A 71842-nucleotide genomic window follows, 5' to 3' on the forward strand; every position below is an offset into this window, starting at 1 on the left:
AAGCTAATCTTCACCAGAAACAGAATTGGGAATCTTTATATCTGACTTGCTATCTTTGCCATTGTTATTTCTCTTGCCTGATAGCATGTTTCTGCATTCTTTGTTTCCTTGAGGTTTTTAACTACTGAGACCTATGCAAGGGCAAGCATTGTGGCCAGGCTTAGATCACCAAATGGCTCAGGCCAAAAATAGTTTTTCTTGGGAATTCCCGTTGTGGTGCAGTGGAAAAGAATCTGACTAGTATCCATGAAGATGTGGGTTTGATCCCTGGCCTCGCTCAGTGGGCCGGGGATCTGGTGTTGCCGTGAACTGTAGTGTAGTTTGTAGACACGGCTGGGATCCCACGTTGCCGTGGCTGTGGTGTAGCCCAAAGTTGCAGCTTCAATTCGACCCCTAGCTTGGGAATGCCCATATGCCAAGGGTGTGGCCCTAAAAAGCAAAAAAAAAAAAAAAAAAAAAAAAGAAAAAAGAAAATTTCTCTCTTTTTTTTTTTTGGTCCTTTTGCCATTTCTAGGGCCGCTCCAGCTCCCTATGGAGGTTCCCGGGCTAGGGATTGAATCAGAGCTGTAGTCGCTGGCCTACGCAAGAGCTGCGTCTGTGACCGACACCACAACTCACCACAACGCTGGATCCTTAACCCACTGAACAAGGCCACGGATCGAACCCGCAACCTCATGGTTCCTAGTCAGATTCGTTAACCACTGAGCCACGATGGGAACTCCAAAAAGATTTCTCTTATGTCAGGAAAGCCATGCCTGGTTCTCTTTCCCAGGGGACCCCCTACCCTACCTGGTTTCATTAACAAACTATGTTACCTCGCCCAATGCTTAGCAAGAAGAGAAGCTTTGCAACAAACAAAGGTATATTCATGAGGCAGCATGCCAACAGATGGGAGAACAAATAATAAATTCCCCTTCCCTGTTGTCAAGGGCCTCTGATATTTAGAGATAAAGAAACCAGGTGGCCTGGGGCCTGGGAAAGGCGATTGGAGACCAGAAAAATGTGAGATTATCCTTGTTTTGCCCCAGCACGATTAAGCTACAGCTTTCTTCATAGAACTTGTGATCAGAAAATGTCTGTGAGGAGTTCCCTTGTGGAGCCGTGGGTCAAGGATCCAGTGCTGTCACTGAAGCACCTCAGGTGGCTGCTGTGGCATCGATTCCATTGCACTATAGGAAAAATCTACATGCCCCAGGTGCTGCTAAAAAAAAAAAAAAAAAAGATTCAGTAAGTGCCTGTTAGCATGTTAGAAGGTGGAGTTTGGGGCCTTCTGATGTCAAAATGTCACAGACCAGACACTCACCTATGCCCATTTGGAGGGTCGGTGGTTCTAATAAGTTGTAACCAGCTTGGGCCTGAACTGAACTCAGCTGCCTCACCTCCAAGTTTCTAAAAAAAAAAAAAAAAAAAAAAAAAAAAAAGAGAGAGAGGAGTTTCCGTCGTGGCGCAGTGGTTAACGAATCCGACTAGGAACCATGAGGTTGCGGGTTCGATCCCTGCCCTTGCTCCATAGGTTAACGATCCGGCGTTGCCATGAGCTGTGGTGTAGGTTGCAGACGCGGCTCGGATCCCGCGTTGCTGTGGCTCTGGCGTAGGGTGGCGACTACAGCTCCGATTAGACTCCTAGCCTGGGAACCTCCATATGCCGCGGGAGCGGCCCAAGAAATGGCGAAAAGACAAAAAAGAAAGAAAAAAGTGGGCAAACATCTTTAGTTAAATGACATTTGAAGGATGTGCAAGCTTTGGTAAAAGTCATTTACGTGAGCTTGTAATTTTTATTAAAATGTATAGTTCGATGGATCTAGCTGGTGACTACTTTTGATATTAATTCAAAACAAGCAGGAAGCAAAGTTGAGGCACGATGTCAGAGACATAGGTTCCAAGATACACTTTGCTGGCCAGGCAGAGAGACGTCCCGGCTCCGCCTACTGACCAGCCCTAAGGAGGATTGAGGGTGGGGATCGGGAATGCGTGTCCCCTGCGGGCCCAGGCGCTCGCGTCGGCTCGCCACTGGTTGGGGAAGAACCAGGCTCAGTCCCCGCCCTCAGGCTGCACCTGCCGAGCGCTGTGCGCCTGCCCGGTTCTCTAGGGACCCGGAAGCGGAGAGGCGCGCCCAGGTCGCCACGTGGAGCCGGAGTCCCTCTTCGGTGCGGGAGTTCCTTCTTTCTCGTTTGAGCCTGCGCTTCGGGCTTCCCATATATATATCCTAGGAGTTTGGAGGTAACTATGGAATTTTAAATCCCGGCACCTGCCTGTCCACCCTAAGTAAATTCAAATTGGGTGTCGTTTAACTTGGGCCTGAAAATCACTCTGAGGCTGGTCCCTCCCTGTCCTTGGCTTTTTTGCCTTCGGTCCACGTAGACGCCGCTTTGCTAGCCGTGTACCTACTTGAAAGCCTTTCCTACCTCCGTCCCCCCCCCCCCCCCAGTAAAGTCCTCTTCCGCGGGGAGAACCCGCGCCCCCACCTCGCTCCCGACCCCTGGAGGCAGGGCCGGCCGCCCCGCTCCCGGAGAGGCCGCGTTCTCGCCCTGGTCCTGGGATTCGGGAGCCTGCCCTCTCCTGAGACACCCTCCCTCCAGCCCCTCTGTCCTCCCGGCTTCTCCGGTGGGTCCTGCCCCATAGGCCTCCCCTAGGTCGTCAGCTCTTCCCCGCACCCCACGTAGGGGGAGGTGACTGCGGACGGCTTCAACACCCTGTGTTATTACGTCTCAAATCCAACCCCGTTGGGAAATGACCCACAGAGCAACGAGATGTTGGAAGAGAGGCCAGCTGGAGGCGATGGCAGAGAAAGGAAGAGAGAAGGAAACAGCCACCCGGGGTACCAGCGTGGGGAGGAAGTGGGTGGAGCTGATGTAGACCCGGTGTTACCGGAAGACGGAGAAGGAGCAGAGATGGAAGAAAGAGGTAGAGAGATACAGGGCAATCAAAGTGTGGGGAGTATTGGACTTCCTATGTGGCTCAGAGGTAATGAACCTGACGAGTATCCATGAGGATGCGGGTTAGATCCCTGGCCTTGCTCAGTGGGTTAAAGATCAGGTGTTGCCTTGAGTGGTGGTGTAGGTGGCAGATGCAGCGCGGATCCTGCGTGGCTGTGGTGTAGGCCAGCAGCTGCAGCTCTCCATAGGCTGTTCTTTCGGACCTAAAAAGAAAAAAAGAATATGGGGGAGTGTGGTGTCTCTGCTGTGGTGCAGTGGGTTTATGATCCAGCGTTGCCTCTGCAGTGGCGTCCGTTCACCCCCAGTCCAGCACGTTGGGTTAGGGATCTGGTGTAGCTGGAACTGTGGCTAGGTCACAGCTAAAACTGGATTCCATTCCTGGCTGGGACATTCCATATGCCAGGAGCCGCCCAAGAAAAAAGAATCTGGTTGCAGAGTGGCTCAGGACAGGTGTGAGGGAGAGAGAGAGAGGAGGGCAGAGGGGAACAAAAAAGGAAAGGAGAGGTAGGGAAATAAGCTGAAGTGGAAACTGAAGTAGGGCGGGGTGGGGGGGCGTCATTGGATTCAGATGGATGGTGAATTGTTTGGCTGTAGATGAGTAAGTTGTGAAGTATTGATTCGGGGCTTTAGAATCCAATGTACATGGAGTTCCCGTTGTGGCGCAGTAGTTAATGAATCCAAGTAGAACCTTGAAGTTGCGGGTTCGATCCTTGGCCTTGCTCAGTGGGTTAAGGATCTGGCGTTGCCATGAGCTGTGGTATAGGTTGCAGACTCGGCTCGGATCCTGAGTTGCTGTGGTTCTGGCGTAGGCCAGCGGCTACAGCTCCGATTGGACCCCGAGCCTGGGAACCTCCATATGCTGTGGGAGCGGCCCTAGAAATGGCAAAAAGACAAAAAAAAAAAAAAAAAAAGAATCCAATGCATATAAAACTTGTTTAAATTACGCAGGTGAGAACGAGAATAGCAAAACTCCTGTTTACAAGTCTCATGCATTTTGCAATTTTTTGTAACAAAATATAACATTCATTTATTTATAATACTTTTTCAGCCAAGAGGCAATGACGTGACTCAGGCAGTTGTGAGTCATCCCCTTCCCTTGACACCGGGCAGATAGAGGACAGGAGAGAAACTGGTGGGGCAAGAAAGGACTGACTCTGTCACTACAAGATGCCTCTTGATTTATTGATCTTGTTTTTTGGCTGCACCCATGGCTTATGGAAGTTCCTGGGCCAGGCAGGAAATCTGAGCCGTAGCTGTGGCAATGCCTGATCCTTAACCCACAATGCCAGGTCAGGGATTGAACTAGCGCACCACAGAGACACCGCCAGGGGTCGAATTGGAGCTGCAGCTTCCAGCCACACTGGATCTGAGCCGAACCTGCAACCTACTGCGCAGCTTGTAGCAAGGCCGGATCCTTAATCCACTGAATGAGGCCAGGGACTGAACCTGTGTCCTCAAAGACAGCTTCTTGGAGACTATGTTGGGTTTTGTTTTGTTTTCGCTTTTTAGGGCCCCACCTTTGGCATATGGAAGTTCCTAGGGGATTGAATTGGAGCTACAGCTGCTGGCCTGCACCACAGCCACAGCAACATGGGATCAGGGCTGCATCTGCGACCTACACCACAGCTCATAGCAAGACCGGATCCCCAACCCACCGAGCGAAGCCAGGGATCAAGCCCTCATCCTCATGGAAACTAGTCAGGATTCGTTTCTGCTGCGCCACAATGGAAACTCTCTATGCTGGGTTTTAACCCTCTGTGCCACAATGCGAACTCCCCCAAGTTGCCTTTTTAAAGGAACATTAAATTTTGTTTTTGTTTTGGGTTTTTTTTTTGTTTGTTTTTGCCACACTTGTGGCATTTGGAGGACCCTGGACCATGGATTGAACCTGTACCACATCTGTGACCTGAGCCAGTGCAGTGACAACATCAGATCCTTAACCCCTTGTACCAAAATGGAAATCCTACTCTTTCGTTTACTTGTTTTTTTTAGTAATGGATTCACTTTTTTCATTGTTTTGTTTTTGTTTTTGTTTTTGTTTTTGTATTTTGGCCTTGCTCCAGGCATGCTTAAGTTCTGGGCCAGGGGTTGAACTCTCTCCACAGTAGTAACCTGAGCCTTAGCGGTGACAAAGCCTGACCTTTAACCTGCTGAGCCACCAGGGAACTCCTTGGGGTTTTTTAACATACGGAAGTTACTGAGCCAGGGATCAAATCTGAGTCACAGCTGTGGCAACACCCGATTCTTAGTCTGAGGGTGCCAGATAAAAAATTTTTTTGTAGCTTAGTACATTCAAGTTCTACTTTCCTATAAATAATACCTGAAATAAGCTTTAGTGGTTATGTCGTTCTTTTATAAATATGCTATGTTCTCAATTTTTAAAAATCTTTGACACCAGAATTATTAGATTAACAAAAATTCACAATTTCTTCTTTCTTTCTATCTTTTTTTGTCTTTTTACGGCCACACCTGCAGTATATGGAGGATCCCAGGCTAGGGGTCGAATCGGAGCCACAGCTGCCAGCCTACACCAGAACCACAGCAATGTGGGATCCGAGCCGTGTCTGCAACCTACACCACAGCTCATGGCAACGCTAGATCCTTAATGCACTGAGCAAGGCCAGGAATTGAACCCGCATCCTCATGAATGCTAGTTGGGTTCACTAACTGCTGAGCCACAACGGAACTCCAACACAATTTCTTTTTTAAATGTGTTTCAGGATTATTTAGGGTCTCTCTTCTTGTTTTCTCCTCTTTATTTTATATATTGGAAACATTCTTTAGTAACTCGTAAATAATTTTATTTATTTATTTTTTTATTATTATTATTTTTTGTCTTTTTGCCTTTTCTTGAGGTGCTCCCGCAGCATATGGAGGTTCGCAGGCTAGGGGTTTAATCAGAACCGTAGCCACTGGCCTACGCCAGAGCCGCAGCAATGAGGGATCTCAGCTGTGTCTGTGATCCACACCCCAGCTCACAGCAACGCCGGATCCTCAACCCATTGAGCAAGGCCACGGATCGAACCCGCAATCTCATGGTTCCTAGTTGGATTCCTTAACCACTGCACCACGACGGGAACTTCGTCTCGTTTTTTTTTTTTTTTTTTTTTTTTTTTTTTGTCTTTTTGCCATTTCTTGGGCCGCTCTCGCGGCATATGGAGGTTCCCATGCTAGGAGTCGAATCAGAGCTGTAGCTGCCAGCCTACGCCAGAGCCACAGCAACGTAGGCCTTGACCAACTGAGCAAGGGCAGGGATCGAACCCGCAACCTCATGGTTCCTAGTTGGATTCGTTAACCACTGCGCCACGATGGGAACTCCAAGGGAACTTCGTCTCGTAAAAAAATTTTAGACTATTTTGATGTGTCCTTGGCAAAGATGTCAATGATTTTTTTTATACTAAAAGTCAAAGCCTCGTTTAATATTAGTCTAATCTTCCATTTTCTTCATTTTTCTGAGATCTAAAGTTGTGGCCTATGAAGTGAGGGGAAGGTATTTCCCGCAGGTCTCTCTTGACTGTTCTCTGCTGATCATCAAGGGTGAGCTGACCTGACCTAGAACCTTCTTCCAACAGAGCCAGTGAATTCATGACGCAGAAGTTTGCTTAGAGCTAATTTCTAAGCTGACTCCTTACAAGGTTTTCCACATCAGATGTTACTTTGCAATTTTTTTGTTTTTTGTTTTTTTTTTTTTTGCTTTTTGGGGCCGCATCCTCAGCACATGGAAGTTACCAGGGTAGGGGTCAAATCGGAGCTGCAGCTGCCAGCCTCTGCCGAAGCCACAGCAACACAGGATCTGAGCCACATCTATGACCTACACAACAGCTCATGGCAGGGCCAGATCCTTGACCCACTGATTGAGGCCAGGGATCCAACCACAACCTTATGGATACATGTAGGATTTGTTACTGCTGAGCCATGATGGGAATTCTGCAATTCTTTTTTTTCTTTGTTTTTTGTCTTTTTGCTTTTTAGGGTCACATCTGCAGCACATGGAGGTTCCCAGGCTAGGGGTCTAATTGGAGCTACAGCTGCTGGCCTGCTCCACAGCCACAGCAACGTGGGGCCCAAGCCGCATCTGCAACCTACACCACAGCTCGAGGCAATGCCGGATCCTTAACCCACTGAGCAAGGCCAGGGATCGAACCACCAACCTTGTGGTTCCTAGTCGGATTCGTTTCCGCTAAGCCACTTCGGGAACTCCTGCAATTCTTATTAAATTATTTCACAGTGATTTTTCTGTTAAATTGCATCTTGATATCAGTGTGATCAAACCTTGAAAGAGATGTTTCCTATGTTCAGGCCCATGCAAGATGGATGTGGTGTTTTAGGTGTTGAGAGTGGTAAGCACAAATTCTGCCCACTTGATCCTAAGGTACTTTTTTTTTTTTTTTGTCTTTTCTAGGTCTGCTCCCATGGCATATGGAAGTTCCCTGGCTAGGGGTCCAATTGGAGCTGTAGCCGCCAGCCTACACCACAGCCACAGCAACACGGGATCCGAGCCGCATCTGCAACCTACACCACAGTTCACGGCAATGCTGGATCCCCAACCCATGAGCAAGGCCAGGGATTGAACCCGCAACCTCGTGGTTCCTAGTCAGATTCATTAACCACTGCGCCATGACGGGAACTCCTAAGGTACTTTCTTGACATTCAGTTATATCTGGCCTTTCTACTTAACTCAGGCTTTCTCGGGAGTATCTCCCTGTCTGGACCTTAGTCAGCCCAACTGTAACATGGAGAGCAGAGTCCAGATCAGAAACTCAGTCCAGGAGTTCCCTTTGTGGCTCAGTGGTTGACGAAACCAACTAGGATCCATGAGGATGCAGGTTCAATCCCTGGCCCTGCTCAGTGGGTTAAGGATCAGGCATTTGCCATGAGCTGTGGTGTAGGCCACAGATGTGATTCAGATCCCACGTTGCTGTGGCTGTAGTGTAGGCCAGTGGCTGTGGCTCTAGTTAGACTCCTAGCCTGGGAACCTCCTTATGCCGCAGGTGCGGCCCTAAAAAGACAAAAGGAAAAAAGAAGAAACTCAGTCCAGTCAGTCCTCAAATCCCTTCATGTATTTCTTTTTCCATTTGGCTGCTCCAGAGCATATGGAGTTCTCCCGCCCAGGATCAGATCTGAGCTGCCATTGGGACTCATGCCGCATGTGTGGCAACCTCAGATCCTTAACCCACTGTGTAGGGCCGGGATGGCATCTTGTCCCAGCGCTCCAGAGATGCTGCTGATCCCATTGCGACCCAGTGGAAACTTCTGCTTGTTTTTAATTAATTTATATTTTGACTGCATATGGACGTTCACAGGCCAGAGACCGAATCCGCCCTGGAGTTGTGACCTGTGCCATAGTTATGGCAACATCAGACCCTTAAACTGTTGTGCCACAAGGGAACTTCCTCAGATGCTTTTATTTTTAGTTTAATTTTATTACTATTATTACTATTCCTTGGCCGCTCCCACGACATACAGAAGTTCCCTGAACCAGGGCGGGTCCTGCACATGCCACAGCAGTGGCAACACAGGCTCCTTAACCCTCTGAGCCGCCAGGGAACTCCGCACACATGCTTTTAAGACTTAACTACATCAAGTCCCCAATGGCTGGCAGGTTTCCCAGGAGGGCCAACTTTTCGATCTTTGTACCGAATGCCCAGTGCCCTTTGGATGGCAGTTTGTGTGTATTTTTGCTGTGATGCCTGTGCCTCGAGAGCCCTATTCTTAGCCTCGTTTGCTCACTTTGAACTGTTTGCTCAGTTGTGCATGGACCAGAGGCAGAAAAACAAGAAAACATGGAGAGGAGTCTGTCGTGGTCTTCATGAAAATTGTGGAGGCAACATGGGCCTCTAGAGGAGCCCAAGGAGAGTGTATGTAACTGTCTGGCGAGTGGCTGTGGCATCAGGGGGCCTGTGAGGCATCTTGGAACAGATGTCTCGGTTCTCCTGGAGCACCTACAAGTGGGTGTCTGGCCAGTTGCAGGAGGCCTTGTGTGGTTTGTGTTGCCATGGTGACTTAGCTCAGGGGTCCTGGGGCATGGATGCGGAGACTTAAGTTTGTGTGGGTGGGTTTCTTTGGGGAACTCATGATCTCACCTGAAAGCATGAAGGAAGTTGAATTAGGAAGAGAGAAACTTTATTGCACAGTGTTTTAAGAACCAAGACCTGGAGTTCCCGTTGTGGCTCAGCGGGTTAAGGATCCAACTAGTGGCCATGAGGATGTAGGTTTAATCCCTGGCCTTGCTCAGTGGGTTAAGGATCTGGCATTGCCATGAGCGGAGGTGTAGGTCACAGATGCGGCTCAAGACCTGGCATGGCTGTAGCTGTGGTATAGGCTGGCAGCTGCAGCTCCAATTCAACCACTAGCCTGGGAACCTCCATATGCTGCAGATGTGGCCCTGGGGAAAAAAAAAAACAAAAACAAACCCAAACAGGAGTTCCTGTTGTGGCTCAGTGGTCAACAAATCCAACTGGGAACCATGAGGTTGCAGGTTCAATCCCTGGCTTGCTCAGTGGGTTGAGGATCCGACATTGCCGTGAGCTGTGGTGTAGGTTGCAGTGCGGCTTAGATCTGGTATTGCTGTGGCTGTGGTGTAGGCCAGTGGCTACAGCTCTGATTAGACCCCTAGCCTGGGAACCTCCATATGCCGTGGGTTCGGCCCTAGAAAAGGCAAAAAGACAAAAAACAAAAAAACAAACAAAAAAAACCGAAAAAAACCCAAAACAACAAAAAACCAAAGCCTTAGCAGAACAGGAGCTCTTGGTGCAGTGGATCTGGGTTACTTGATCCTGAGGGAATGGATCTAGAGGGTGCTCTACAGCATCCACTCTGCATGGTGACGTCTGTGGGGTCTTTTAGGAAGACAAGCCCTATTAGGCAACCCGTCCCGTAGAGTGATACGGGGAAAATCTTGACAGATCGTTTTGTGGATTACCTTCGGTATCTTTGAGTGAGTTTCAGATGCACTAGGAAAGATGCCAAAGAGAATCTGGAGTGTTTCCTTGGAAGATGTTGGGGTCTCCCTGGAGCATTTGCATCACTGGAGACCTTTTTTTTTTTTTTTTTTTTTTTTTTTTTTGCTTTTTAGAGACACACCTGTGGCATATGGAGGTTCCCAGGCTAGGGGTCTAATTGGAGCTACAGTTGTTAGCCTACACCACAGCTCACAGCAACACCAGATGCTTTACCCACTGAGCGAGGCCAGGGATCGAACCTGCAACCTCATGGTTCCTAGTCGGGTTCATTTCTGCTGTGCCACATCAGGAACTCCTTTTTCTTTTTCTTTTTCTTTTTTTTCCGCCATTTATTAGTAGTTTTGGGAGATGGCAGTACTTGGGCTGGGGTCACTGTGGATGAACATATGGTGTCTTTTGGTCTAGTGTGCTTTGGGGATCTTCCTGTATATCATTCCATCATAAATACATGAGTAATTGGGCTTGGAATATTTCAAAAAATTTCAGGGTGCTTCATTATTGAGGGCCTGGGTAATTTGTAACTTTGTTTGGTCTAGAAGGGAAATGATGGGTCTTAAGCTTTGATGGAAGAAGGATTTTAGGTGTTCCTGTTGTGGCTCACTGGGTTAAAAATGGACAACATAGTGAGAAAGCGTGTTCGCCCCCTGGCCTCGCTCAGTGGGTTAAGGGTCCAGCATTGCTGCAAGCTGCAGCATAGGTTGCACACTCGGCTCTGATCCAGTGTTGCTGTGGCTGTGCTGTAGGCTGGCAGCTTGAGCTCTGATTAGACCCCTAGCCTGGGAACTTCCTTCCATGTGTCATGGGTGGGGCCTTAAAAAAAAAAAAGATTTCTTTTGGCTCATCAGGTTAAGAACCCAACTAGTATCCATGAAGATGTGGTTTTGATCCCTGACCTCACTCAGTGGATTCAGGAATCTGGCATTGCCATGAGCTGTGGTGTAGGTCACAGATGTGGCTCGGATCCTGCATTGCTGTGGCTGTGGTATAGGTCGGCAGCTGTAGCTCCGATTTGACCCCTAGCCTGGGAACCTCCATATGCCAAAGGTGTGGCCCTAAAAAGACAAAAAAAAAAAAAAAAAAAAAAGAGAGAGATCCCATTGTGTACTATATATATATATATATATATACACACACATATATATATATTATTTTCATTAGTCAGTTGTGTCTCACTAAAGCTGGAAAAGACAAAGAAAGTGGATGGTGTGTTGAACTTGCCTCTTCCTCTGAGTGGTGCCCAACTCAGATTTCGCATTAGGTTGGTGAGGCATTTTGCACACATTTTCTGCCCTTTGACCAGAGATTCCACTTCACGTAGTGGATATGGGGCCTCAATAATATTTAAAATTCCCCAGGTGATTCCAGTCCAGATCCATCCTTGAGTGGCAAGGCTCCGTGTCCTCCCAATCCTGAGGGCTGGGATCTGGGCTGAGGGGGCGGGGGCTCTGCTCTGCTTGAGGATGGAGCAGGGCTGGTCTGTCACCTGCATGGGGTTGTGGGGTCCAGCGGAGGTGCCCATGGCTGCAGTGTGGGGAGGGCCTCACCAGGAGGGGTGCTTAATCAGAAGGAAAGTTGTAGGAAAACTCCCCTCTTGGTCTCCTTGGGAGTTTCCTGTCTCTGAGTCCCTCCTGGGACAGTGGGCAGCAGAGGCCTGTCTCTTCCACATGGTGCAGTCTCCCCTGTGTGTGTGGTTGCAGCACAGGAAGAGCGTATATTGAATCTGAGCATTAAGCAGAATCTTTTTAACTTTCAAGTTTGATTTCCCAAAATTCAAAGATGCAAGTTGCCTGAGGAAGAAGCCTCTAAGGAGGAAGATGAAAGACAAGGAGTCAGGAATGGCTGTTTCTCAGGTAAAGTCATAGTCTCAGTTGACTCTCAGTCTGTCCTTCCCGAGATGCCCTCTTTTGGACTCAGTAACCTTGTCTGACCTTGAAGTATCTGCCTGAGGCTGTACATTCAGACATACTGTACAGTGGTGAAACGCAGGAGCCCTCGCCAGCCCATTTTTCTCAACTGTTAGGTCAGATGAAATGGATCCAGTGTTTTCTTTTAATCATGGCGTATTTTTGCTTAATAATGTTTTTCTCCAATTTCTCTTTGTCATGATTTTTAACTAGGCAATGAATTTTAGAAGCATCTAATACTGTGATATTTCTTATTTTAATCTTTTAAATTTCTTCTATATAACATTAATAACTTTTCTAATCTTGGATCAATATTTCATTAAAGACATAAACTGTTTTTTTTTTTTTTTTTTTAATTTTATTTGACTGCACCCTTGTCATGTGGGAATTCCTGGGCCAGGGATTGAACCCACACAGCTGTGACAGTGCTGGGTCCTTAACTGCTAGGCCATCAAGGAACTCCTGATGTCTTTTTTAATAACTACATACTTAAATTTAAGCAAGGCTAAAATTGTATTTCTATTTTATTTTTATTTTTTTAAATTAATGAATTTTATTACATTTATAGGTGTACAACAGTCATCACAACCAAATGTATTTATATTTAATGTAGATTTTTAAAGAGATTAGAGGTATAGTATTCTATATATTTGTTCATATTTGTACCAGTTTTTTTTTTTTTTTTGGCGCACCTGCAGCATACAGAAGTTCCCAGGCCAGGGATTGATCCTAGCTGCAGCTGAGACCTTCCCCACTGATGCAGCAATGTCAGATCCATGGCCTACTGCACTGGGCCTGGCCTCAAACCCTTAGCTCAGCAGTGACCCCCGAGCCACAGCAGAGACAATACCAAATCCTTAACCCCATGTGCCATGTATGAGTTTTTTTTTTAATTAACCTAACATAGAATAATGTTGACAGATGAAGTTATGTATAGTTAATCCATTTTCATTGTCCTAAAGATGATGAAATACATGTGAATAAAAACTAATGTGATGGAATTCCAACTGTGGTGCCACAGGATTGGCAGTATCTCTGGAGTGTCGGGACCCGGGCTCGATCCCTGGCTGGGCACACTGGGTTAAAGGATCTGAGGTTGCCGCAGGTGGGGCATGGTCAAAACTGGCTTGGATCTGATCCCTGTCCCAGGAACTCCATATGCTGAGGTGCAGCCAAAATAGAAAAGGAAAAAAAAAAAAAAAAAAACTAATGTGAAAAAGTACCCCCAAATCAGGAAATCCGGCCTGTCATTTCCGTTAATTATGTGTTTACATGTCAATGCATGGGTGCATGAATACGCATGCCCGTGGCTTTCATGAAAGGTGTCATTTATTTATTTATTTATTTATTTTTGTCGGCCCTGTCTGGGGCATGTAGAAGTTACCAGGCTAAGGATCAAACCCGAGTGCCACGGCAGTGACAACACCTGATCCGTAACCCGCTGCACCACAAAGGAACTACATACAAGTTTTATATTTTTCAGCAGTTGACGTTCTGTCTGAAGTATATTCCATAGCTTTAAACTCTTCCTGCATTAGCATGTTAATGATTTGAATGTGAGGAAGATCTCTGCATGTGTGATGACTTTATGCCCTTCCCTGTGTTAACCTTGAAATCAACTTGGGTTTTCTCAGGGAATTCTGTGTCAGCGTTCGTTTATCCTCCATCTGCTACTTAACTGATTTTTCAGCTCTCATTCTGAAGTCTGACCACCTGAGTTTAGGTACTTGCTGTGCCATTTCTTTTTTTTTTGTCTTTTTGCCTTTTCTGGGCTGCTCCCGTGGCATATAGAGGTTCCCAGGCTATGGGTCTAATCGGAGCTGTTGCCGCCCGCCTACACCACAGCCACAGCAACTCGGGATCTGAGCCGTGTCTGCAACCCACACCACAGCTCATTGCAATGCTGGATCCTTAACCCACTGAGCAAGGCCAGGGATTGAACCCGCAACCTCCTGGTTCCTAGTCAGATTCGTTAACCCACTGCGCCACGACCGGGAACTCCTGCTGTGCCATTTCTATTTCTATTTTAGTTTTTATCTTCTTAGGGCAACAGGGTAACATGGAGGTTCCCAGGCTAGGGGTCGAAGCAGAGCTGTAGCTGCTGACCTACACCACAGCTCGCGTCCACACCGGGTCCTCAACCCACTGAGCCAGGCCAGGGGTCGAACCTGCATCCTCATGGATGCTAGTCAGATTTGTTTCCACTGAGCCACGAGGGGAACGGCTGTGCCATTTCTGAGTCCTTTGTTCTGAGGCAAGTTTCGCAGCGTGTCTCTGACACAGTTCTCCTGAAAGACAAGAGACCTCTAGGGAGATGCATGTAAGGCATTTAGAGTGATGCTCATGAGCACATGGGAAGCGTTCAAGCATCTTGAGTCATTGCTCTTGGCAGCATCATCATTTCAGATATTGATCTTCCCTAAAGCCACTGTGGACCTTGTCATCTCTAGGACATCACTCACTCTGCAGCTTGTCTGGGTTTTGAATATCACTCCGTGTATCGAACAGAATTATCACTTCCTCCATAGACCACCCATTCTTTTTTTTTTTTTTTTTTTTTTGGTCTTTTTCTAGGGCTGCACCTGCAGCATATGGAGGTTTCCAGGCTTGGGGTCCAGTCACAGCTGTATCTGCCAACCTACGCCAGAGCCACAGCAACGCAGGATCCGAGCTGCCTCTGCGACCTATACCACAGCTCACGGCAACGCCGGATCCTTAACCCACTGAGCGAGGCCAGGGATCGAACCTATAACCTTATGGTTCCTAGTCGGATTCGTTTCCACTGTGCCACAACGGGAACTCCTAGACCACCCATTCTTGAATTTTATTTCTGTTTTTCACATATTGTCAAAATGGAAAATCAAAAGTGAAAAATCATCAACGATGAGAAAAAAAATTTTCAAAATGAAAAATCCACATTGAATGGAGGCTATTATAATCTCTATGCCAAAACATAAGAAATTAAAATTTAGACACATCATTTGCTCCAAATATTTTAACATGGATTTGTCAGAATACAGGCTTCAGCTGAGTCCATCCTTACCCCTTCCTCTTCTCATTTTGTGTGTAAATCAGAACTGTCCTCATGCCCCCTTGGTGACATATATGTTCATTTCAGGCACCGGTGACCTTCGAGGACGTGGCCATTGAGTTCTCTCCGGAGGAGTGGGCCTGCCTGGACCCTGCGCAGAGGGCCTTGTACAGGGACGTGATGCTGGAGACCTACAGGAACCTGCTCTCCCTGGGTGAGCATCGCTTCCCTCCGGAAGTTGGAATCTGCCCTTGGGTATCTTTGCATTTTCCCGTGTGTGCCTCTTGGGAGCCTCTGCTTTGCTTGACTGAGCTCTAAGCCCTGTGGACTCAGACATTCTTGTCCATTTGATGGGCTAGGACCAGGAGGTGTTTGCTAGAAATAGTGAGAGGTCGGATTTTGTTTTTGTGATCTGGGAGGAAAAGCTTTCAGTCTTTCCCCATTGAGTATGATGTTAGCTGGAGGCTCTTTATACATGTCTTTCATGTGTTACAGTACTTTGTGTTTATTCCTGCTATATTGAGTGTTTTTATTGTGAAAGTCTTTAACTAGTCATTTGCATTTGTGCATCAACGGAGACAATCATGTACTATTTTTTCTTTCATTCTCTTTTTTTTTTTTTTTTTTTGCTGCTCCTGAGGCATATGGAGGTTCCCAGGCTAGGAGTCCAATCGGAGCTACAGCTGCTGGCCTACACCACAGTCGCAGCCACAGCCACATCAGATCCGAGCCACGTCTGCGATCTACACCACAGCTCACAGCAACGCCAGATCCTTAACCCACTGAACGAGGCCAGGGATCAAACCTACAACCTCCAAGTTGGATTCCTAGTTGGAGCCACGATGGAAACTCCTTTTCTTTCATTCTTCAGTGTGCAATTTCATATTGAAAGACGTTGATTTGTTGGATTCCAAGAATGTATCCTTTTTGGTTAGATTGCATAATCCTTTTAATTTGCTTGAAAATTTGGTTTACTTTTGTTTGATTGGTTTTTCTTTAGTACTCATCAGAACTAGTCTATGGTTTTCTGTTAGTCTCTGCTTTGGTTTAGAGTAATGCTAGCTTCATAGAATGAGTTTGGAAGTGGTCCCAGTTCTTCAAATTTTGGGGTAGGGTTTGAGGAATGTTTTTCTTAATTCATTTAAGATGTTGGACAGAGGAGTTCCCTTGGTGGCTCGGTGTGTTAAGAACCTGACTGCAGCAGCTTGAGTTGCTGCAGAGGCGAGGGTTCCGTTCCTGGCCAGTTACAGTGAGTTAACGAATCTGGTGTTGGGAGTTCTTGTCGTGGCTCAGTGGAAAGGAATCTGACTAGCATCCATGAGAACGCAGGTTTGATCCCTGGCCTCGCTCAGTGGGTTAAGGATCCAGTGTTGCCGTGAGCTGTTTTGTAGGTTGCAGATGTGGCTGGGATCTGGCATTGCTGTGGCTGTGGTGTAGGCCAGCTGCTACAGCTCCAATTCAACCCCTTGCCTGGGAACCTCCATATGCCACAAGTGGGGCCCTAAAAAGACAAAAAAAAGAAAAAAAATAATCTGGTGTTGCTCAAGCTGTGATGTAGGTCATAGCTGTAGGAATCAGTCCCCCATCACAGAACTTACATATGCTGCAGGTATAGCCATAAAAACCAAAAAGTGTTGAGTTTGGCAGTGATACTTTCTAGTTTTCATTTTATTTTGATCAGTAATTGTTTTGACGAGCTACCCAATCTCCTGACAAGGTATAGGTCTGTTCAGATTTTTTTTTTTTTTTTTCCTTTTGTCATTTTAGGGCCATACCTGTGGCATATGAAGGTTCCCAGGCTAGGGGTCGAATCGGAGCTACAGCTGCCGGCCTACAGCACAGCTACAGCAATGCCAGATCCTAGCCACATTTTCGACCTACACCCCAGCTCATGGCAACGCTGGATCCTTAACCCACTGAGCGAGGCCAGGGATTGAACCCGAAACCTCATGGTTCCTAGTTGGATTTGTTTTCTCTGCGCCATGATGGGAACTCCCAGATTTTTAATTTATTTTTCTTTTTGGCCACCCCTGCAGCATTCAGAAATTCCCAGGCTAGGGATCAAATCTGAGCTGCAGCTGCAACCTATGCCACAAGTGCAGCAACGCCAGATCCTTAACCCATTGTGCTGGACCAGGAGTCAGCTGGCACCTCTGCAAAGACAAGCCGGATCATCAATCCACTGTGCCATGGCAGGAACTCCAGATTCTGTCTGTCTGATCCAGGAAGCAACTTTTAGTTTGTGATTTTATGTAGTTTTACTCATTTTCTTTTGTGTATGTCTTTTTTGGCTGAACCTGTGGCATATGGAAGCTCCTGAGCTAGGGGCTGAATTCAAGCCACAGCTGTGACTTATGCCACAGTGTGGTAATACCAGATCTTGAATCCAGTATACTTGGCTGGGGTTTGACCCATGCTGCTGAAGATACAATGCCGGGTCCTTAACATACTGTCCTATTGGGAACTCCTCTTTTGTATATCATGCAGATTTTTCCTTTCTTTCTAACTTTGGCTCTATTTTGTTTCTTGCATTCTTTTTATTCCTATTGTTTTCCTTTTGAAAATTTTTTTTGTGTTTTTTTTTGTTGTTGTTTGTTTGTGTGTGTGTTTGTCTTTTTAGGGCTGCACTCGTGGCACATGGAAGTTCCCAGACCAGGGGTCTAATTGGAGCTGTAGCCACCAGCCTACACCAGAGCCACAGCAACGCGGGATCTGAGCTGCATCTGTGACCTACACCCCAGCTCACGGCAACGCCGGATCCTTAACCCACTGAGCGAGGCCAGGGATGGAACCCGTAGCCTCATGGTTCCTAGTCAGATTTGTTTCCATTGCACCACAATGGCAACTCCTTTAAATGGTTTTTATTCAGGTGATAAACCAGGACCTTTTATGCCCATTCCTTTGTATTCTTTCAAGCTTTTGGATACAATTAACAGATAACATCATGTACGTTTAAGTATATACACTATGAAGATTTCATACACATGTATATTTCTAAGAGCTTATTACCACATATGTTAAGACATCTGCGTAATACAGTTTTGCACGTGTGCGTGTGTGTGTGTGTGTGTGGCAAAAATATTTGAAGTCTAATGTCTTAACAACTTTCAAGTTTAAAATACAGTGGTTTTTTGTTTTTTTGTGTGTGTGTTTTGCTTTTTAGGGCCACACACATAGCACGTGGAAGTTCCCAGGCTAGGGGTCCAATCGGAGCTGCAGCTGCCGGCCTACACCACAGTTCACAGCAATGCCAGATCCTTAACCCACTGAGCAAGGCCAGGGATCGAACCTCGTCCTCATAGGTCGGATTCGTTTCTGCTGCGCCACAGTGGGAACTCCAGTACGGTGTTGATAACTGTAGTCAGCATTGCTGTACCTTAGATCTCCTGATCTGACTTGACTTGAAGTTGATTCTCTGATTGATACCTCACCACTTCTGCCAAGCCCCAGCCTTTGATAACCACTGTTTTCCTTTCTTTTTCTATTTGTCTCCCTGCCCCACCCCCCATACAAGGGAGGTCATTATGTACTGTCTTCCTCTCAGACTGGTTTTACTGAGGATAATCCTCTCGAATGCCCTTCATGTTGGTACAGACAGGATTGTATTCTTTTTTATGAGTGACTAATATTTCATTGTGTATAGGAACCCAGTTTTTTTTTTTTATTCCTTCGTTCATGGGACACTTAGGTAGTTTCCGTTTCTGGGCTGACGTTTATAAACAGTGCGATAACGAACTTTGGAATGAAGATCTCTCATTGTGTGGCGTTCTTTTGTGGTGCTGCGTATTAAGGATCTGGCGTTGTCACTGCAGCGGCTGTGTCACTGTTGTGGTTCAGGTTCTATCCCGGGCCCAGGAACTTCCACGTGCTGCAGGCCGGGTCAAAAAAAAAAATAATCGTCTCGTCGTAATAGTGACTTCATATCTTTTCTTTTTGATATATACCCACGTATGGAATAGCTGCGTTATGTGGTAGTTTTTAAAAAGCATTTTGAGGCGTCCCTGTGTGTGGCTTGGCTGTTAACGAACCCAACTAGTATCCGTGAGGACACGGGTTTGATCCCTGGCCTTGCTCACTGGGTTAAGGATCCTTTGTTGCTGTGAGCTGTGGTGTAGGTCGCAGACTCGGCTCGGATCCCACGTTGCTGTGGCTGTGGTGTAGGCCGCGGCTACAGCTCTGATTAGACCCCTAGCCTGGGAACTTCCATGTGCCATGGGTGGGGCCCTAAAAAGACAAAAAAAAAAAAAAGGCTTTTTCAGCAGTCTGTGCGGTGTTTTCTCCAGTGAGTAAAACTGATTTCAGCTGTGGCCACCGTCTCACAGGGCTCCTCATAAACACACATATCTTTTGTCCTGCGGATCATAATCTTCCTCAGGGTGTGAAGCGATGTTCTCCTTGAGGGTTTGATTTGCATTTTCTCCTAAGGGAGGAGCTGCCACCAGGAAACTCCTCCAGTTCTGTCCCCCTGCATCGTGCTTGGAGGGATTGAGTCAGAACAAGCAGATCACCATGGTCGCACTTTTTCGTTCTGTGTTTTGAGTGGAGGCATCCGTTTGGGTTTTCCAGCTTCTTAACCTGGTTTTTAGAGTAACTCCAATGGATTGTTGTGTGTAGTTGTTAACTCAGTGTCTCTGTGGGCTAATATGTACATAGAGTTTCCTCTTCTGCTCTCCTGCCAACATCATGTTTCATCTTTTTTTATGGCAGAGATTGTGTTAAGAGTTCCAGTGATAGGATTTCTAGTTAGAGCAAGCCAGCAAAAGGAATATTATATACACACATACATATAACATAGGGTGTATGAAACTAGTCAATCCTAAAATTTTTAAATTATTTATTTACATTCATTGAGTATTTTAATTAATTTCTTTATTGGCCACACCCTCGACCTGCTGAAGTCCCTGGGCAGGGGATCCAACCCATGCCGCAGCAGTGACAATCCCAGATCCTTAACCTTTTGCCACCAGGGAGCTCCCCCCTTTTTTTTTTTTTTTTATTTTTCTCAGTTATATGTCTCTTGTTTTTATTACTGTGTAGTTGATTGTTTCAAGTGTACAACACGTGATTCACTGTTTTTAAAGGTTATATTCCACTAAGATTATTTTGAATTACCTGTGATCAGTCTTTTTTTTTTTTATTTTATTTATTTATTTTTATTTATTTATTTATTTTTTTGTCTTTTGTCTTTTTTGTTGTTGTTGTTGTTGTTGTTGTTGCTATTTCTTGGGCCGCTCCCGCGGCATATGGAGGTTCCCAGGCTAGGGGTCGAATCGGAGCTGTAGCCACCGGCCTACACGAGAGCCATAGCAACGCGGGATCTGAGCCTCGTCTGCAAGCTGTACCACAGCTCACGGCAATGTCGGATCCTTAACCCACTGAGCAAGGCCAGGGATCGAACCCGCAACTTCATGATTCCTAGTCAGATTCGTTAACCACTGAGCCACAACGGGAACTCCCATAGTGTTCCTTAAATTTTGAACATCACATTTGGGAAGTCTCATTATTCTGTCCAGAATAAGTATTATTTTTTGGTTTAATAACGTGTTTCCAATAAGAAATGATTTTGTGGCATTCTCTTGTGCAGCAAGTTAGGGATCCAGTGTTGTCACTTCAGTGGCTTGGGTCGTTGCTGTGGCATAGATTTGATCCCTGGATAGGAACTTCCACCTGCCACGGGTGCGGCCAAAAAAAAAAAAAGCAGTTTTGTTAACGAACTGTAATTAAAAGGGTACCTATGGCTTTTTATATCTCGTAGATATCACTCGCATACCTGTGATGAAATTACAATCTAAAGGGAAAGGTGACGGAGACATTTTCCAGACATTGATATTGGAATTACAAGATCGCCCTGAAGTTAAAGCTTTTTACTTTAAGGACCTCCAGGGAGCCCTACCCGACACTGAGTGCCTGTGGAGAGATAAAGAGAGAGTTGACCGAGGAATGCCTGTACCCTCTAAAGAAAATCTCATGAATAAAAGAAATGAACCTTGGGCTCGGGATGCAGGACAGAAGCCTGTTGAAAATAGGCTTGGGTCAAGCTTTCAAAAGAAACTGCTGATACATCACACGGAAGGGAAAATTTATGCATGTAACGAAGCCGTGAAGTCTCTCAACAGCAGTGGCTCTTTCTCGCCCCTTGAAAGAATCCTGTCTCGTGTCCAAGCCACCATTTCTAACAAGCATGGGGACGATCTTAGCCGTCCTTCCGCACAGAGAGGGGACCCGAATGCACACAGCGGACAGCCTCACACATGTCACGAGTGTGGGGAAACCTTTCCTCAGGGCTCACAGCTCAGTAAACATCAGGTTATCCACAGAGAAGAGAAATCACGCACATGTGACGGATGCGGCAAAGTCTTGAGTAGCAGCTGGAACCTTAAAATGCATCAGCGAATTCACACTGGAGAGAAACCGTACAAATGCAGTGACTGCGGCAAGGTCTTTAGTCAAAATTCCCATCTCAGCAAACATCGGCGAATTCATAGCAGGGAATCATCTCACCCGTGCGATGCGTGCGGCAAGAGCTTTCCTCAGTCCTCAGCCCTCACCAGACATCAGAGGAGCCACACTGCAGAGGCCAAATCTAAATGTGATGTGTGTGGCAAAGTCTTCCGTCACCCTTGGAACCTGAAAATGCACCAGAGGATTCATACTGGAGAGAAGCCACACACATGCGACGTGTGTAGCAAGGCCTTTACGCAGCTGTGTTACCTGAAGATTCACCAGAGAACTCACACCGGAGAGAAGCCGTACGCCTGCGACGTGTGCGGCAGAGCCTTCTCCGTGCGTTCAAACCTCACTAATCATCGGATGATCCACACCGGGAGACACCTTTCCGGTGTAATGAATGCGGGAAGGGCTTCGTAAAGCGTTCCTACCTGGTGGATCATACGCGCATTCATACAGGAGAGAAGCCCTACACGTGTGCGGCATGTGGCAAGGCCTTTCGGCAAAAATCTGGCATCAGGATTCACCAGAGGTTTCACGATGGGAAGAAGCCTTTCAAATGCAAGGACTGTGGCAAAGCCTTCGCTCAGTGTTCCACTCTCACCACACATCAGATCATCCATAAAAGAGACAAGCCCTATAAATGCGATGTGTGTGGGAAGGTCTTCAGTCAAAAAGCCCACGTGAAAGCCCATCAGCGAATTCACTCTGGGGAGAAACCATACAAGTGTCAGGCATGTGGCAAAGCCTTTATCGGGCAGGGGAACCTGGCGTCCCATCAGGTCATCCACCTGGAAGAGAAGCCACACAAGTGTGACTTTTGTGGCAAGGGCTTCGGTCAGAACATCCACCTTGTGAATCACCGTCGAATCCACACGGGGGAGAAACCTTACACGTGTCACGTGTGTGGGAGGGCCTTTAATACGCAGTCCGGCCTAACTTACCATCACGTGACCCATACCGGAGAGAGGCCCCATCCGTGTGACGTCTGCGGCAAGGGCTTCAGGAAGTCTTACCACCTGGTCAATCATAAGAGAATCCACACCGGAGAAAAACCTTACGCATGTAACGAGTGTGGCAAAGCGTTTCCCGTGCGGTCGACTTTGAAGCGCCATCAGGTCATCCACGCGGGAGGGAAACCACATCAGTGTGATGTGTGTGGCCAGGGCTTCGGAAGGAAATCACACCTTGCGAATCACCGTAGGAGTCACCGCGGAAGGAGACCGTGCACATGAAAGACGAGGGTGGTCGACCTTAAGTTCCCATCAGGGCATCCGCACAGAAGAGGAAACCATTTAAATGCGAAGGATGTGCAAAATGCTTCCATCATGGGTCTCCACCTGTAGCATTCGCCATGGGAGAGAAGCCTTCCAGATAGACTGAGCAGGTGGCCCACGCTTGGGACATGACACGTGGTAGGAATCCGGCAAGGCTCTTAGCGGGTGTCCTTCATGAAAAAAATTCATGCTCCATTGACGCCTTCTAACTGTTCCTTGAACGTGTCAAGGCCATCGAGAGAATGGTTTGACCATAGTATTCAGTAAAGAGTTTATTCTGGAAAGAAACCTTACCAGTGGCATGAGTGTATAAAACCTTTCTTGGGGTTCCGGTCTCACCAGGGATCAGCTCGTCCATACTAGATAGAACCTGACCCGTTTACTGAATGTGGCAAGGCCCTTAGGTATGGCTTAATAAACTCAAGAGTTCACTACATGCCTCATACTTAGAGATGCAGTGAGGAATTCCATCGTGGCTCAGTGGAAACTCATCTGACTAGCGTCCATGAGGATGCAGCTTCAATCCCTGTCCTCGCTCAGTGGGTTAAGGATCGGGTGTTGCTGTGAGTTGTGGTGTTGGTCACAGAGGGGGCTTGGATCCCACGTTGCTGTGGCTGTGGTGCAGGCCAGCAGCTACAGCTCTGATTCGACCCCTAGCCTGGGAACCTCCATGTGCCATGGATGCAGCCCTAAAAAGACAGAAAAAAAAAGGGGGGGAAATGACATGAATGTGGCAAAGTTTTAAGTTACTGTTTTTTCTTCAGGATAATGAGCATAAGTATCCTAGAGACAAACCACATACAATGTGCAGAGCAAGGATTTGACCCAAACAGCAAAGGGGGAACATACTAGAATGATAACTTTCTTTATTTCTTTTAAAGTGATTTTTACTTTTTCTGTTCTAGCTGGTTTAGAGTGATACTTTCCAGCATGGGTGTGGCTAAAGGTTTGCATTGAATTCAAATGTTAGCAACTGAGAGTCCATATTGAGGAGAAGCCGTGGGAATGTGTAGTCAGAGCCTTTATCCTGAACTTAGAGTGCTCTACACTTCAAAATAGATCTTCCAGAGAAACCACGCAAAAGTAATGTGCACGCTAAGGCTTTATCCAAAGATCGAGACTGTGAAATAGCAGATGACTGATATTAGAAAGCAAGCTTTCTAAAGAAATGTCGTAAAATTTTTAGTCAAGTATTTACACCCTGGGTGTAATGAGAATTCATGGAGCACAGCCACTATGCAGACTTACTGAACATGGAAACACATTTTTTTAGGGCTACACCCGAGGTGCCATATGGAGGTTCCCAGGCTAGGAGTCTAATTGGAAGCTGCAGCTGCCAGCCTACACCACAGCCACAGCAGCACAGGATCTGAGCCAAGTCTGTGACCTACACCACAGCTCACAGCAACGCTGGATCCTTAACCCACTTAGCAAGGCCAGGGATTGAACCCACAACCTCACGGTTCCTAGTCAGATTCGTTTCTGCTGCGCCATGGTGGGACCTCCAGAAACACCTTTAACACAGTGTGTCCTGGAGTTCCCTCCATAGCACAGTGGCTTACCATCCACCTTGTCTCTGGGACATTGCCAGTTCGATCCCTGGCCCAGGAACTTCCATATGCCTATGGTATAACCAAAAATGGAAAGAAAGAAAAAAACCAGTGTGTCCTTGTGATTCATGACACAATTCATGTTGGGGAGAATCCTTACACATGAATGTGTAAATTTTTCTTTGTTTTTTTTTTTTTTTTTTTGTCTTTTGTCTTTTTTTGTTGTTGTTGTTGTTTTTGTTGCTATTTCTTGGGCCACTCCCGCGGCATATGGAGGTTCCCAGGCTAGGGGTTGAATCGGAGCTGTAGCCAACGGCCTACGCCAGAGCCACAGCAACGCGGGATCCGAGCCGCGTCTGCAACCTACACCACAGCTCACGGCAACGCCGGATCGTTAACCCACTGAGCAAGGGCAGGGACCGAACCCGCAACCTCATGGTTCCTAGTCGGATTCGTTAACCACTGCGCCACGACAGGAACTCCAAATTTTTCTTTGTTTTAAGGGCTGCACCTGGGGCATGTGGAGGTTTTCAGGCTTGGGGGTGGGGGCGGGGATTGGAGCTTTATCCTCGGGCCTACACTACAGCCACAGCAACGCCAGATCCTTAACCCACTGAGCTAACCCACTGAGCGAGGCCAGGGATCAAACCTGCCTCATGGATATTAGTTAAATTCATTTCCGCTGAGCCACGGAAGGAACTCGGTGAACAATTCTTAAAACACACCATGCATCTGATCATCCGTACTAGGAAAAATGAAATCTTTAGCTCTCTGAGATTTACCCGAGATGTTACATGCTCCATAATAATTACATGTCACAACATGTCAAAACTTAAGACATGTATATCACACAATCAAGGATGTGGAAGTGGCCCACTCTCCTCCAATAGAGAATATTAGTAAGTAGGCTACATTGCTGCTTGCTTTTATACCTTTCTCTTTCAGGGTTTTCAGATGGTCTCTGGGAAGGAGTCCAGGGGAAGGGGCCAGACTCATGAGGTGTGGTTTGTTCATATCCATCTTTCCTGGAAGAACAAGAATACTGAGTTATCTAATTCAGTTTTGAGTGAATTACAATCAGGAAAGGGCAGAGAATATTGTAAAGCTATGGTAGGTCATCATGCTTATTTTCAGAGTGCCCATCCATCAGTAGGCCATAGAGGGCTGTAGGAGAGTATATGCTTTACCAGCAAAAGCAATTTTATTCAAGAATAGCCAGAGGGGAGTTGCCACTGTGGCACAGTGAAAACCAATTCTACTTGTATCCATGAGGATGCGGGTTCGATCCCTGGCCTCGCTCAGAGGGTTCAGGGTCCCACGTTGCCATGAGCTGTAGTATAGGTTGCAGATGTGGCTCAGATCTGGCGAGACTGTGGTGTAGGCTGGCATCTGTAGCTCCGATTTGACCCCTAGCCTGGGAACTTCCCTGTGCCTCCGGTGTGGCCCTAAAAAGCAAACAAACAAACAACAAAAAGCCCCAGAGGAATCGCATTTAGGGAATGCAAGCTTTGGAGATTGTAGGCAAACCCAGATAACAAGGAAGTGGGGGCTTGCAGTTGGAGGGGGAGGAGTGTATGTTTGGGAGGGGCTGTGACAACCAAGAATCCTTTGGGGGAAGCTGCTGGTCCAGAGTGTGGAGGTTTCTCAGTGGTTGGGCTACAACATTCTCTGATTGGCTGGGCTGTCCAGATGTCAGCAGTAGATGCATATTCCTCTAGAAGATGTGGGCATTCCTTTCTTCCTGCTTGGCGCGACGGGGGATGCATGGCAGGCTGATACCCCCGGCTGTCCCAAATCCGTCTGTAGTTGAGATTTCCCTAATTCCATATTTCCACCTTTTATCAAGATGTTTCCTTAAAGCCATACCTGGTCAAGCGTCAGGAACTCTGCATGTAGTGGATTGTCCATCAGAGCCAGGAAGGGCCTTCACCGGGTTATCACCTGCCATGCCAAGAGGCGGAATACACAAATCAGCAATTTTGTGAGGCTGCATTTGAATCACAAGGAAAAGTAGGGAGAACTCTCAGCCGTTTCTTGTTAAAAAGTCCCTATTTGGTTAAGGTCATGTAAGCACTAAAAATTCCAAAGCAATGAGCCAACATCACTATATCAGATGTAGCATTTTTACGCAGGTGACCAGCAGTCAGTTGGTGCAGGAGCTTAATGTTTGACGGTATGTCAGGTTCTTAACCTGCTGAGCCGCGACAGGAACTCCAGGCCGTTAAGAGTTTTAATGAAACAAACCTATGACCGTCATTATTTATGTAAAGAGACCAGGAGCGTGAATATAGCTGTGGCATTCGGTCCTTGAATTCTCCAGCTGTCAAGGCAATGGGTTCCCCAGGTAGAACAGCCATTCCCCAGGAGTTCCCGTTGTGGCTCAGCCAAAACAAAATAGACTAGTATCTGTGAGGCTGCGGGCCCTGCCCAGTGGGTTACTTTCACATGTGAAGGTGTAACCTGTAAACCCCCATGTGAGTGGTGATAGGATAGTATCTATCGATCCATTCTTTTTTTTTTTTCTTTCTTTCTTCACTGCAGCATATGGAGTTCCTTGGCCAGGGATCAGATCCGAGCCACAGTGGAGACCCACACTACAACTGCCACAATGCCGCATCCTGGGCCGAGGATTGCACCTGCATCCTAGCACTGCAGAAACACCACACATCCTGTTGCACCACAGCGGAAACTCCCCATTGCTTGAATAAGGCTCAGGTGTTACACGTTCTCACATGGAGAGGCTGCCTAGATGTATAGATACCTTGATGATTTTTCAGATGATCAGACTTAAACAGCAGTTCCACAAAACCATTACAAACAAACAAAAACAGTCTCGTTTTCCTCTCCCAGGCTGTGGCAAAGAGAATCGATGAAGACTTCATATTGGCTTAGCACATCACCACGTGAAATGGACACGGCACCAACAGCGACACCTGGAACCCCAGTGACATTACTTTAGGGGGAACCAAAGGGTCCTTGCTTCTTGGTGGACTGAGGTTTCTGATGGCAGATCGAGCCATCAGACAGGTTTCCTACCTTTACAAGTGATTGGGAAACATAAGGGCATTATCTTTACATGAAAGGGAAGGAGAAAACAAGGACAGAGATGGTATGGAAAGCAAGCCTAGGAGTTTTGGCTCAGCAGTAACGAATCTAAGATCCACGAGGATGCAGGTTTGATCCCTGTGTTGATCCTGCGTTGCTGTGGCTGTGGCGTAGGCCAAGAGGCTACAGTTCTGATTTGACCCCTAGCCTGGGCACTTCCATATGCCACAGGTGCAACTCTAAAAAACAAACAAAAGCAAAACAAAATGAAAAAAAGCAAGGAGGTCATTGTGTTGCAAAGAGGACAGAATCCCATCCAACCCAGTTCACTGTTATGATCATGATCACAAGAACTGTTATTTTATTTATTTATTTATTTGTCTTTTTGCCATTTCTTGGGCTGCTCCCTCGGCATATGGAGGTTCCCAGGCTAGGGGTTGAATTGGAGCTGTAGCCGCCAGCCTACCCCACAGCTCATAGCAACGTGGGATCTGAGCTGTGTCTGCGACCTACACCACAGCTCACGGCAACGCCGGATCCTTAGCCCATTTGGCAAGGCCAGGGATCGAACCTGCAACCTCACGGTTCCTAGTCGGATTCGTTAACCACTGAGCCACCACGGGAACTCCCAAGAACTGTTACTTTAGCGGTTCCCACTATTGTGCAAGGAGATCAGCGGCGTCTCAGGAGCACTGGGATGCAGGGTCCATCCCTGGCCAGCACAGTGGATTGAGGATCTGGTGTTGCTGTATCTGTGGTGTAGTTGGCAACTGTGGCTCGTATCTGATCCCTGGCCTGAGAACTCCATGTGGTGTGGGGTGGCCAACAAAGAAAGAAAACAAAAGGAAATCCAAGAACTGTATTTTATAATGCCTACCAGAGTCCTTTCAATGAATTTCTCTGAAGGGGCGACACGAGTAAAGCAAAAACTATAAATGACAAAAAGTATTGAAAATATTTATTATTGAAGACCTAATGAGGGAATTCCCTTCATGGCTCAGCGGTAATGAACCCAACTAGTATCCATGAGGATGCAGGTGCAATTCCTGGCCTTGTTCAGTGGGTTAAGGATCCAGCGATGCCATGAGCTGTTCTGTGGGTCATAGATGAGACTCGGATCTGGCATTGCTATGGCTGTGGTGTATAGGCTGGCAGCTGCAGGTACAGTGTGTGCGCCCTGGCCTGGGAACTTACATATTCCGCTGTTGTGGACCTAAAAAGACAAAAACAAAACAAAACCCAGTGAGAGATAATGGGGTTAACAAGTAGAATTGCTTAATTCTGGGGTTTACATTTTTTTGTGTGTATGTGTCTTGAGGGCCACACCCATGGCATATGGACGTTCCCAGGCCAGGGGTCAAATGGGAGCTGCAGCTGCCAGCCTACACCACAGCCACTAGAATGAGGAATCTGAGCTGTCTGTGACCAAAGCCAGATCCTTAACCCACTGAGGGAGGCCGGGGATCGAACCTGCATCTTCACGGATACTACTCAGATTCGTTTCCACTGAGTCATGATGGGAACTCCTACATCATTTAATTATGACTGATAATGTCACACCAGGACATCGTAGAATTTCAGGAATTGCATACAATTTTAATATGTGTATTACCATATACCTATATGAGGCTTACTTTTTTTTTCATTTAACAAGGTGCCCCTGAGATTCAATATATTACTTCTTTTTTTTTTTTTTTTTTTTTTTTTTTTGTCTTTTTGCTTTTTCTGGGGCCGCTCCCGCGGCATATGAAGGTTCCCAGGCTAGGGGTCTAATCGGAGCTGTAGCCGCCGGCCTACACCACAGCCACAGCAACTCAGGGTCCAAGCCGCGTCTGCGACCTACACCACAGCTCACGGCAACGCCGGATCCTTAACCCACTGAGTGAGGCCAGGGATCGAACCTGCAACCTCATGGTTCCTGGTTGGATTTGTTAACCGCTGCGCCATGACAGGAACTCCAATATATGAAATGCTTAATTAATGCAACATTTTACCAGGTAAAGAACAAATCCTTCAAGTTCAGTGTCTTCACCCAGAGCCTGATCTGGGGGAATTTTCTCAAAAATATCAAAATTTTAGACATGTGGTCCTTGTCCAAGGATCATTAATTATCTATTTGTTCAAAGTAACAATAGTTTTCAAAGACAAATGCAAAATGTGGTTTGGTTGTGAGAAGATTTAGTTTTCTTTAGTAATCATACACCTGTTTAAGACATTAAATATAGATGATAATTCAGGTAAAACCCAATCTTGGTTTTCTAAGCAGTTTCAGGATAAGGCAAAACCTTTCATGTAGATTATCCAGAGCAGTCAAAGAAAAAAATTATTTTACCAACCTTCCCCCCCCCCACAGCGGGAACTCCTGAACCAGTGTATTTTTGACATTCAGTCCAATTATCCTTAGATATTTGTTAAGGAAGCCAAAAGCAGTTTTATTAATTTTTCAATGTTTTTTCTATTTGGGGATGATTTAGATAGTTCAGGACTGCCTATTATGTAGCAAAATGGTAAGATTTCACATTGCCCAAGAGAGTTGGGAAAGCCATGAAAAATGTTTACTTAGCAGTTCCTGCTGTTGGAAGATGGAATTGGGACTTTCAGTGGGTTCCGTTCCTGGCTTGGCACAGTGGGTAAAAGGATCCAGCCTTGCCTCAGCTGCAGCATACAAGACAAGGGGCGTCCAAAAAAGAAAAAATCAGAAAATATCATGGAGGAGTTTCCACAGTGGCGCAGCGGGTTAAGGACCTGATGTTGCAGCTATGGGTGCAGAATTTGTATAAGTCCCAGGTGCGGTGGAAAGAGAACAAAACGTTTCCCTAGAAACTTTTATCTCATACATAGCAATTCAATTGTTTTCAAGAAATGTTTAGATTACTCAAAAGTTTTATTATACCAAGTTCTTTTTCTCCCTAACAATTGGGTGACACAAATAAGAGAAACTTATCATGGGGTGCCCCTCGTGGCTCAGCGGATTGAGAACCAGACTAGTATCCATGAGAATCAAATTTCGTCCCTGGCCTGGATCAGTGGTTAAGGAATCCATATTGTTGTTGCCGCTGTGGCCATGGGAACTTCCATATACGGCCCTAAAAAGACAAAAAAAATAATAAAAATAGTTTCTACATTTTCTGTCCTTTTTTCTCTCTCTCTCTTTCTTTTTTGGCCGCCCCTTGCATATGGAGTTCCGGGCCCAGGGATGGGATCCCAGCCACAGTTGCGATCTACGCCACAGCTGCAGCAATGCCTGATACCCTTTAACCCACCATGCCAGCCAGGGATCCAACCTGGGTTCTGGTGCTGCAGAGACTCCACCCCACTCCCACCCCTTGCGCCACAGCAGGAACTCCAGTTTCTTCATTTTGAACAGGATGCCTGTCAGAGCAAAAGACTTCAAGGAACACTTAAGCGAAATGAAAGTAGAACAATGCAATATATAAGACTAAAAAATTGGAGCTCCCATGTGGCTCAGTGGGTTAATGATCCAGCGTTGTCGTTGCCGTGGCAGGGTTTGGATCCCTGGCCTGGGGATGCAGCCACAAAAAAAAAAAAAAAAAAAAAAGTTACAAGAGAGCTCCTTTCTTCCCGGGCCCCTGCCTGGCCTTCCTACTCTGTTGTGTGTAGACCCGGGTTTTTCCTCCACCGCCCCCGCCCCAGGGGCCCTTGCAGGTAAAGCTCAGCCCAGGCTGCGCCCCCGGAAGCCTGGCCTCTAACTCTGTGCGGTTTCCAAGTGGACTCAGAGCTGCGAGGGTCCGTCGGTCGTTTGGTGGACGTGAGTTCCTGGCTTGTCGTCGAAGTCTGCGCTGCGCGGTCTCTCTTACTCTCTCCTGGGACCTTGCGAGAGAGCACGGATCCAAAATCCCCACACCCGCCCCAGCACCCCAGGTAAGGGCACACAGAGCCGGTGTGGGTCGGGGATCTTTTCTCTTTGGGTTTTCAGTTCTCTGAGGCGGGGTTTGGGCCATCGCTCCACTTAGACGCCACTTTTCGGGACATTTTCCTGCTGAAAACCCTTTATCACTCCCGCCCCTCACCCTCCTGTAAAGTCCACCTCCCCAGGAAGACCCGCGCCGCCCCTCCATCCACCGCCCCTGGAGGCAGCGCCGCCAGCCGGCCCCGCTCCCGAAGCCGCGTCCTCGCCCTGGTCCTGGGATTCGGGAGCCGCCCCCTCTCCGGAGACACCCTCCCTGCAGCCCCGCTGTCCTCGCGGCTCCCCAGGCCGGTCCTTCTGCCCCGCGGGCCTCCCCTGCGTCGTCAGCTCTTCCCCGCACCCTGCGTAGGGGGAGTGACCTTGACCAGCCGTCGGACCCCGGGTGTCCTAAGATCCCAAATTCCACCTCTCTGGGAAATGTTCTCCTCCTGTAGGCGGCGGTTACTCGGTTGCTGGCCCAGTGACAAGTGTGTGATCGGGATCAGGAGACACAGACGGAGCTGCTGTGGGAGACAGAAAAACTGCAATGGGGAAAGGGGCGGGGAAGAACTGATGCGAACCTAGAGGACGGCTGAGGGACTTGTACTGAGACAGTAGAATGAAATGGAGGTGGCCTTGGACGTAGCAGGGGAGTGAAATGGAGAAGTAAATTTAAAGCGCAGGGATTGGAGAGCAACATGGGGAGGGGGGCCGGGCATCCACGCAGCCGGGTGGGCGGTCATGGTGAGACCCTGCACAGAGACCAGGAGAGGATCGGAGGTGGAACCACGGCCTTCAGAGCATCGCCGTGCTGGGAGAGAAAGAGGATAAAGGGTGACCAGAAGAGCCGAGAGAGCAGGAGCAGGAAGGTAGCATAGCGCCGGCGGGGGTGGGGGCAGAGAAGGAGGACCCAGGGAGTGTAATGGGATAGAAGGGCCTGTAACCAGAGAGCAGAAGGAGGCGGAAATACATACAGGTAGAGGTCAATCAGGATGGCTGGAGAGAGAGCATCAAGAGGGGGGAAGAGAGTTCCCGTAGTGGCTCAGTGGTTAACGAACCCGGACTAGGATCCATGAGGATGCAGTTGGATCCCTGGCCTCCCTCAGTCGGTTAAAGGATCTGGTATTGCTGTGAGCTGCAGTGTAAGTGGCAGATGTGGCTCGGATCTGGCATTGCTGTGGCTGTGGTGTAGGCTGGCAGCTGAAGCTCTGATAAGACCCCTATTCTGGGAACTTCCATGTGCCATGCATGTGGCCTTAAAAAGGCAAAAAAATAAAAATAAAAAGAGCAATACTTTCAGGAGTCCCACCATGGACAGTGGACTTGTCTTTACAGCACTGCTGGTTCGACCCCTGCTAAAGTGTCCCCCGTTTGCCCCAGCTGTGGCATAGTGCAGCTGAATAGGGAAAAAATAAAAAGAGCAATACTTTTAAAAAAATTGTTATAGGAGTTCCCGTCGTGGCGCAGTGGTTAACGAATCCGACTAGGAACCATGAGGTTGCGGGTTCGACCCCTTCCCTTGCTCAGTCGGTTAATGATCCGGCGTTGCCGTGAGCTGTGGTGTAGGTTGCAGACGCGGCTCGGATCCCGCGTTGCTGTGGCTCTGGCGTAGGCCGGTGGCTACAGCTCCGATTCGACCCCTAGCCTGGGAACCTCCATATGCCGAGAGAGCGTCCCAAGAAATAGCAGCAACAACAACAACAACAAAAAAAAAGACGAAAGACAAAAAAAAAAAAAAAAATTGTTATAAATTGTATTGTTTACTCTCTCTTTTTTTCCCAGAGTGTTTTACTGGCCTTTGCAAACCTTTCACATGCCCCACTGTATGAGTTTTAGGTTACAGCATAATGCTCTGACTTACACGTACTGAAATAGTTACCACAATAGGTTCGGTAAGCATCTATCATCCCATCTAAAAAGAAAAACCAGGAGTTCCCATCATGGCTCAGCAGTTAACGAATCCGCCTAGCCACCGTGAGGATGCAGGTTCGATCCCTGGCCTCACTCAGTGGGTTAAGGATCCAGCGTTGCAGTGAGCTGTGGTGTAGGTCGCAGATGCAACTTGGATCCTGAGTTGCTATGGCTGTGGTGTAGGCTGGCAGCTGTAGCTCCAATTCAACCCCTAGCCTGGGAACCTCCAGATGCCATGGGTACGGCCCTAAAAAGACAAATAAATAAATAAATGAATAAATAAAATTTAAAAGAAAAACCAAAAAGAAAAATATTTGTCTTTATCAGAAAATGTCAACTGAAGAAAAAAAAAGCACAATATGAGAGTAGTTAAGTTCTATTTGCAGCAAATTGAGCACTGTAGCCCAGGAGACAGTGTTTCAGCTAGCTCTGAGTAACTGCTCCAAAGAGGTAGGGGGACAAGGCCGGTTTATCTGCTGCTTTGGTGAAGGGGGATCCAAGCAATCAAACACACGTTTTGTTCTTTTTGGGGGGTGCCCGCAACTGTGACATGTGAAAGTTCCTGGGCCAGGGATGGACCCTGTGTCCCAGCAGTGACAATGTCAGATTCTCCACCTGCTGAGCCACCAAGGAACTCCAGGCACACTTTTTTTTTTTTGGTCTTTTTTTTGAGAGCCACACCTATGGCATGGCATATGGAGATTCCCAGGCTAAGGGTCGAATCAGAGCTGTAGCCACTAGCCTACACCACAGCCACAGCAACATCAGATCCGAGCTGCGTCTTCGACCAACACCACAGCTCATGGCAACACCGGATCCTTAACCCACTGAGTGAGGCCCGGGATCGAACCTGTGTCCTCATGGATTCTAGTAAGATTCCTTTCCCTGGAGCCACGATAGGAACTCCAGGCACACATTTCTTGCAGAAGGTTGCTGCCAATCTGAGAAGACTACTGCTAGTCACCAAGGGCAGACATCTCTGTTACCAATTTTAGTGTTTTTCTAGATAGGAGGAGATGTAAGAATTTGGGCTCATAAAATCTTTTGCTGAAAACATCTACCTGAAAGCCTATTCTGCTGGTTTTTCCAGTGCAGAGAGTGCTTCATGCTTGATCTCCACCGTGAACTGCTTTTCACTTGCATTGAGGGAGTTCCCCTTGTGGGCAGTGGAAACACATCCAACTAGTATCCATGAGGATGTGGGTTCGATCCCTGGCCTTGCTCAGAGGGTCAGTGATCTGGCGTTGGAGTTGCAGTGGGCTGTGGTGTAGGTCGCAGATCTCACGTTGCTTCGGCTCTGGTGTAGGCTGGCATCTGTAGCTCCGATTCTACCCCTAGCCTGGGAGCTTCCATATGCCACGTGTGTGGCACTAAAAAATAAATAAATAAATAAATAAGTGTGTTGAAGGTCACTGACTGTACCAGCTAGTGCTTTAATTTCACCCCTCTAGAGGCAGATGGTAAGTTCCAACTTTTGTTGGCAGTGTCCCATCCACGGTCATAAATTCGACCCTGGATTGAGAGGCATTTGGTGACTTTTTCAACCCGAGGTGCTAGGAATGCTCAGTCTTCGATCAGGCGAAGATTTTGTCCATAGGCCACTCCATGTGCTATTACTGGACTATTAACAGTACTCTGAAGCCTTTGTACCACCCATCTTACTCGTCTGTTAAGGTCCAAGAAGAAAATTCCTGGAATTCCTGTCGTGGCTTAGTGGTTAACAAATCCAACTAGGAACCATGAGGTTGCGGGTTTGATCCCTGGCCTTGCTGAGTGGGTTAAGGATCCAGCGTTGCCGTGAGCTGTGGTGCAGGTTGCAGACGTGGCTTGGAACCCGTGTTGCTGTGGCTCTGGGGTCGGCCGGTGGCTGCAGCTCCAATTGGATCCCTAGCCTGGGAACCTCCATGTGCCGCGGGAGCGGCCCTAGAAAAGGCAAAAGACAAAAAAAAAAAAAGAAGAAAAAATTTCCTCCTATTCGTTCTTCTCATATCTAGAATTACACCATTATGGTCATCAGTCACATAGAGAACTATATATCTCAAGTTGCCTGGTCATCATTATTTTTATTGGATGTTCAGTCACACATGGGGTAATACAAGAAAAAATAATTTTCTAAAACAAGCAAAATACAGATATAGCTATTAGGGCTAAGCAATTCTTTAAGCCAAAAGCTTCCTATGCCAAACTAGTTTTTTTTTTTTTTTTTTTTTTTTAGGGTAACACTCGCGTCATATGGAAGTTGTAAGAGCTGAAGCTGCTGGCCTACACCACAGCCATAGCTATGCCAGATCTGAGCCACCTCTGTGATCTACACCACAGCTCATGGCAACGCCAGGTCCTTAAACCCACTGAGCAAGGCCAGGGGTAAAACCTGTGTCCTCTTGGATAGTAGTCAGATTTGTTACCACTGAGTCACGATGTGAACTCAAAACCAGTTCTTAAAGAAGTCTTGAAGGACTTCCCATCATGGCTCAGTGGTTAACAAATCCAACCAGGAACCAGGAGGTTGCAGGTTCGATCCCTGGCCTCGCTCAGTGGGTTAAGGATCCAGTGTTGCAGTGAGGTGTGGTGTAGGTCGAAGACGTGGCTTGGATCCCAAGTTGCTGTGGCTGTGGTGTAGGCAGGCAGCTGGAGCTCCGATTCGACCCCTAGCCTGGGAACCTCCATATGCTATGTGTGCGGCACAAAAAAAAAAAAAAAAAAAAAAAAAAGACTCAGTATGTGATAGAAACAATACACAGGGAATGACTGTGGTATATATCTGTGATTAATGAAAAATTAGTCTCCATCTTCGAAATTAAAGGGAGAACAGTTACCATGATAGGAAAACTTAATCAAAAGAATCAGAAGTGTTTGTGTATGTGTATGATTGACATCTCCCTGCTGCCAATTACCTTTTGCTACTGTTTTATTCAGAATGTATTATGGGGAGTTCCTTTTGTGGAGGAGTGGAAGCAAGTCTGAGTAGTATCCATGCGGACGCGGCCTTGATCCCTGGCCCTGTCCAGTGGGTCGGGGATCCAGCATTGCCTTGAGCTGTGGTCTGTGTTGCACGTGGCTTGGATCTGTTGTTGCTGTGGCTGTGGTGTAGTCTGGCAGCTGAGGCTTTGATTTGACCCCTAGCCTGGAAACTTCCATGTGCCGTGGGTGTGGCCCTAAAAAGCAACAATAAAAAACAAAGTCCCCAAAAACCAGAATGTATCCTAGGTCCTGTTTCAATTAGTAAAATTTAATTCTTTTTTGGGTTTTTTTTTTTTGCTTTTTCTAGGGCCACTTGTAGCGGCATATGGAGGTTCCCAGGCTAGCAGTCAAATCGGAGCTGTAGTCACCAGCCTACTCCAGAGCCACAGCAACTCGGGATCCGAGCCACATCTGCAACCTACACCACAGCTCATGGCAACGCCGGATCCTTAACCCACTGAGCAAGGCCAGGGATCGAACCCGCAACCTCATGGCTCCTAGTCGGATTTGTTAAGCCCTGAGCCACTATGGGAACTCCAGTAAAATTTAGTTCTTCATAGTCCTAAAAAAATCATGCTCCACTACCAAAATAGTTTTATTCCACCTAGTACCTAATAACAGAAGCTAACAGTGCACCATTAGGTTCTCAGAGTTGAAGGAATCTGTAACTATTTATTTCCATGACAAAATCAAAAAGCATACAATTAGGAGATTAGAGACACATCCTCGGAAAGATGTAACTGCTGCTTTCTTGCTTCCAGGCCAGTGCCGGTCACCCTGCTATCCTGTCCCTGTCTGTCCCTAAGCAACCACAGATACACACACACACCCACACACACACACTTTACAGTAACCAGGGACTACTAGTGCCCTGTTGGTGACAGTAAATGACACTGCTTTCCTGGAGAAGAGCATGGAGGTTCATGAATAAATTCAAGAGAGCACAGACGCACTCTTTCAAACACATCTGTGGCTAGCTATCTCAAGGAAAGGAAGTGACGGTGGAGGAATGTATGTGGATCCAGTGAGCATTAATTCCTGCATTATTCACAAGAGCCAAGATGACTCAAGTTCAAAATGTCTCATGAAAAATTATTTCAGGATGGGGGATCATTCTAAGGCCTGAGACAGGCTCTTGGTGAATACTTGGAAGTGGACTGTCCAAGGAGACACATGTGCTGACCTAGGGAAAGGGCGCCTGAATAGAGAGCCACAGAGTGAGGGGACCCAGGAGAACTGCTCTGCCACGTGGCTCACAATCTCAGGTTTTAGGGGACTGAAGGTGTTGTCCGGGTCATCCCTGTCCAATTGGCTTGCTTGGCCTGGATGGGGGTCTGGCTCAGAGTCCTTTCTGGTGATGCTCACAGCTCTCAGCCAAGGATCCTGGGGGGTCGGTCCTCTCCTCCCTCCAGTGGGCCCCTCCTCAGTGCTCCTGGTTAGGCTTCAGGGCGGCACCTGTTCCTCACCAGGGCCTCCCGTTAGGAGTCAGCTCGTGCAGGCGGCTCTTTTGTGCCTGGCCAGGGTGGGCGGTTCCAGTCAGTGGTCCCCTGACAAAATGAGTGGATGATGGAAAGATTTTTACATATAAATATGTATGGGTGTGCATGCACATACATATTTAAAATAGATGTTTGAGTTCCTGGCATCCCTCAGTGGTAAGGAACCTGACTAGGATCCATGAGGATGCGGGTTCGATCCCTGACCTTGCTCAGTGGGTTAAGTCTCTGGTGTTGCCTTTAGCTGCAGTGTACATCACAGACGAGGCTCAGATCCTGAGTTTCTGTGGCTGTCACGTAGGCCAGCAGCTACAGCTTCGACTGGATACCTAGCTTGGGAACTTCCATATGCCTTGGGTCTGGCCCTAAGAAGAAAGACTATATATATATTTTTTATATATATATAAAATCCTGCCATTTATGACAAAATGAAGAATCTAAAGAGTATTATGCTCAGTGAAACAAGCGTGACAGAAAAAGGCAAATTTCCTATGTGGAAACTAGAATTGTCAAAACCCTAGAGGGTAAACGGGGCAGTGCTGGTCAAAGTGTACGAATATTAACTCGCATGCTGACTCTACTTAGTCTGAGAGACTGTTGTGTAAGTTTTCCTACCACACAGACTTAAACTGGAAGTCACCCGTTAATAGAAGTGCAAGATATTGGATTCTGATAATTATTATGCAGTGTATACATCTGTCAAATAATCACAACGTAGTCTTTACATGCACATCTTTTTTTTTTTTTTTTTTTTTTTTAAGTTGGCTGCTCCAGAAGCATTATGGAAGTTCCCAGGACAGGGATTCAGCTACAGCCACTGTAGAAGCAATGCCAAGTAGTTATGCTGTGAGCCACTAGGAAAGTCCATGTGCATATCACTTTTATTCATCAATTATACCTTCATAAAACTGGAAAAGACAAAGAAATTGACAGGTGTTCTGGGCTTGCTTTCTCTGAATGGTGCCGATCTCAGGATTCACATTAAGCTGATAAAGCATTTTGCTTGTGTGTTTTGTGCTCGTGGAGAAGAGATTCCCCTTCAGGAGTTCCCATCCGTGGCTCAGTGGAAACGAATCCAAGTAGGAACCATGAGGTTGTGGGTTCGATCCCTGGCCTCGCTCAGTGGGGTTAAGGATCCAGCATGACCATGAGCTGTGGTGGAGGTCGCAGACATGGCTTGAATCCTGTATTGCTGTGGCTGTGGTGTAGGCTGGCAGCTACAGCTCTGATTTGACCCCTAGCCTGGGAACCTCCATATGCCAAGGGTGTGGCCCTAAAAAGACAAAAGACAAAAGACAAAAAAAAAAAAAAAAAAAAAAAGATTCCCTTCAAATAGTTGGGATGGGGCCCAGTGTCAATAATAGTAAAGGTGGAGTTTCTGCTGTGGCGCAGGGGAAGTGAATCCGACTAGGAACCACGAGGTTGCAGGTTTGATCCCTGGCCTCGCTCAGTGGGTTAAGGATCCCACGTTGCCGAGAGCTCTGCTGTAGGCCCTACCTGTGCTGTAGGTCGCAGACTCCTCTTGGATCCTTTGTTGCTGTGGCTGTGGTGTAGGCCAACAGCTGTAGCTCGAATTGGACCCCTAGCCTGGGAACTTCCATATGCCACAGGTGCGGCCCTAAAAAAATAAATAAAGGTCCCCCAGGTGATTCCAGTCCGGATCCATCCTTGAGCAGCAAGGCTCTTGCATCCTCCCAATCCTGAGAGCTGGGATCTGGGCTGAGGGGGCGGAGGCTCTGCTCTGCAAGGGGATGGAGCAGGGCTGGTCTGTGACCTGCAGGGGGTTGTGGGGTCCAGCTCAGGTGCCTGAGGCTGCAGTGTGGGAGAGGGCCTCGCTAGGAGGGAAGTGAGAGGAGAAGAAAGTGTGGGAAAACTGCTTTTGGTCTCTGTGTAGGAGTCTCTTGTCTCTGAATCCCTCCTGGGACCGTGGACAGCAGAGGCCTGTCTCTTCCCCATGGTGCGGTTTCCCCTGTGTGTGTGGTTGTGGCACAGGAAGCGGGTGTGTTGATCCTAAGCCTTAGGAACCTTCTCAACTTTCAAGATTATCTTCAAAGACTCATGTTGTCTGAGCAAGAAGCCCAGAAGGGGAGGAAGAAGAAGAAAGGAGTCAGGAATGGCTGTTTTTCAGGTAAAGTTTCTTTCTCAGTGATTCTCCGTCTGTCTTTCCTGAGCTGCCCTTCACTGGACTCACTCATCTTGTCTGACTCTGAAGTGTCCTGCCTGACACTGGCCATTCGCAGACACCCAGGGGCCTCCCCTCAGGGCCTGTCACCTCCACTTTTGACCCAGGGACTTGGAGTTTGTGAAGAGGCCCCCCTGGGCATCGTCCTGGGCAGGGCTTCACACCCGAGGATTGGAGACATAGCGTCAGCAGGGATTGGGCCCCATCTGGATGCACTGCCTGCTCTCTGACAACCAGGATCAAGAAGCTGCACATGGAAGTCAAGTGCACTGTATGTGGTCAAATCTGCAATACACACCCATGATTGGAGGACATCATAATCTTATTTCATAAAAAATAAAAGACACAATTTGTTTCAGAAACTTTATATGGGATTTCTCAGAATACTTATTTTAACTGAATTGATCCTTCCTACTATCTCTTTTTGTGTGAATATAAACGCTTCTCATAGCCTCTTGGTGAAACGGGTTTTCCTTTCAGGGACCATTGACCTTGGAGGACATGGCCGTGGAATTCTCTCCGGAGGAGTGGGCCTGCCTGGACCCTGCCCAGAGGGCTTTGCGCAGGGGCATGACTTTGGAGACCTTCAGGAACCTGATTGATGTGGGTGAGGATCACTTCTTCCTAGAGGTGCAGTCTGCCCTTGCATTGTCCTCTGAGTGCCTTTTGGGAGGGCCTGTTTCTTGTTATATGTTTTCTGTTTTTAAGGCCACACCCAGGGTATGTGGAAGTTTCCTGGCCAGGGATTTAATTCGAGGCGCAGCTGAGACAGGCCAGACCCTTTAACCCACAGAGGTGCCCAGGGATCGAGCCTGCACCTCTGCAGCATCCTGAACCCCTGTGGCCGGATGCTTAACCCACTGGGCCGCAGTGGAAACTCCAGTAGGCCCTGTTACGATTGAGTAATCTGACAGCCCTGTTGTCAGAGACATGAAAAGTTTCGGGATCTTTCCTCACGTGGTTTCCTCACTTTATGATTCATGAGGAGTTGTTTCAGAGCTTCGATATATTTCAAGGTCGGTGGCAAACTTTCAATACATCCACTTTTTTCTATTCATGTGCTTTTTTTTTTATCAAGGGTAACTTGATCCCCACTGTACAGCAAGGGGATCAAGTTACCCTTACATGTATACATTACAATTACATTTTTTTCCCCCCACCCTTTGTTCTGTTGCAACATGAGTATCTAGACAAAGTTCTCAATGCTATTCAGCAGGATCTTCTTGTAAATCTATTCTAAGTTGTGTCTGATAAGCCCAAGCTCCCAATCCTTCCCACTCCTTCCCCCTTCCATAAGGCAGCCACAAGTCTTTTCTCCAAGTCCATGATTTTCTTTTCTGAGGAGATGTTCATTTGTGCTGGATATTAGATTCCAGTTATAAGTGATATCATATGGTATTTGTTTTTGTCTTTCTGGCTCATTTCACTCAGTAGGAGAGTCTCTAGTTCCATCCATGTTGCTGCAAATGGCATTATGTCATTCTTTTTTATGGCTGAGTAGTATTCCATTGTGTATATATACCACATCTTCTGAATCTAATCCTCTGTTGATGGACATTTGGGTTGTTTCCATGTCCTGGCTCTTGTGAATAGTGCTGCAATGAACATGCGGGTGCATGTATCTCTTTTAAGTAGAGTTTTGTCCGGATATATGCCCAAGAGTGGGATTGCGGGGTCATATGGAAGTTCTATGTATAGATTTCCTAAGGTATCTCCAAACTGTTTTCCATAGTGGCTGTACCAGTTTACATTCCCACCAACAGTGCAGGAGGGTTCCCTTTTCTCCACACACCCTCTAGCACTTGTTATTTGTGGATTTATTAATGATGGCCCTCACACCATGCACAAAAATAAACTCAAAATGGCTGAAAGACTTAAATATACGACAGGACACCATCAAACTCCTAGAAGAAAACATAGGCAAAACACTCTCTGACATCAACATTATGAATATTTTCTCAGGTCAGTCTCCCAAAGCAACAGAAATAAGAGCAAAAATAAACCCTTGGGACCTAATCAAACTGAAAAGCTTTTGCACAGCAAAGGAAACCAAAAAGAAAACAAAAAGACAACTTTCAGAATGGGAGAAAATATTTTCAAATGATGCAACCGACAAGGGCGTAATCTCTAGAATATATAAACAACGTATACAACCCAACAGCAAAAAAGCCAATCAATCAATGGAAAAATGGGCAAAAGACCTGAATAGACATTTCTCCAAAGAAGATATACAGATGGCCAACAAACACATGAAAAAATGCTCAACATCGCTGATTATAAGAGAAATGCAAATCAAAACTATTCATGTGCTTTTGATTTTGGAGTTGTAGGAAATGACTCTTACTTCTGCAGTATTCCACTATAGGCTGTGTACTCAGAAGGAGGCAGGCAGTGGGAGGATTTGTGAAATATTTTTCCAGACCCACCTGTATTGTCCTCAGTTCTCACCTCCACAGAGATCTCGGATTCTGGAAAAGTCAGAGCAAATCACCTTTGTTTCACTCAGGTGGAGGAATTTCTGTTTCTCTGGTGAATGTATTAGCCATGTTGGGGCAAGAGAAAGGGCCGGGGGCTGTGGAGAGTGCTGGGAATGAGCTCGGGGGTGTATCAGAGGGAACCCAGGTCAGGTCTCAGAAGGCCCGAGCAGGAGCCTCACCGTTAATTGCACTTGGGAAACGCTCCCCTTGCCGGAGAGTTTTGTGGGAATGCAGGAGACAGTTTCTTCCTGTGAACTCTTTAGAGTAGAGCATCAGATGATGGGTACACACTGGCTGCTCTTGGATTCCATCCGGTCCCTCAGAGGCTGCATGGACCTGTCTCAAGCCCTGTCTGCTTGTCCAGATTCCTCAGACACTCCTTCTGTTCTGCTGTTGCTGCGCCCTTGAGGCTCGTGGGCTATGAGCCTGGTGGATCGGATCTTCTTTGCATGTTACTTAGGGAATGTGTGAGGCCCTGGACGGAACATGATTTTAATGCCCTGTCCCTTTGGGGGTGACTGTGCGATGCTTTTGCTTTGGCGTTTGTGGTGAAAGGCACGTATGCGTCCATGTGAAGGTCACTGTCTGACCCACGTGCTTTGAGCTGCTTTCCCTCCTGTACAGCGCTACCCAGTGGGGCTCGTATATATACGCCTCCTCATTTTGTATTCCCCTAAGTGGGCATGGTTTTGCCTCTGCAACTTGCTGTTGAAACACACGGTCAAGGGTCCACAGTTTTATCTGGTTTCGTGGATGTGATAAACCATCCTTAGTTAAGAACAGCTTCTGATGTTCTCCATGTGGAGTCATTTTCCTTGTGTTTATTATTTTCTAGCTCCTACAAAATCACCACTTGAAGCTACTTAGTAGATTGGTCATCATGTTTTAGGATACAAGATACAAAATATCAGGAGCGTCTGAATGATAAGTGTTTCTCATGTTTTTTTTTGTTGTTGTTGTTCTCATCTTTGTTGTGTGTGGTTTTTTTTTTTTTTTTTTTTTTTTTTGCCATTTCTTGGGCTGCTCCCATGGTATATGGAGGTTCCCAGGCTAGGGGTCTAATTGGAGCTGTAGCCACCAGTCTCTGCCACAGCCACAGTAATGCAGGATCCGAGCTGCGTCTTCGACCTATGCCACAGCTCGTGGCAACGCCGGATCCTTAACCCACTGAGCGAGGCCAGGGATGGAACCTACAACCTCATCGTTCCTAGTCGGATTTGTTAACCGCTGAGCCACGATGGGAACTCCCATTGTGTTTTTTAAGGACTGTCACAAATTATTGTCTCTTGAGCCGCACTGTGACAGTAGCATGTTCACATATGCTAATGACCATTTACTTTCAGTCTCAATCAGTATGTAGGAATGTCTCCAGGGGCGAACATCGTGCGAGTTCACATCTTTGTATCTTGGAGGCTGTGGAGTTGAGTATTGTCGACGCCATATTTTTTTTTGCCTTTTTTTTTTTTTTTTTTTTTTTTTGGCCATGCCCAAGTTCCCAAGCCAGGTGTCAAACCTTCAGCACAGGTGTGACCTTAGCCCCAGTACTGATCATGCCAAATCCATTAAACACTTGGCCACTGGGAAACTCCTTTTTTTGTCACGTTTTTGTGTCCTTGTTCATTCTACTAAATTTCAAGCATCTTAGAGAGAGGGCTTAGGAAGTGGAATGGTGCATTGTATGATGAAACATCATTTGTTTGATTTCATAGAATATCCTTACCCCATTGAGTGGTCCTGATGCACCTATGGACCAGCATTTGACCATGTGCACATGTCTTTGCTGTACCCTCTGTTCTTTTTCGCAGGACCACACTGCTTAGATGATGATGATGATTTGTCTTTTTAGGGCTGCACCTGCAGCATATGGAGGTTCCCAGGCTAGGGGTCTCATTGGAGCTACAGCTCCTATGCCAGAGCCACAGCAACGCCGGATCCTTTACCCACTGTGTGAGGCCAAGGTTCAACCTTATGGTTACTAGTTGGATTTGTTTCCACTGCGCCACTTCGGGAACTCCTTTTTTTTTTTTTTTTTTCTTTTTTTTTCTTTTTTCCATACTGCTTAGATTATTTTAGCTCTGTAATAATTTTCAAATAATTGTGACTCCCCCAACTTTGTTGTTTTCTATAGCATTGTTTCTCCTAGAAATTGTCTTTGGAGATTTATAGGAATCTAAGAATGGATTTATCTACTTATTGAAGAAATGCTATTGGGATTTTACTAGGGAGCCCATTGATTCTGTTCATCTCTTCGGGTAGTATTTTCACCTTGAAAATACTGACTTCCAGTAGGTCCTGCTGTGACAGGGCGGGTTAAGGATCTGAATGAAGGGAGTTCTTGTCTTGGCTCAGAGATAACGAACTCGGCTAGTATCCATGAGGATGCAGGTTTGATCCCTGGGCTTACTCAGTGAGTTAAGATCTGGTGTTGGCCTGCGCTGTAGTGTAGGTAGCAGATGCAGCTTGGATCCCATGTTGCTATGGCTGTGGTGTAGGCCAGCATGTAGAGCTCCAGCTTGACTCCTAGCCTGGGAACTTCCATATGCCTCAGGTGTTGCCCCCACCCCCCAAAAAAAAGACTGACTGAAGAGGCTCAGGTTGGTTCACAGATACAGATGTGTCATTTCCTCACCTATGATGGAGTCAATCCTTGGCCCGTTAACTTCCATATGCTGTGGGTGTGGCTGTGAAAAAAGAAAAAAAAAAAACTTCCATTTCATTAATTTGGTATTTCCTTGCATTCATTTATGTCTTTTCTTATACTTTTGCAGCTGAGTTTATAGTTTGCTTATTTATGTATTATTTATTCTTTTGCTTTTTAGGGCCGCATCTGTGGCAAATGGAAGTTCCCAGGCTAGGGGTCGAATTGGAGCTACAGCTGCGGACCTACACACAGCCAAAGCAATGCAGGATCTGAGCTGCATCTGTGACCTACAGCACAGCTCATGGCCATGCTGGATTCCCTACCCACTGAGCAAGGCCATGATCGAACCTGCATCCTCACAGATACTAGTTGGATTCGTTTTTACCACCCCATTCTGAGAATGGAAACTCCCTGAGTTTTTAGTTTAGAGTGTACAAATCTTCCCTCTTTTCAGTAAGCTTATTCCAAGTCATTGATTTATTTACTTTTTCATTGTATTGTAAATTGCATTGTTTTCTAAATTTTGTTCTTGATTATTCAGTTTTAGTGTTTAAAAGTAATTTGTGGGAGTTCCCATCTTGGCACAGTGGTTAACGAATCCAACTAGGAACCATGAGGTTGTGGGTTCGATCCCTGCCTTTGCTCAGTGGGTTAACGATCCAACGTTGCCATGAGCTGTGGTGTACATCGCAGACGTGGTTCGGATCTGGCGTTACTGTGGCCCTGGCGTAGGCTGGCAGCTACGGCTCTGATTAGACCCCTAGCCTGGGAAATTCCATATGCTGCAGGAGCAGCCCAAGAAATGGCAAAAAGACCAAAAAAAAAAAAAAAAAAAAAATGAAAAAAAAAAGTAATTTTTTTTTCCTCTTCATTTTCTATCTTGTAAGTTTTCTGAGTTCATTATTTCTAGCAATGTTTTTGGCTGAATGTGAAGTGTTTTCTACATATTAGATCATATCACTTGTCAACAGAGATAATTTTGCTTCTTTTTTCTTTTCTTTCTTTTGTCTTACCAAGGAATGCTTAAACCCCATAATGAAAATCTCACTGTTAAGAAAGATTGTAGTAGAAATTTTGCACAAAGGAAGACTACTGAAAACATGCTTACAATAAGCTGTCATGATGTACCATGTATTTTTAAAAGTGAAGAGGTAATAGAAGAATTTAATCAAAATGAGAAGAATATGAGCAGGAAGCCTTCATTTTCACCACTCCAAGGAATTTCTTCTAGTGTCCAAAGCAGTGTTTCTCATGCATTTGAAAATGATTTTGTGCATTCTTCAATAGTGACACAAGACCAGGAGACACAGATGGAAAGACCTTATAAATGTAATGCATGTGGGAAATCCTTTGATTATTGCTCCCTTCTCTCACAGCCCTGGATTATCCATACAGCAATAAAAGCATATAAATGTGATGTAGGTGGTAAAGTCTTTGGGCAACATTCATACATGGCACTTTTTCAGAGAATTATTACTGGAAAGAAATCTTACACATGTAAGGAGTGTGGGAAAACCTTTTGTTACTGCTCACTCCTCTCACATCAGATAACTAATACAGGAGCAAAACCATATAAATGTGAAGTATGTGGGAGAAATTTTAGTCAAAGTTCATCCCTTAAATGTCATCAGAGAATTCACACTGGAGAGAAACCTTACAAATGTAAAGAATGTGGCAAGGCCTTTAGTCGTAAAACAACCCTTGCACGACATCACAGAATTCACTCTGGAGAGAAACCTTACATATGTAATGCATGTGGCAAGGCCTTTAGTGTTAAACCGTCCCTTGCACATCATCAGAGACTTCATACTGAAGAGAAACCTTACAAATGTAATGAGTGTGGGAAAAGCTTTTCTTCTTCCTGCTGCAGGCAGCATAAACTAATCCACACAGGAGCAAAGCCATATAAATGTGATGTATGTGGGAAAGCCTTTCATAGAAGATCACACCTTTCAAATCATTGGAGAATTCATACTGGAGAGAAACCTTACACATGTAATGAGTGTGGGAAAACCTTCAGTGGTAAACAATCCCTTGCACATCATCGGAGAATTCATACTGGGGAGAGACCTTACACATGTAATGAGTGTGGGAAAACCTTTTCTTCTTCCTCCTGCTTCAGGCAACATAAACTCATCCACACAGGAGCAAAGCCATATAAATGTGATGTATGTGGGAAAGCCTTTCGTAGAAGATCACACCTTTCAATTCACCAGAGAATTCACACTGGAGAGAGACCTTACACATGTAATGAGTGTGGGAAAACCTTTACTCAGGGTTCCACACTCAAGAGTCATCAGATGACCCATACAAAAGATATATTACGTAATTGTGATGCATGTGTCACAGTCTTCAGTAGAAAGTCTCACTGTACTATTCTGAAGAAAATTCAGACTGGAGAGAAATGTCAAAACTGCAGTGAGTGTGGGAAGATCCTTGGTCAAAAAAGCCTTTCTTCACACTGGAGAATTCATTCCGGAGAGAAGCCTTGCAAATGTAATGAGTGTGGGAAAACCTTTCTTTACCGCTGTCTCCTCTCAATACATCAGATAACCCATACAGGAGCAAAACCATATAAATGTGAAGCGTGTGGGAAACACTTTGGTCACAGTTCATCCCTTAAAGTTCATTGGAGAATTCATACTGGAGAGAAACCTTACAAGTGTAATGACTGTGGCAAGGCCTTTAATCAAAGAACAACCCTTGTGAATCATAAGAGGCTTCATACTGGAGAGAGACCTTATAGATGTAATGAGTGTGGCAAAGCCTTTCGTTACAATTCATCCTTTTCAAAACATCAGAGAATTCATACTGGAGAGAAACCTTACAAATGTAATGTGTGTGGAAAAAGTTTTACTCAGGGTTCCTCTCTCAAGAGCCATCAGATGATCCATACAAGAGAAATATTGCATTAGTGTGATGCGTGTGTCAGGGTCTTTAGTAAAAAGCCCTACTTTACTTTTTCTGTGAAAATTCATACTGGAGAGAAATGTCAACAATGTAATGTGTGTGGGAAGATCCTTGGTCAAAAAGGCCTTTATGGATGGAATTCTTGTTGAGGCTCTGTGGTAACAACCTCGACTAGTGTCCATGAGAATGTAGGTTCGATTCTGGTCCTGCTCAGTGGGTTAAGCATCTGCTGTTGCTATGAGCTGTGGTGTAGGTCACAGACGAGGCTTGGATCCCAGTTTGCTGTGGCTGTGGTGTAGGCCAGCTGCTGCAGCTCCGATCGACTTCTAGCCATGTAACATCCGTGTGCCTCAGGTGTGGCCCTAAAAAGAAAAAAAGAAAAAAAAAAGGTGTTTCTGCTCATTGGAGAATTCATTCTGGAGAGAAACTTTACAAATGTTAAGAGTGTGGGAAGAACAGCACAGCTGTACTACTGCACTACTCTCAATGCATCGGATAATTCATACAGGAGCAAACCCATATAAATGTGAAGTATGTGGCAAAAACTGTGGTCACAGTTCATCCCTTGGAGTTCACTAAATTCATGCTGGAGAGAAGCCTTCCAAATATAATGAGTATGGGAGGGCCTTTAGGAAAAAGTCTACCCTTGCAAGCCATTAGTCTGTTCATACTGTGGAGAAACCTTGCAAATGTAATGAGTGTATGTTATGGCAGCATGGCTGCTGGATGACTATGAAGAATAAAGGTTGCAGGGTTAAACCCTTTTCATTTTTTAGATTTTGTCTCATTTTTATCGAAACAATAAGAGTATTTGTAAATATTAGCTATTTCTGGGAATTCCCACTGTAGCTCAGAGGATTAAGAAGCTCACACAGTGTCCCTGATAACTTGGATTCCATCCTTGGCCTTGTTCAGTGGGTTAAGCATTCAGCGCTGTCACAAGCTGCAGGTTAGGTCACAAATGCATCTTGGATGCATTGTTGTTGTGGCCGTGGGGTCTGTGGCTGAGGCTGGCAGCTGCAGCTCTGATTCAACCCCTAGCCCCAGAACTTCCATATGCCGCAGGTGTGGCCCTAAGAAGAAAAAAAATAATTAGCTACTTCTGTTAAATAGTCACCACCAGTATAATTAGTGTGAAAATTCAAATTTCATGTTTCCACCGCAAGAACAGAGAATGGTAAAGTGCAATGCTTTTAGGGGTAAATTCTATCAGTGAACTTTGTTCTTTATCCTGAGAGTATAATATTCTGTGTAATACAGCTACCCTGCCCCGTGTTCCAATGAGAGGCGTTATTAGATCCTTCTGTGATTTGTGGCTTAACAGATTGATTGCCTTTTGGTGCTATCTGAATCTAAGCATACTAAAATAATTATCCAAGTCTAATGTAGTTACTCTGATTCCAGAATCAGGTTAAGCAATAAAGTCATTCATTTTGAAATGTTTTTTATTCATGCCTTCTTTATCTGAAAGTGAGATATGGAGGTTCCCAGGCTAGGGAACCTACGCCACAGCCACAGCAATGTGGGATCTGAGCCACGTCTGCAACCTACACCACAGCTCACAGCAATGCTGGATTCTTAATCCACTGAGTGAGACCAGGGCTCAAACCCATGTCCTCATGGATACTAGTCAGGTTCATTAACCACTGAGCCATGACAGGAATTCCCTATCTTGCATTGGTTTAAAGCATTGGTTCTCTATGGAAATTATTATGTTTGAGTCCTCTAGTCTTTGACCCCAGGTTTTATCCCTGAGTCTCTGGATGTGACAGGCTGTAGAAGTGGCCTCCTTGCTGAAATGTGGACTACAAAAGTAAAGCTGTTCGGCAGGGCATCAGTATGAAATGGACCATTTATCGCAGGGAGAGTTTCATATTTCTTTTCTTTATTTTTTTGGTCTTTTTGTTTTTGTTTCTTTTCTATGGCCGCACCTGTGGCATGTGGAGGTTCCCAGGCTAGGAGTCTAATCAGAGCTGTAGCCGCCGGCCTATACCACAGCCATAGCCACGCCAGATCCGAGCCAAGTCTTTGACCTACACCATAGCTCACAGCAACGCCGGATCCTTAACCCGCTGAGCAAGGCCAGGGATTGAACTCAACCTCATGGTTCCTAGTCGGATTCGTTAACCACTGAGCCACGACGGGAACACCGTATTTCTTATTTAAGGCTGTAATACTCAGGCAAGTCCAGATCATTTTTCCTTAAACTGTTTAATTCTAATTACAGGAAAAGTTTTGTTTAAATCCCTCCGTGACATAATTTGCAAAGAAGACTATTAAAGAGTTTCAGGAATGAACAGTATCCAGAGTTCTCTGGTGGTGTAGCAGGTTAAGGGTCCCTCCCTGTCACTGCTGTGGCTTGGGTCTCTGCTTAGGGCGTGGTGTCCATCCCTGGCCTTTGGTACGTCTGTCTGTGGCATGGTTTCAATCCCTATCGGGACTAGCCAAAAACATAAAATACACATAAACAATACACAAAAGGAATTTTCCCATTCAGAAATATTAGAATGTGTCTACCAGCCCCTGCCACAATATTTTCAACAAAAACAAAAATACCACATAATCCTTGAAAGTTGTACTGTTCAAATACATGTCACCCACTGCCCAGTACCACACTGGTATGAAATGTGCTTTGAAGAGTTGAACTGAATAGCTTTTTATCCTAAATGAGTAGGGAAATTATTCTCACCATAGTCCACAGACCATCAGTGTTTTCTGCGTAGATACCACTGACCTCTTCTTTAAGTTCATCAAATGTTCAGTTAGAGCAAAAGATACTTTGTACATAATTTCACAAAAGGGCATATATTTTCCTCATAATTAAGCTATTGTGTTAGTTGAGTAAAAAAAAAAAAACATCAGGAGTTCCCTTGTGGTACAGAAGGTTAAGAACCTGGCATTGTCACTGCAGCAGCTCAGGTCGCTGTTGCTTAGTTTCAATTCCTGGCTTGGGAATTTCCACACTCAGTGCTCTCTGCTGAAAAAACAAACAAACAAAAAACACTATCCCCTATTTTATAACCCTGTGCTTTTTTCCAACATAAACCCAGGAATGAGGCGTTCCTGTTGTGGCTCAGTGGTTAGCAAACTTGACTAGTATCCATGAGGATGAGGGTTCAATCCCTGGCCTTGTTCAGTGGGTTGGGGATCCTGGCTTTGCCATGAGCTGTAGGGTAGGTTGCAGGCAACGCTGGAATCCAGTGTTGCTGTGGCTGTGGTGTAGGCTGGCAGCTATAGCTTGGTTTCTACCCCTTACTTGGGAACCTCCACATGCAGTGGATGCAGCCTTATTAAAAAACAAAAGCCAGGAGTGGAACTACGGGGTCATATGATAGTTCTATTTTTATTTTCTTCTTTATTTTTATTTTCTTGAGACAACTCCATCCAATTTTCCACAGCGGCTGCACCAATTTGCATTGCTACCAACTGATTAAGTGGGTTCCTTTTTCTCCACATCGTTACCGATACTGGTTTTGTGTTTCAGGAAGGCGGTCACCAGAACCTTGGAATATCATGCGTGAGCAGAGCGTCTTTGTTTGCTTTGGGGCTTGACCTCCGTACAGTCTCAGTAATTTTCATTTTTTTCCCCAGAACCCTCCATGTGAAGTTCCCGGGCCGGGATCAAGCCCACCCCACATCAGTGACAGAGCCCCTGCAGGGACAAGGAGATCCTTAACCCGCTATGCCACAAGGGGAACTCTGTTCTTGATGGTAGCTTTTTATGGAAAACTTTTCTCTCTTCAGAGGACATGTCTTCATTTCCTAAGTAACTGGCCCCCACAATGTTAAGCGTTTACCTTAAGTCTGTTACAGACGGTCCCTTAAAGTCAGCAGGTTGCAAGGCATCACCTTCAGGACCCCGCCCTTTCCGGCTCAGGTGTTGCCCTGGGGTCGCTCCTGGCCCCGCCCCGCGCCGATAGCGCCCCGCCCAGGTCCCGCCCCCCGGAAGTCCCGCCTCTTCGCGGCGCAGAGGCTTTGCTCCGGAATTTGAAGCAGAAGCGCACGACGTAAAGGTCAGAACGCAGAGCGTTTGTTTCTCTTTTCTTGTGTAATTTGGCTGCTGTGTCCTCGCAGCTCCTGCGAGTGAACCTGGAGTTTCTATCCCAGCAGCGGCGTCTCCACCCGGAGCAATTCCGGACGTCGCCGTTCTGGGTCGGGCATGTTTTCCTTTGGGTTTGAAATCGCTCTGAGGCCAGTCTCTGCCTTTGACTTTTCTGCCTGATGTCCACATAGACGCTGCGTTTCGAGATATGTTCCTGCTTAAAAACCCTTTACTACTTCCATCCCCCCAACCCCACGTAAAGTCCACTTCCCCGAGGAGGACCCGCGCCCCCACCTCGCCCCCCGCCCCTGGAGGCAGCGCCGGCCTCCCCCTCCCGGAGGGGCCGCGTCCTCGCCCTGCTCCTGGGATTCTGGAGCCCGGTTTCTCCTGAGACACCCTCCCTGCAGCTCCCGCGTCGCCCCAGGCTGGTCCTTTTGCTCCTCAGAGCTCTCCTGCGTAGTCGGAGGTGACCTGGGCACCGTGTGACACCCAGTGTTCAGAGTCAGATTCTACCGGCTGGAAAATGGTCTCTTCCTGTAGGCGGGCACCTTATTCAGTGACCGTCTTTCTAAATACGTGGGCGAGGGTATCAGGAGAAGCAGAGACAGGTACAGGGAATAGAAAAACAGGAGAAAAGTATGAGGTAGAACTTAGGGAAACAGACGATGCTGAGAGGCTTGTAGAATAGACTAAAATGAACGTGATTAATTCTTGAAAGTAGCAGGTCCCTTAAAATGGAAAAGTAAATGAAAAAGCCGGATTTCTCGGAACTGGAGAGCAAATAGAGGGGCCCTGTGTCCGCGGTGGGAAGACGTGTAACAGCGGGGACGCGCTTCACCGGAGAGTCTGGGAGAGGATGGAAGGTGGTGGAACCCTGGCTTCAGAGCATCGTGGCGCTGGGAGAGAAAGAGGAGGGAGGGTGACAAGAAGAGCCGAGGAAGAGAGAGCAGGAAGGACGCGGAGCCCGCGTGGGTGCTGGAGAGTGGGGAGGGAGTGGATAAGGGATAGACGGGCTGTGACCCCGAGGGCAGAGCAGGAGCAGAGGTGGGGGAGAAAGAGGCAGAAATACTTAAAGTTTGACGGTAATCAACCTCTCCCTAGAGGTTGGGGAGACACAGTGTAGAGTGGGGCAGGACAGGAGAGAGAGAGAGAGAGAGAGAATTTTAATATTGGCTAAAGTCATTTCACCATGTTTTGTGGTGTTTAGAATATATTTTTAGTTAAAAAGTAGAAATTCACTTTCTTCTAAAATTACACAATTTTGAAAATTAGCAATGGAATCTATTCAGCATAGATTTCTTTGTTGATGTGGGCAGTGACTGAGGTTTTCTTTTTTGCTTATCTGGCTTCCAAATGTCAGCTTATTTATTTATTTAGGTAGCATAAGTAGGTTCCCAGGCTAGGGGTCGAATCAAAGCTGTAGCTGCTGGCCTACAGCACAGCCACAGCAACAAGGGATTCGACCTGCATCTGTGACCTACACCACTGCTCATGGCAAGGCCAGATCCTTAACCCACTGAACAAGGCCAGGGATTGAACCTGCGTCCCCATGGTTCCTAGTTGGAGTCATTAACCACTGAGCCACGACTGGAACCCCAAATGTCAGCTTATTTTAAAATGTTGTATTTTGCTTTCTTTCGGTTTATTTGCAGTTGTCGTTGCTTCAACCAGGTTACTGCCACTTCATCCTTATTGCTGACTTTTCCATGAAATATACCATCTGTCTCTCCATCACTCCCTGTCTTGTGAAATCTTTGCAAACCAGAAAGAGCATACAAGTTATGTCACTCCTGGTGTCAAAAACCATCCTTGACACATCATGTTCAGAAGAATGAGTGTTCCATGATTTAAAGAAAAGCAACATGAATGAAAAAATAGCCTCCAGAGGTTTGGTGGTAGGAATAATCTTCATGTCACAGTCTGGGACTGGAATTCTGGGCAATGTCTCCCTTTTTTTTTTTGGTCTTTTTTTTTTGCCCTTTCTTGGGCTGCTCCCGCAGCATATGGAGGTTCCCAGGCTAGGGGTCTAATAGGAGCTGTAGCCTCTGGCCTGCACCAGAGCCACAGCAACGCTGGATCCTTAACCCATTGAGCAAGGCCAGGGATTGAACCCGCAACCTCATGGTTCCTAGTCGGATTCGTTAACCACTGCGCCACGATGGGAACTCCTATGTCTCCCTTCTTTACCTTTACCTCTTCCTTTACCTCAATGCAGGAGGAGAGCCACAGATGTGATTCTTAAGCACTTGTCTCGCCAACTCCTTGGTCATTCTCTTGAAAGGAGTTGCTCACACAACGGCAGCTTTGGGGTTGAAACATTTTTCTCAATGATTTTGCCTGCAGACTTCTTCTGTACATTCAGAGAGTCGGCAGGGCTGTGTCCATTGGCTCCATCTGCCTCTTGAGTGTGTTCCAGACCATCATGATCAGCCCCATGCACTCCTGTTGGAAGACTCTTAAAGTCAAAGCCCCAAAGTACATTGGCTTCTCCATTTCTCTCTACTAGATCCGATATATGCTTGTAAGTTCCATTTTTCCTGGATATATGTTGTATGTCTCTGGCAAATGGGGCAGTGCAAACATCACAAAGAAAAGAGATTTGGGATATTGTGTTGCCATAGATCATGAGAAAATCACAGGCTCATTTTATGCAGCATTGATAGTGTTCCCGGAAGTTTCATTTTCTGTGCTCATCCTCCGGGCCAGTGGCTCCATGGTTTCCACCCTGTACAGGCACAGGCAGCACCTCCAACACATTCACAGGGTTCATGTGTCTCCCAGATCCTCCGCTGAGTCCAGAGCCACCCGAAGCATCCTTGCCCTGGTGAGCACCTTCGTGTGTTTTCACACCCTGGCCTCCATCTTTCACGTTGTGATTGCTCTTTCAGAATCCCAGCTGGTGGCTGAGGAATATTACTGCCCTAATTTCTGTGTGTTTTTCAATTGTCAGCCCCTTTCTGCTCATGAACCATGACTTCACTCTCTCCAGACCCCAAGGAAGCCATGCTTGGCTATGTTAGTGACTCATACCAGGAGCAGAGGACACGACAGTTCTACAAAGAGAGATGTGTGCTACACCCAACATCTCCAAAGCTACCTCTGAGACCCAAGGAATTCCCTTCACTTTAGGTTCTCTTTCTCTACCTCTAATGTCATCCCAGGCCTTCAACCTGGACCTGGAATTATATCATCCAGCATAGGGACAGAGATTCAGGAAAGAGAGGAAGAGGCAGGACTGTTCTGAAGAAGAGAAAGGTCTCATTGGACCTCAGTTGATTTTTGTTCTGACAGACTCTCCGTTCTGTGTTTTATTCATCTCCGTCTTGCTCTGTTTGCCATCCATTTATCACAGGGACAATAATATTTACTAAAACTCTTGTTTTATATTCTTGGGGCTTGACCTTCCTGACTAGGGAGAGACTGCCGGTCCTCTGACTTGACAATTCTTAGACATGGAAAAGGGCTTCATGGGACATCCCTCCTCTGTGCAGATGAACCAATCCAAGGCCCACACTCCCAATCATCACCTCATCAACTCAAGCTTCTGCTGCCTGTCTTCACCTCCATCATAATATAAAGTAGGCATGACCTTTGCCTGTGAGGCTGTGCACTAAGAAATCCCCACCATCCTCTGTGTGTGGTAATTCTACTCAAATGTGTTGCGACCTAAGGAGGAAGGAAACAGAGAAACCACACTGAGGGGCATTCTGCAAACAATGGGTGTGCAGTCTTCAAATGTGTCAGTACCACATAAGGAAAAGGGTGGCCTCTGCTCTAGACTAAAGGAACTAGAATCAAGACAACAAAATATCATCCTTAAACCATCACCGGATCCTAGTTTGATGAAACTAGAAAGAGACCATTGTATGCCTTGGGGAAGAATCTATATATGGCCTGTCTATTAGTTGGACTGTCTAGTGTTGATTTGTGAAGTGAGATAATATCATTTTGTCTTAAGGGTGATCTCAGCCGTTGGGCATGCAAGGTCAAGTTGCTGACAGATTCCATCTCTTCCAATGCTCCTCTTCCTGGTTTGCAGAGAAACACCTTTTTTCTGGTATTTTGCATAGCTGCAAGACAGCTCCTTCTTGTAGTATTTTACATGGCTGAGAGGGAGACAGCTCTAGTCTTATAAGGGCTAATCCCCAAATGAAAACTATACCACCATGACCTCAACTAACCTAATCACCCAAAATGCCACACCTCCAAACATCATCATGTTGGGGATTGACCCCCAACATGTGCGTCTGGAGAGGCACAAATATTTAGTTCCTAGTAATAGTGATTCAGCTACAAAGAGAGTGCAATCGTGGTGGTGCAGCAACCACCTATCTCAGAACCATCCAGAGAGTTCACACTAAATAACAAGTGTTCACTGATAATCTCTGTGGAATAACTTTTTTATCTTTTTATGGCCGCACCCGTGGCACATGGAGGTTCCCAGGCTAGGGGTTGAATCAGAGCTGTAGCTGCCAGCCTACACCACAGCCCACAGCAACGCCGATCCTTAACCCACTGAGCAAGGCCAGGGACTGAACCCACAACCTCATAGTTCCTAGTTGGATTCGTTAACCACTGAGCCACGACGGGAACTCCTCTGTGGAATAATTTGTGGTATTTTAGCAAATGCAATAGATTTATATCTACTAACAAGAAAATTTCTCTCTCACGTGTCCCTGGTGGAAATCACTTCCACTAGAGTGTAAGTTCAGTGTGACAATATTTATAGAAACCATGGAACCAAGAATAGTAATCGTGTGTGTTTGTGTTACTTATATATATATATATATATATATATATTTATATATTTATATTTGCTTTTTAGGGCTGTACCCTTGGCATATAGAGGTTCCCAGGCTAGGGATCAAATCGGAGCTGTAGCTGCTGGCCTATGCCACAGCCACAGCAATGCAGGATCTGAGCCACACTTGCGAACTACACCACAGCTCACAGCAATGCCAGATCCTTAACCTACTGAGCGAGGCCAGGGATCAAACCTGCATCCTCATGGGTGCTAGTCAGGTTCATTAACTGCTGAGCCATGTCAGGAACTCTTGGTGTCATATTTTTGCAGTTACTGATGGGTTATTACATATAATCTTGAAACTGCATAAAAAGGGTGGTCAACCTGCCAGAACCCCTCTGGTCGCATGTTCTGCCTTGATTTCAAATGGGAAACAGATGGGAAAATAGGGATAGAGTGTTTTTTCATTCAAATTCTTCTTATGGTTTTCTACTGTGTAAAATGCAAAGGGTTACCTGGGATGTTTTATATGAGCAAGAGTTTTCATCCTGCGCTCCATGTAGAAACAGTCCATGAGCAAGTGGTGAGTCCAGTGTAAATGAGGGCATGACTGAGTGGAGGAAGGTATGAGTGACTCCGCCTCCCTTTGCCAACTCCATCCTCTTCATCTCCATACTGCCTCTCTCTTCACTTCTTTACCCACTGTTACCAGCAGAGAAATGATGTTCACTTAGGTTTTTAAACCACTTCTTCATCCAGGACCATCACCCATCCACCCCTGGGCCTTCACATGTCCCCTCCGTGGACGCCTCCAGAGACCACCTTCATCCCCTTGTCAAGTCTCCTACTGTCAAATGGGCATGTCAGCCCAACACTCCTCCTTGTCATGACTTTCACCTTCATTTTCCCTTTAAATACACTTGCTCCAGACCAGAGAGCTCAGCCCACATCCCACGTCCTCATGACCTCTCCCTTCACATCCATACCATCGGTCTTTGGGTACCATAATCTCCCCATGTCTTCATTTCACACCCCTAAAGCTGCTCTTTTATTGGGGTCCTTTAGTCTTCTTGAGACCGCTGCCAACCACAGCTGCCTCCATCTCCTACCACCAATTGTCTCCATGAACCCATTATCTCCCCTGTAAGAATCCAGGGCCCCTGCGTATGCTTCCTTACTATCTGGGACCACTAACTACCCATAGCCCATCAGTACACTGCAGTATATTTGTTTTATTCATTAATACTTTCCTGGACCAGTGTTGCCCTTCTGGCTATGGGGTCTCTACTTCTACTCCTCCAGCAGCTGATCAAGTCCACACCCAAGGCACTTCCCTAATTGGGCTCTTACACGCTGAGGTACTAGGCACCCCCCATATTGGCCCTGAGGCATGTGGCCAAAACCAGAGTGAAATCTCTGTGCCCTAGATTTCACAAAGTTACTCACAGTAGCCAGCTCACAGATAGATGTCTATGAACCTAGCTAACTCCACCCCACTTGCTACACAGCAGCCACCCCAACACTTCTCCCTCAACTTTCCCTGTGCCTGTGTGTGAGCCCCTGTGTCTGCCTGGACCCCCTCTCTACTTTGGAGCTCTAAGTAAGAGAGTTCTGTCTTCTTGCAAGGGTTATAGTGGTGTGTGCCGACATCCAAAGAATCTCCAAATCTTCTGAAACATGGACACCCTCCCCTGTGTTCTTTAACCCTTTGTGGACATGACCTCTCCTCTGCCCCTTACCCACCTGTGCCCTTTACACATTGTGCCCACTGCCACCCCCTCCACATTATCCCCTCTCTCCCTATGAGTGCTGTGCGCCTTACTGCCCAAGGACAGTGTATGTTGTGCCCTTAAATCCCGTGCACACTTAACCTCCCTGTGCCCTTAAACCTTCCGTAAATGTTAAACATACTGCATATTTTACTCTGTGTGCATTTTACCCTCCTTACCCTCTCCCTTTCTCAACTTTGTTGCTCTAAATCCCAAGTTCTCTTTGATCTCATCTTACCCTTTCGCCTAGGCACTCTTTCTGGTCCACCCATCTGCCTCACACTCACTCATAGGCATACCCCACAACCCTAATTTCTCACCACCCCTCCCACCTCCAGTGGCAAGGCTCCCAGCACTTTTTGAATGCTCATATATAAAATATTATTTTTAAGGGGAGTGTCAAGTTTGTAGAAGGATAAAGAGCTCTACCCTATTTCTGGCTTTCATAGTCTAGGAGAGAGCAAAATTTTCCATATACAAACACATGGCTGAAATGATAACCCACCTGCTGACCATGTGATCATGGTGTGAAAGTGAGGGGACTGTGTCATTGGCATGGGTGTGCACTGGGAAGGGTGTGAGAGTGTGAGGATGAGTCCATGTGTCATGAGTGTGAGTGTGGGACTGAGTGTAAGAAGGACGGTGTGGATACACATTTGAGTGTGTTTGAGTCTGTGAGTGTGGATGCTCTGTGCTTGGATGTTATGTCTGACCATGTTCATGTGTGTGTTTGGAAGCAGCATTGGCGACCACATGGATTCCATCCCTGACGTGGAAACACAGGGCAGATGCAGTGAGAAGGTCACCTTAGCCCAGGTGAGACCTGACCTTGGCCCTCAGCTCCAGGAATGTGGTCTCCAGAACCTGGGAATGTCATGCCCGACCAGAGTGTCTTTGTTTGCTTTGGGGCTTGACCACCAGACACTCTCACGGTGTAATTTTTGGTGGGGCATTGGCCCACACAGTGTTAGGTTGGGCTCTTGAGGCATTGGTGATGAAAGTAACAGCCCAATTCTCATAACAACTGAGACTAGATATCAGCCACACACAGTATGTGACTGATCTCCCATCAGAGCTCTGGGCCCCTGGTGTGGGTGACCTTCCCTGGTGGCAGTTCTCCATAAGGCTAGTGTCTTCTGACCGGGACACACACCCAACATGGTGGCTCCCCCTTCCTGGCTCATCTAAACCTGATCACATCCCCAAAACCCACTTCCAAATGCCTTCGTCTTGGGGTTAGAGTGTGAAGCTCTCCATTTGAGGGGACACAACTGGTGAGTCCAGAGCAGCAATGATGCACCAACAGTAGGAGTACAGTCATGGTGGTGTAACAGTCTCCTGTCTCAGAGCTGTCAGTGTGATCAACATGTGCAGTAACCAGCTTGACTGCAGATCCATGCTCCATGTCGTCTGCGGAAGAAGGCATTCAACTTTTCAAGTGTATAAAACGTGAGCGAGCAATAGAGTTGGGGCTTGTTAATGATCTCTGTGAAATGATTCATGATATTTTAATGAATGGGAAAGATGTATTCTTCGAAGGGGAAATAATTCCTTCAAAGATGGCAGTTGAGGAAAGAAATTTGATTGGCATGTAAGACCAGTGTGACAACCATGATGTAAACACGTTGAAGGAAGAAGAGAATATTTTTTGTTGTTGTTGTTGTTGTTGTTGTTGTTGTTGCTATTTCTTGGGCCGCTCCCGCAGCATATGGAGGTTCCCAGGCTAGTGGTTGAATCGGAGCTGTAGCCACCGGCCTACGCCAGAGCCACAGCAACGCGGGATCCGAGCCGCGTCTGCAACCTACACCACAGCTCACGGCAACGCCGGATCGTTAACCCACTGAGCAAGTGCAGGGACCGAACCTGCAACCTCATGGTTCCTGGTCGGATTCGTTAACCACTGCGCCACGATGGGAACTCCAAAAGAGAATATTCTAATAGATTGTGGGCCATTTATTTCATTCTTGTACAATTGTAACACAATATCAGAATCACGTGGAAACTACGTTAAAAGGAGGATCACCGTAAAACTTAAGGAAGTGCTTCAGCTGGATTTCATGATATCAACTGTGGAGCAATTCATTGAGTTAATGTCCTTCCCAAAATGTGTCTCTACGAAATCGTAATGTGATTTAGATTTCTATTACTTCTGTAGTAGATTTATAGGATTTAGCCTCTGAAAACCCCACACATTGGTCTCTTCACAGCATACTGGTTCAGAAAGCCGACATTGAAGTTGTAGCTGACCTGGTCTCTAAACTGATTTATGTTTTTTGAAGGATTCATTTCCTTTCATCATGCCCATGTGTCTCCTTCCCTCTTGAAAGCCAGCACCTGGGAGTTCCCGTTGCGGCGCAGTGGTTAACGAATCCGACTAGGAACCATGAGGGTGCGTGTTTGGTCCCTGCCCTTGCTCAGTGGGTTAACGATCCTGCGTTGCTGTGAGCTGTTGTGTAGGTTGCAGATGTGGCTCAGATCCCATGTTGCTGTGGCTCTGGCGTAGGCCGGCGGCTACAGCTCCGATTCGACCCCTAGCCTTGGAACCTCCATATGCCACCAGAGCAGCCCAAGAAAATGGCAGAAAGACAAAAAAAAAAAAAAAAAAAAAGACAAAAACAAAAAAAAAAAGAAAAAAAGCCAGCACCACACACTGAATCCTTTGCTGTCTTGAAGGTATCCTCTCTTCTTTTTTATCTGACTTCAGCTCTTTAAGGCTCATGCGATTACACTGGACCCATCTGGATATTCCAGGACAGTCTCCTGTCTTCGTGAGTGGGGGCTGCTCTACAATAAGGACACCCCTGACTGGAGTGGCTTAAACAAAGGCATTTCTTACTCACTGTCCTAGAGGATGGAGGTCCAAGATGAGGTGCTGGGAGAGTCCGTGTCTAGTGAGACACGTTGTCCTGTTCAGTGGTTCCCTGATGACCCTCTATTCACTGTCTCCTCACCTGGTGGTGAGAAAGAGGAAGCAAGGGACTTGGCATCAGAGCAGAGACCCATCCTGAGGGATGGTCGGACCTAATGACCATGACATGATCCCCTCCCAAGTCCCACCTCCTAACACCATCACCTTAGGGCCTTGGATTTCAGGGTATGAATTTGGAGGGAAGCTGGCTTTCAGTCCACAATGTAGTCAGCTAAGGTCAGTAACCTGCATTCAACTTCACCGTTGGTTTTGTCCTGTCATGTGACATAGCCATGACAGTAACGCCAGGAAATGGAAATCTGCCTACTTCACAAGTTGCTTTTTGCAATGAAAAATATCTTGCAGTTGTTATCCTATTCACACAATTATTATCAGAAATGTTTATGAGTTTACCACTATAAATGTGTGACCATGTGAGTTATGTATATGATAAGCATGTCCCTGTGTGTATGTGAGTATGATGCACATGTGTGTTTGCTTCTGCCCTGAGGTGTTGAATGATTTACCATTTGTGTGCCGATACCAGTACCCACTTGAGTGGCTCCAACCCCTGACTTAAAAGTTGGCAGTGATTACATCATGAACCTGCATGACATGTGAATTTGTTTGCAGGGAAAATCTAAAGATTAATTGTTTTCTTGCTTATTTTTGAAAGTATTATATTTGGTTTACAATGTTCTGTCAATTTCTTCTGTACAGCAAAGTGACCCAGTCAAACACATACATATGTATTCTTTTTCTCATGTTTTCCTCCATCATGTTCCATCACAAGTGAGTAAATATATTTCCCTGTGTCATATAGCAGGATCACATTGCTTATCCACTCCAAGTATAGTATTTTCATCTGTGAACCCCCAAATTGTAGTCCCTCCCCCTCCTTCCCTCCCCCTTGGCAACCCCAAGTCCATTCTCTATGTCCATGAGTTGGTTTCTTTTCTGTAGATAGGTTCATTTGTGCCCTATATTGGGTTCCAGGTATAAGTGATATCATATGGTATTTGTCTTTCTATTTCTGACTTACTTCACTCAGTGTGAGAGTCTCTAGTTGCATCCGTGTTGCTGCAAATGGCATTATTTTGTTCTTTTTTATGGTTGAGTAGTATTCCATTACTACTCGGTATACAGTGTCTATATACCACATTTTCCTAATCTGTGCATCTGTAGTTGGACATGTAGGTTGTTTTCATGTCTTGGCTATTGTGAAAAATACTGTGATGAACATGGGGGTGCATGTACCTTTTTCAGTGGCAGTTTTGTCCAGATATAAGCTCAGGAGTTGGATTGCTGGGTCATATGGTAGTTTTGTATTTCGTTTTCTGAGGTATCTCCATACTATTTTCCACAGTGGTTGTACCCATTTACATTCCCACCAAAAGTGCAGGAGGTTTCCCTTTTCTCCACACCCTCTCCAGAATTTGTACTTTGCTAATTTGTTAATGATGGCCATTCTTACTGGCGTGAGGTATACCTCCTAGTAGTTTTGATTTGGATTTCTCTAATACTTAGTGATGTTGAGTATTTTCCATGTGCCTGTTGGTCATCTGCATATCTTCTTTGGAGGAATATCTATTCAGGTCTTTTGCCCATTTTCCATTTGGGTTGTTGGCTTTGCTGTTGAGTCGTATAAGCTGTTTGTATATTTCAGAGATTAAGCCCTTGTCATTTGGATCATTTGAAATGATCTCCCATTATGTAGGTTGTATCTTCTTTTTAATATTTTCCTTTGCTGTGCAAAATCTGTGAGTTTGATTAGGCCCCATTCATTTATTTCTATTTCTATTTCTATTGTCTTGAGAGACTGACCTAAGAAAAAATGTGTATGGTTGATGTCTGGGAATGTTTTCCCTATGTTCTCTCCTAGGGGCTATATGGCGTCTTATCTTATGTTTCAGTCTTTAAGCCATTTTGAATTTATTTTTGTGCATGGTATGAGGGTGTATTCTGGTTTCATTTATTGACATGCAGCATGTCCAGTTTTCCCAGCACCACTTGCTGAAAAGACTGTATTTTCCAATTTTATATTCTCGCCTTCTTTATGGAAGATGAATTGACCATAGCTGTTTGGGTTTATTTCTGGGTTCTCTATTCTGTTCCATTGGTTTGTATGTCTGTTTTGGTAGCAGTACCATCCTGTCTTGATTGTCGTCACTTGTAATATTACCTGAAGCCTGGGAGCGTTATGCTGGGTGATGTAGGCTCCATGGAATGTCTTTGGGTGTGTTCCTTCTTCTTCACAATTTTGGAAAAGTTGAAGAAGGATGGGTGTATGTTCTTTATAACTTTGGTAGAATCCACCTGTGAAGCCATCTGGTCCTGGACTTTTGTTTGTCAGGAGTGTTTTTATTAGATATTGAATTTCATATCTAGTGATCATTCTGTTTAATTGATGTATTTCTTCTTGATTCGGTTTTGGCGGGCTGTATATCTCTAGAAGGTTGTCCGTTTTTCGAGGTTGTCAAATTTGTTGGCATATAGTTGTTCATAGTATACCGTTATGTTTTGTTTTTTTTTTTTGTATTTCTGCAGTATCCAAAAGATTACTTTTAACTCCTAATTTATGATTCTTTTTTATAATGATTTTTATTTTTTCCATTCTAGCTGGTTTATAGTGTTCTGTCAATTTTCTAGTATACAGCAAAGTGACACTGTCACACATACATGTATGCATTCTTTTTTCTCATATTATCATGCTCCATCCTAAGTGACTAGATATAGTTCCCAGGCCTATATAGCAGGATCTCATTGCTTAACCATTCCGAAGGCAATAGTTTGCATGTATTAACCCCAAGTTCCCAGTCCATCTTAATTATAAAGCATGAAGTACTCATGCTATAAAAGAGCAAGTTAATTGATTAATCATTGATAAAGAGCACGATGTTGACTCATTGTTCCAATTGAATAAGTACTTCAGCAGTGGCCCATCTGACACTAGGAGAATGGTGGAATCTGTCTCTTGAGTCATCAGACATAGGTGATTATTTCTGAGACACTTTTCTAATATTCTCTCCTTTTTCTACATGTTTGTTATGTGTCTAATACTTCATCTCTAATGGTGGTCAGTAATGGTAAACTATAGTTTCCTCCAATATCCATATTAATTGGCATTGAAGAATGCGGATTATTCCTACTCACTTGGCTTTGATGTGTGCCGAGCATGTCAGTAATGTGTTCTGTATCCTCTTCCTCCTTGTCCTTGAATCTCTTTGTTTGAACTTTCTCCCCAGGTAGTTTGTCTTACTCCATTTCTCTACCAATGTTTGACCTGATAATTCAGTTCAGGCATCTGAAGATCAGGAAAGTCCTAGTATTAGGATAAAGAGACCTCTGAGGCAAGAGAAGCATCCAGAGGGACACACACACTCGATGCCAGTCTTTATGGGAGTGATGTCAACATTTCCTCCTCTCCTCCAGGAGTCCCTGTCTGCCCCAGGGATCACAGGAGAGAAAATGCTTCTCAAAAACACTGCAGTTATCTCTTGGGGGGGGGGGGACGACAAGCTAACTAGAAACTGTAATTGTTTTTGCAATTAATAGTTGAGAGAAAAGTTTTCAGAGATGTTCCTGGGTCCCAAGACTGTACTCCCATTGCTGCCACAGATGAAATGATAATTGCGGTTCCGAGGGGAGGGGAGGACAGGACACAGAGTCACCAACCCATATATCAGGCTCCCGCTGCCTCCCTTCTAAACAGGTACTGGCTCTAAAGACCATCACACCGAGCCATGTGTTGTGTCAGCAGGAAGGAGGCAGGTAAGAATTTTCTATTTCACTCTGAGCAGCGAGTCTGTAAGGGAAAGGCAGATGAAGCATCTGGGGAAGTGATTAAATTAAAAGACAATCTTCTGTAGAGTAACGTGATCCGGGCCCAGTTCAGTGCCAGAAGGTAGGATTCTTCGGAGGCACTACCTGAGCTAGTAAAAAAAGTGGTGTCTTCGACCCAGTAGCAGGCCCTGATGGCTCCTCATGCATTTTAATGTAGTCCTCACCAACCATGATTTTTTTGTGGCTGAACCCAAGTGATAAAAGACTTGATTTTTTCGGTGCTTAAAAATGTAGTTGTAAAATCAATCTGCTGTTGTGTCCGACTAATAGGAATCATAGACTCGGTGTTCTGGATGACGAGAGGAATGATTCTAGGTTTGCAATAAAGAATGTGATGCTGCTGCCGAAGTGATCTCGCCCTGGGCACAAAGTGTATCTAAATGGAAGTGGCTTGAAGAGGAAGGTTTTCTCTAACTCTGATGATCTGTTGCAATGATCAGAGACACTAATTGTGTCTCCAGTGAACTCCTCTGTAGTGTGTTGCCTATGGTGAGATTACTGTCACTCTTAAATTTAAGGAGCAGATGACATGATAATCATGAGTTACAGACAGCAGCTTTCAGGCGTGTATCATATTATTTCTATGCATTTAGTAAACATACTGCTGTCAATCCCAAAATCTAGTCTTTCAATTTATACAATGCAAAAATAAATGTATGCCTCACAGATGCTGCTTTGCTTAAAAGTCTTGTATGTCCATATCTTTCCCAAAGTTCACAAGTTTGAAAACAATAATGATTGATGTTTTCCTTACACACTATTTTATCATGCCTTAGTGTTTTATGCCCCAAAGTTTATAGAATAAACACATTCACTCTATATTCCTTAAGAGGTGTAATAATACCTGCTGGTTTTTTTTGGTTTTTTTGTTTTGTTTTGTTTTTGTTTTTTGTGTTTGTGGGGCTGCTCCTGTGGCACGTGGAATTTCTCAGGCTAGGAGTCAAATCAGAGCCACAGATGCTGACCTATGCCACAGCCACAGCAATGCCAGATCCGAGCCGTGTCTGTGACCCATGCCACAGCTCATGGCAATGCCAGATGTCCAAGCCACCAAGCAAGGCCAGAGATGGAACCCGCATTTTCAAGGATCCTAATGAGGATTCCACAGTGTGAATTCCTTATACCTGCTTTTCTGCCATAAAGTCAAATGCGTCTTCTGTTTCCCTCCTAACTGTGAACCATTCTCTCATTACATGAATTGTCTGGAGGCAGGTTCTTGAAGTATTTGACTGTCGCAGGGCTGTACATGCGTTAAGGTATCTAAACCTGATTGCTAGTTGATTGTGCTCTCTAGAATAAAGCTTTACAAGTAAGGGGAATCGTGTTATAATGAAAATATAAAATACCACCAGACTAAAACCTTCTGTCAAGTTGTGAAAGTAAAACTAGCTATACATATGGATCATAATTTGAGGACATCTAACTAGCTTTGTGGCAGAACCTGGTGCTTCAGTGCCCTGTGTTTAACAGCCCACACTCCTGCACAGACTTTGAAGTCCTCATTCTGCCCTACACAGCACATGTCAACAGATACCTAACCTGTCTGTGTTAACCTTCCCTCTAGAATTAAAGTCACAAGTGTCCCTGGCTCATGGATTTGTGAAGAATGAAGTGTCCACATTGAATGTCTTCAACTAATAATTTTATCTATAAGTCCCCTTAAAGTCATACATTCAATAATTGTAAGGCTGCTACTACCGAAAAACATGACATAAATTTTCTAAGTGGGAATTAATGGTTGGTGGACACTGGAGGATTCAGCTGATAGCACACATGTAGCACCTGCTTCATATTCCCACCCAGGACCATCTAACTCACAAGACAAACATTAGTGGCTGTGAGCTTGGAGGATGGCCAGCATGGATGTAACCATAGACGTGATCATTGTAATGCAGACTGTGGTTGGACTCCTGGGGAATGTCTTTCTTCTTTGCCATTATATCATCCTTTACTTCACTAGGTACAGGTCACGGTCCACAGATGTGATTCTTCAGCACCTGATTGTGGCCAACGTCTTGACTCTTCTCTCTAAAGGAATCCCCCAGACCATAGCAGCGCTTGGGTGGGAACATTCCCCCAGTGATTTTGGATGCAAATATTTTCTTTCTTCACCGAGTGGGGAGGGGAGTGTCCATGGGGAGCATCTGCCTCTTGAGTGTCTTTCAGGTGATTATGATCAGCCCCCAGAACTCCAGGTGGGCAGAGCTTAAAGTAAAAGCTCCCGAGTACATTGTTCCCTCGATGTGCCTGTGCTGGATGCTCCAAATGCTGGTAAATATCATTTATCCTGTCCGTATGTATGGAAAATGGAATGACAAAAACATCACAAAAAGACGGGATTTTATATACTGCTCTGCTCCTATTCATCACAAAGATGAAAAGATATTATCTCCACTGGTGCTGATATTCCCTGATGTTTTATGTTTGGGGCTCATGCTCTGGAACAGTGGCTCCATGGTTTTCCTCCTGTACAGACATAATCAGCAAGTCCAACACATTCGTAGGAACAATGCCTCCCCTAGATCCTTGCCTGAGTCCAGAGCTACCAAAACCATCCTTCTCCTGGTGAGCAGCTTTGTCTATTTTTACACTCTTTCCTTCACCTTTCAAGTTATTTTGTCCTTTGTTGAACATCCCAGCCTGTTGCTTGTGTACATGGGTATAATCATGGCTGCATGTTTCCCAGCTGTGAGCCCCTTTCTGCTCATGAGCCGTGACTCCACTGTACACAGGCTCTACTTTGCCTGGATAAGGAACGCACATTCCCCTGCTATGATGAGAACTATGTAAATTGTACGTCTTTCCACAGTACTACGCAGTTTCCAGTTATTCATTCACTTGTTCGTTCATCCCTGAGTCCCAACAGAAATTTGACTTTCAAAAGAAAGAAAACAGGACATATTGAATATTTTTCCAAAATAAATAATTATATTCATATTGTCATGGCATATAATTATCTCTTAAAGCATTACAGAACTGAAGTGTTTCTACTTCAGAATTTTTTTCTTTTTTATTTCTTTATATATATGTTTTTTCCTACTGTACAGCATGGCAACCCAGTTACACATACATTCTGAATGACTATACTCCCTTAGACAGCATACAGATTCAATGCAATCTCTATCCACTTACCAAGGACATTTTTCACAGAACTCGAGCAAAATATTTTAAAGTTTGTTTGAAAGCACAGCAGACCCAGAGTAGCCAAAGACATCCTGAAAAAGAATGATGGAGCTGGAGGAGTCAGGGTCCTGGACTTCAGACTATACTACAAAGCAACAGTCATCAAAACCATATGGTCCTGGCACAAAGACAGAAATATAGATCCATGGATCAGGATGGAAAGCCCAGAATTCAACCCATGTACCTACAGCCAACTGATCTATCACAAAGGAGGCAAGAATATGCAATGGAGAATGGACAGCTTGTTCAATAAGTGGTGCTGGGAAAACTGGACAGCCACAAGGAAAAGAATGAAATGAGAACACTCCCTAACGCCATACACAGAAATAAACTCCAAATGGATTAAAGACCTAGATATAAGACCAGACACTATAAAACTTTTAGAGGAACACATAGGCCCACCACTCTCTGACATCAAAGACAGCAATATCTTCTCATATCCACCTCTTAGAGTATTGACAATAAAAGCAAAAATAAACCAATGGGACCTACTCAAAGTGAAAAGTTTCTGCACAGCAAAGCAAACCCTAAACAAAATGAAAAGACAATCCACAGAATGGGAGAAAATCTTTGCAAGTGATTTGACTGACAAGGGATTCATCCCCAAAATTTATAAACACCTTCTGTAGCTCCATACCAAAATAACAAACAAGCCTATCAAAAAATGGGCAGAAGATCTAAAGAGACAGTTCTCCAAAGAAGACATAAAGCTGGCCACAAAACACATGACAAGACGTTCAACATCACTCGTTCTTAGAGAAATGCAGATCAAACCCACGATGAGGTACCCCCTTACACCAGCCAGAATGGCCATCATCCAAAAGTCTACAAACATTAAGTGCTGGAGAGGGTGTGGAGAAAAAGGAACCCTAGGCCACTGTTGTTGGGATTGTAAATGGGTGCAACCACTGTGGAAAGCAGTATGGAGAGTCCTCAGAAAACTAAATATCGAACTACCATGGGATCCAGCAATCCCACTCCTGGGTATCTACCCAGAGGAAACCATGACTCACAAAGACACATGTACTCTGATGTTCATTGCAGCACTATTTGCAATAGCCAAAACATGGAAACAACCTAAATGTCCATCGACAGAGGAGTGGATCCGGAAGATGTGTTACATATACACAGTGGAATATTACTCAGCCATTAAAATGGAAGAAATACCAGTATTTTTAGCAACATGGATGGATCTAAAAATGATCATGCTAAGTGAATTTAGCCAGACAACAATACACTAACATCAAATGGTTTCACTGACATGTGGAATCTGAGAAAAGGACAGAGTGAACTTCTTTGTAGAACAGATGCTGACTCACAGACATTGAAAACCTTATGGTCTCCGAAGGTGACAGTTTGGGGTGTGGGGGGATGTGCTTGTGTTATGGGATGGAAATCCTGTGAAATTGGATTGTTATGATCAGTATAACACTACAGAAGTGATAAATTCATATGAGTAATTAAAAAAAAAGACTTTCTAGAATAGTGATAGAAGCTGTCTGTGAATTAGGAAATGTTCATCTGTGTAGCCTTCAATCCAAAGCAGGTTTTCCCAGAAATGACCTAGGTTTGGACGTAAAGGTGTACATGAACATGGACCAACCTGAGCAGTAGTCGTCGATGAAGCTGAAGAGATGCGTGTCCTCACAGTCAACCACACTGTAGTGCGGAGCCAGAGGCCAAATCATTCTCAGTCAGTAGAGCCTTTGAGAGCCAGCTATGAGTTTACAGAGCTTTATGGAGAGCAAAGAGTTATTGGAAATAGGATGTATTGCGGGAGATTCTCATGTTTAAATATTTTTATGTAGAGATGATCAGGTTGAAGTGAAGTGCCCCAAAAGGAGCAAAAAACAAACTTATGGTTCAGCTGATGGTATAATTAGAATATATTTGACATATAATATTTGTAAATTTAAAATGTGTATGTTCATGTTACATTTATATGTTGTAATGTATAGCTCTTTTGCTGTATTTATCACCTCTCTCAGGCAATATAATTGTCTTTGTAAATTAAATTCTATTAAATGTAGTGAATTTACAGGATAACATTAACAATGATTGTAAAAAATTATCCAATATTTATTTGTAAAGATGATACTCGATTGAATGTTCTTATAGGGATGTCCTGCTCTGGCCCAGTGGGTTAAGAATCCAGTTGTAATGGTTCAGGTCACTGTGTACATGCAGGTTCAATCCCTGGCCTGGTGCAGTGGGATAAAGGATCTAGCCTTGCTGCAGCTGCAGTGTAGGTCACAGGCGTAGGGCTTGTGTTCCATCCCTAACCTTGGACCTTCCAGCTGTGTATGTGGCCATAAAAAATAACGTTATTATAAAATACTGGCTCTATTTCCTTTGCTGTAAAATGTGTCCCAGTAGCTTATTTATTTTATGCAGAGTAGTTTCTAGTTCTGAATCCTCACCCTAGGTCACACCACCTCCCTTTCTCTACCCACTGGTAACCTCTGGTTTCTCCTGTGTGTCTGTGAGTTTGATTCTGTTAGTTATATTCATCCACCTGCTTTATTCTTTAGATCCACATATAAGTGATAACACAATATTTCTTTCTCTTTCTGACTTACTTCACTAAGACTCTCCTCAGAGTCTATCCAGGTTGTTGAAAATGGCAAAATGTCATTCTTTTATGGCTGAGTAGTGTTCCATTGTGTGTGTGTGTGTGTGTGTTTACTTACCCCATCTTTATCCGTTTGTCTGTTGATGGACACACAGGTTGCTTGCATGCCTCAGCTGTTGGAAATAATACTCATCTGCACATTGTGCTGCAAATAACTTCCGATTTACTGTTTTTGTTTTCTTCAAATACATGCCCAGGAGTGGAATTGCTGCATCATATTGTAGTTCTTTTTTTTTTTTTTTTTTTTTTTTTTTTTTTTTGTCTTTTTGCTATTTCTTTGGGCCGTTCCCACGGCATATGGAGGTTCCCAGGCTAGGGGTAGAATCGGAGCTGTAGCCGCCAGCCTACACCAGAGCCACAGCAACGCGGGATCCGAGCCGCGTCTGCAACCTACACCACAGTTCACGGCAACGCCGGATCGTTAACCCACTGAGCAAGGGCAGGGACCGAACCCGCAACCTCATGGTTCCTAGTCGGATTCGTTAACCACTGCGCCACGACGGGAACTCCTCATATTGTAGTTCTATTTTCAGTTCTTTGGAGAACATCTGTAATGATTTCCACAGTGGCTGTACCAATTCACAGTCCCATCAACAGTGTGCTAGGATTTGTTTTTTTGCACATCCTGGCCAGCATCTTTTATTTGTGTTCTTTTTGCTGATAGACATTCTGAGAGCTGTCAGGTGATGTATCATGTTGGTTTTGATTTGCACTTCTCTGATGAATAGCAGAGTTGAGCATCTTTTTATGTGCCATCTGTATGTCTTCTTTAGAAAATGTATTTGGGTAGGCTTCCTACCCATTTTGTGTGGATCATTACTTTTTTTTTTTTTTTTGTCTTTTTGCCATTTCTTTGGCCGCTCTCGTGGCATATGGAGGTTGCCAGTCTAGAGGTCCAATCGGAGCTGCAGCCAGCGGCCTACACCAGAGCCACAGCAACATGGGATCTGAGCCGCATCTGTGACCTACACCACAGCTCATGGCAACGCCGGATCCCTAACCCACTGAGCAAGGCCAGCGATCGAACCCAAACCTCATGGTTCCTAGTCGGATTCACTAACCACTGAAATCCCCCTTTTTGATT

General features: G+C 45.6%; 2 protein-coding genes and 2 pseudogenes across 2 annotated transcripts; all 4 read left to right on the plus strand.

Annotated features, from left to right (window-relative positions):
* On the plus strand, positions 2106-22845 carry LOC110261289 (zinc finger protein 160-like). The gene is given in 5 exon segments (XM_021097256.1): positions 2106-2220; positions 11653-11748; positions 14921-15047; positions 20589-21662; positions 21665-22845. Coding segments are annotated over 4 exon segments (2088 nt in total). The 5' UTR covers positions 2106-2220; positions 11653-11712; the 3' UTR covers positions 22516-22845.
* Positions 40101-47879, plus strand: LOC110261290 (zinc finger protein 160-like). The gene is made up of 2 exons (XM_021097257.1): positions 40101-40216; positions 45745-47879. Exons 1-2 carry the CDS (start codon positions 40111-40113, stop codon positions 47640-47642), a joined length of 2004 nt encoding a protein of 667 aa, XP_020952916.1. The 5' UTR covers positions 40101-40110; the 3' UTR covers positions 47643-47879.
* LOC110261369 lies at positions 53542-54699 on the plus strand (annotated as a pseudogene).
* LOC110261300 lies at positions 66794-67733 on the plus strand (annotated as a pseudogene).

Source organism: Sus scrofa, chromosome 6, assembly GCF_000003025.6.
Source record: "Sus scrofa isolate TJ Tabasco breed Duroc chromosome 6, Sscrofa11.1, whole genome shotgun sequence".
NCBI classification, from domain to species: Eukaryota; Metazoa; Chordata; class Mammalia; order Artiodactyla; family Suidae; genus Sus; species Sus scrofa.

What these genes read in the sequence shown, in the direction of transcription:
- LOC110261290 (XM_021097257.1), top strand. Translation starts at nt 40,111, where the DNA reads ATGGCCGTGGAATTCTCTCCGGAGGAGTGGGCCTGCCTGGACCCTGCC. An exon ending in CAGGAACCTGATTGATGTGG is followed by an intron (nt 40,217 to 45,744) that starts GTGAGGATCACT and finishes TGTCTTACCAAG; the next exon opens with GAATGCTTAAACCCCATAAT.